This window comes from Dama dama, chromosome 2 (genome assembly GCF_033118175.1).
Source record: "Dama dama isolate Ldn47 chromosome 2, ASM3311817v1, whole genome shotgun sequence".
Classification (NCBI taxonomy): Eukaryota; Metazoa; Chordata; class Mammalia; order Artiodactyla; family Cervidae; genus Dama; species Dama dama.
In genome coordinates, this window is record NC_083682.1 from 6,509,263 (window position 1) to 6,570,210 (window position 60,948).

Here is a 60,948-nt window from a genome sequence, read left to right on the forward strand (position 1 = left end):
TTCGTGAATGCTCTCTGTTTGTCGATTGCTGCTGAGGGCTTTCTGCATGTCACTTCGTTTCATTCTCAACCAACCTTGGAATGCAGTTGGTGAAGTTGATGCTGAGGATGACAAAGGATACAACATCTTCCAGGTGAGGAAAACAAGCTGAGAGAAGTTGGGCTTGTCTAAGATCCCACAGCTGTAAGGGGCAGAACCACCGCCTAAACTCATGACTATGTGAAAAGCTCTGGTGACCCATTCACTTACAGACTTGTGGTCTCTTTTGATCCAGCTCATAGCCTCCTTTTACTTATTTATTTTTTAGCCTATTTTTAAAGTTATTATTATTAATAATATTATAGTATTATAATATTATATAGCATTATATATTATATAATATATAGTATTATAATAATATAATAACTATTATTAAAGTTATTTTTATTTATTTGGCTGTGCCGGGTCTTAGTTGTGGCACGCAGGGTCTTCAATCTTTAGTTGCGGCATGCGAACTCTTAGTTTGTGGGATGTTTCATCTTTCACTTATGGGACCCTGACCCCCGCCCCTTTTTTTAAGTTGCAGCATCCTGGGTCATCTCGTTGCAACATGCAGGATATCTAGTTCCCTGATGAGGGATGGAACCCAGGCCCCCCGGTGTTGGGAGTGTGGAGTCTTAGCCATGAGACCAGTAGGAATGTCCTCAGCTCATAGCCTCTTGATATAAGCAGAGCAGCACTCATTAAAATTATTCCCATTTTACACATAGCGAGACTGAGACCCAGAGAAGTGGAATGTTTTGCCCAAACTTTGAGCAGCCATGGAGGGACCCCAGGCTTCTACATCCCTGTTTCAGGCATTTAGGATGAAGTAGCTGGGTCACAGGGAGTCCAGCACATCCCTCTGAGACTTTACCCCTTTGCAAGAGAGACTGAGAAACCAGCTCATCCAGGCCTCATCCTCCATGGACTGTGGAGCAGCTGGAGGTCAGGAGAGGGCCAGGGACCCTCCCCTGACCTCCCGAGGTTCTGAGAGTACATAGGACATAGATGTCCCAGTTTTTCTCATGGATGTATTCAAACTGTATTATTATCTTCTTTTCTTTCTTTCTTTTTTTTTGACATACCACAGGGCATGTGGGATCTTAGCTTCCCAACCCAGGATTGAACCCACACCCCCTGCAGTGGAAGTGAGGAATTTAACCACTGGACCACCAGGGAAGTCCTGTATCATTATCTTATAATGCAGTCTTCCTGCTTATTCTGGGTTCCTTGCTATTATCCACTATTGGGGTGAAAAAAATTCTAATGTCAGCTTGTGAGAGTTGGACTGTAAAGAAAGCTGAGCACCGAAGAACTGATGGTTCTTAAATTTGACCTGAGTACTTTCCAGAGAGTAACTGTTCTCAGGTCTATGCTTTCTTGTTTTATCTGCAGAGATGCTGTGTCCAAGAAAATCCCTGGGAGCTGTTGGTAGTTCGTTCCCACAGACATGTATTTCAGAGTGAAGGGATCATCGTATTATCTAGTTTTGTTGTAAAAGTTTCCCGCATGATTGGGTTTTATTAACTAGTTTCTCTGTTTTCAAGTGGAAATTTCATGGGGATTCGAACCTTGTACTGCAGCCGCAGCTCCTGTCTTCCCCATCATTCCTTGAGGACGCCGAAAGTCGGAGTGCTAACTGTTAAAGGGACTCCAAGGGGCTGGTGGTCACAATGTCTGAAGCTAAAAGCACTCCTACCAGTGTGGTTTAGGTGTTTCAGGATTTACACTGACCTGTAGGCTACAAGGCACGTTGTCCCCATGTGGGTGACAGTAACTCCACTTACCAGATCCTGGCCTTCCAAGGCCTGTTGATGGCCATCTTGTCACATTCAAGGGATGCCAACTCAGTCAACCCCTTCCTTCCATCCTGGATGCCGTCCCCTTTTCCCCATGAGCTTGTTAACAGGACTGGCTGCCACGGTGGCAATTCTGAAAGGTCTAGAGAAATCCATCCGGCAGTGACGTTTACCCAGACTTTGCCAGATGTGTCACTAAGTAGCCTCTCCTAAATGCTTTCCTACTGTTTCCTCCAACTGCTGACTGATATTAGGCTGTTCTCTCTTTCTGACCCCAAATTTTCTCTTACAAAGTATGTTTACAGTTGCCCATATAGAACCTTGCTGCCTCTTGACATGAATGTCCTCTGGACACTCAGAGCTTCGCCCCAGAAAGTCTATAGCGGGAGGACTGATTGGTAAATTCCTTATCCACTCACCTTTCCACCATGGGGTTATAGCCATCCATGTGCAAGTTCCCACCAATCCCATGCCTGTCCCCGAGTGGCATCCAGGGATGGCTACAAGGGCGTGCCTCTCAGCTGTGGTTTTCCATGGCTGTTCTGTTCTGATTTCCACCAGGAGGAGCTGAGAAAGGTTTCATGAGCATTATCTCTTTTTAAACTTTTTAAATATTTATTTATTTATTTTTGGCCGCACTGGGTCTTCGTTGCTCTACACAGTCTTTCTCTCGTTGTGGTGAGCGAAGGCTACTCTCTAATTGCGGTGCACGGGCTTCTCATTGTAGCGGCTTCTCTTGTTGGAGAGCACAGGCTTTAGGCACACAGGCTTCAGTAGATGTGGCGCCTGGTCTTAGTTGCTCCAAGGCATGTGGAATCTCTCCGGATCAGGGATCAAACCCATGTCCCTGGCATTGGCAGGTGGATTTCCTATCCATTGTACTACCAAGGAAATTCATGAGCATTTTCAGTTGGAGCCGTATCAGTAAATTCTTATAAGCCAACTATTTCCACACAGTGCAGGGAGGCCACTGGTTGAAGATAAAAATTTCCACATTATTCCTACAGTCAGTGGGGCCAACCTTTGTACATTGTATCTGCTGAGGTTTGTTAATCCTTGAGGTTCTGTATCAGTTAGTTATTGCTTTATAACAAACAACTCCAAAAAGTGGTAGCTTAAAACATTGCACATTTATTATTGCATGCAAGTCTCTGGATTAGCTGGGCAGTTCTTCTGGCCTGGGATGTATTCAGTGGTCAGCGGTGGGTTGGGAAGGCAACTCTGCTGATGTTGGCTTGCATCTCCCACGTGTCTGGGGGTAATCTGACTGTAGGCTGGTCCAGTATAGTCTTGAATGCGATGGATTCTCCTCCACGTGATTTCTCATCCTCCAGCACCCGAGCTGGGCTTATCCACATGGAGATGACAGGGTTCAGCTCGGTTCCTTCGCTCAGTTGTGCCCGACTCTTTGTGACCCCATGGGCTGATGGCAGGGTTACTAGAGGGAAACGGCACACAAAGCCTTTTGAGACCAAGGATGGCATTGTGCTACCTTGTCCATGTTCTATATGGCAAGGCCAATCACGGGCTTCCCAGGTAGCACTAGAATTCACCTGCCAAGCAGGAGATGCAAGAGATGTGGCTTCAATCCTTGGATCGGGAACATCTCCTAGAGAAGGAAATGGCAACCCACTCCAGTATGCTTGCCTGGAAAATTCCATGGACAGAGGAGCCTAGCAGGCTATCGTCCTTTAGGTTGCAAAGAGTTGGACACGACTGAAGTGACTAAGCATGCATGCACGCGTCACAATATTTAGAGGAGAAAGAGAGCAGGTCTTTCTATTCCTGGATCTCTTTCTCAGAGGAGAGGGAACTTTCCCCCCAAATCTCTGGTACTGGTTATTTTCCAATTGCACCTCCAAACCCATGTACCAAGTAGAAAATGTTCTTGATTTGATTTTTATTTATTTATGGATTTTGTTTTCTTTTTTTGCTGCACTGGGTCCTTGTTGCAGCACACAGGTTTCCTCTAGTCATGACTGGCAGGCTTCTCTACGGCAGGCACATAGACTCTAGAGCCCTCGGCCTCAGTAGCTGCCGTGCACGGGCACAGTTGCCCCGAGGCTAGTGGGATCCTAGTTCCCCAACCAGGGATCAGACTCGCGTCCCCTGCATCGGAAGCTGGGTTCTCAACCACTGGACCACCAGGGAAATTCCTATTTATTTATTTCTGGTTACACAGATGACACAAGAGAATAAGCTATACAAAAAAGCAAAAGTACAAAAGAGCAATCGAGTGGAAAGTCACTCTAGCAAACACTGTTGTTCATTCATTCAAGAAATCTGGGTTAGCTCACCATTCACATACTATTTTCATAATTCAAGATTCATTAGTCTGTGTACAAAAATGTTGTATCCAGTATGCTGTTGTGATAGCAGGACAATAATTTGACCATCTTCCCATACCTGTGTTCCCTTATTCCCAAGACAGTAAATAATAAATGAAAATCTTTGTGTCATGATAAAGATTTGGTACATGCATTTAAGTTTAAAAAAATAACTCAGAAGGTTCCGATTCTGGACACAAAAGAAATTCCTCTGAGTTGTGAACCATGTCTTATTCACCAAGACTTAGATAGGAAGGCTTCTCAGATGGTAGTAATCTTGTTCAGATGGGTTAGAAAGACAAATCAGGTTGAAAGACAAATCAGGAGTTTCCTCGTTGTGTCTGCACTTCCTAAGTTGTTGTGAGTTTAGCTGTGCTTTTTTTTGTTGTTGTTTAAATCTAACTTCAAATGGCAACTGTCATGGTCCACCTTCTTCGTCACTTCCCCCAGCTAACTAAACATGGAAATGGCAAGAAAGGCACATATAATATCTTTGAAATAAAATCCAGAAAAGAGCTCCCAGTGAATAACACCTCCCAGTGAATCACCAAACTTGACTTCATCAAGAGGACATTTGGGATGCTTTTCATTTACTTCAGCCAGAAAACTACCTTGGCGTGACCTCCACCTATAAGCAGGTCCAGTCGATCATCCACTATTTTCTTTCTGTAACGCTGGTGTCCTTCATAGATTCCTGTACTTTTTATCTCCATAGGCAAAATAGATCAGTGTCATTTTAACAGATTTTAAGTCATCAAATACTGAACCATTTTGCACCGAAAGAGCAGTGCTTGCACTTAAAAATGTAAGATTATTTCTTCTACCATCTTTGAAGTCGTAAAATCAAGCAATAGTTTATTTGAAAGAGGGCTCAAGTCCCTGGAGTTGGTTTTCTCTCTTGGCTTCAGAACTTGACTCAGGAACTGTACAGTCAGTGGACTTATTCAGTTCAGTTCAGTTGCTCAGTCGTGTCTGACTCTTCGCGACCCCATGGACTGCAGTACGCCAGGCATCCCTGTCCATCACCAACTCCCAGAGTTTACTCCAACTTATGTCCATTGACTCAGTGATGCCATCCCATCATCTCATCCTCTGTTGTCCCCTTCTCCTCCCATCTTCAATCTTTCCAGCATCAGGATCTTTTCAAATGAGTCAGCTCTTCACATCAGGTGGCCAAAGTATTGGAGTTTCAGCTCCAACATCAGTCCTTCCAACGAATATTCAGGACTGATTTCCTTTAGGATGGACTGGTTGGATCTCCTTGCAGTCCAAGGGACTCTCAAGAGTCTTCTCCAAAACCACAGTTCAAAAGCATCAATTCTTTGGCACTCAGCTTTCTTTATGGTCCAACTCTCACATCCATACATGACTACTGGAAAAACCATGGCCTTGACTAGACAGACCTTTGTTGGCAAAGTAATGTCTCTGCGTTTTAATATGCTGTCTAGGTTGGTCATAACTTTCCTTTCAAGGAGCAAGCGTCTTTTAATTTCATGGATGCAGTCACTATCTGCAGTGATTTTGGAGCCCCCCAAAATAGTCTGTCACTCTTTCCATTGTTTCCCCATCTATTTGCCGTGAAGTGATGGGACCGGATGTTATCTTGCTACAAATCCCGTCCTTATCAATAGAGGGCGCCGAAGAGCAAGTGCTCGGCTCTTGGAGGCAGTTTTCCCGCAAGAAGCTTCTCTGGGGTACAGCTTTCTCTGGCATCTGGCTCATGCAGAATGGTTTTTCCCGTGACCAGCTCCTGCTGAAGTCAGCTTCCCCAGATCCCAGTTTCTGAGCAGGTGGTGGCCAGCGGTGCTCAGCAGCCAGCAGCTGCCCCTGGCACGTCCTCTGGCGGCTTTGCAGTGTCGCCAGAAAAGCACTCTGGAAGTCAGGGCGCAGGGGCCATGCTTCCTTGGACACTCTATCTTAGCACTGGAATGGAAGCTGCTCCCTATTCCTGCTGCCTCTTTGTTCTTTAGAGTTTTCTTTAACTCTTACTAGGAAGCCCTCTGGGCTTTCCTGGTGTCTCGGCGGTAAAGAATCCACCTTCCACTGCAGGAGACATGAGTTCAATCCCCAGGTTGGGAAGATCCCCTGGAGGAGGGCACAGCAACTGAGTCCAATATTCTTGCCTGGAGAATCCCATGCACAGAGGAGCCTGGCGGGCTACAGTTCATGGGGTGACCAAGAGTCAGATACGACTTGGCCACTAAACAGCAACAATATTGTAAGTCCTCTATTATTCCAACCCCTAGAAATAATTGTTTATAATAAACTTGCCCTGTTCAAATCACTGTGTGGACCCTGACTTCTGATTGGACCCTGGCTGATAAAACAATGTCACAGTAACCTCTGATATTCTGTAAGGCGTGTTTCTTTCTCAAACTGAGACAGGCTGGGACCTGGGACCTCAGACTCTTTGCTGCAATGCTTGCACATGGACAAATGTCTCTTTAAGCAACAAAAATACAAAGAAACTAAGGGACTAAAAATAACTGCATGAATGTGTGGTTGGGACAAATTATGGACAAGATACAAAAACACCGAAAAAAACTCAGCTGTCCCTTCTGAAAGGCCAGGAGCAAAAGCAAGATACTGTGCGTGCCCCTTGCACACAATACCATCAAAGGGATAGGTAGACCACTTAAGCCATCCCTCTGACCCGACCCTTGGGCACGCCTCTACCCTCACTCTATACAAGGAACCAGCTTGCGCTCTGCCCTGGGGAAATTGTTACTTGGTTTTGTTCCCTCTTGCTGCAGTAGGGACCCCAATAAAGTCTTGCCTGAATTTTTTTTTTTTACTGGACTCTTATTATCAATTTCTGTTGATTGGGGAAGGCAGAGAACCCTGGTCGGTAACAAAACTGTCCTTTGTTATTCTCCCTCATTTTTTTTCCTGGATGAATTTCAAAATCAGTTTTCAAAAGCTATGAAACAACCCTTAAGATTTTGGTTAGGACAGTCTTGAAATAGCATGTTAAGTTGTTGACAATGGGCATCTTTATGATAATGAGTCTTCCTGTCTGGAAACATGAATTAGCTCGAGAGGTAAGTAATGTTCTTCATTGTTGCGCCTTTTTATTTCTGCTCATGGGAAATTTGTCTTCATTTGACTGTGAGCACGTTAAGACGATCTGTGTTCTACTGAAGTCTCACAGCTGCTTCTGCTGGGCATCCAAGACATAGGAACAGCCTGGGATTAACTTTTATGGTAATTTGAGTGTCCCACCCCTTGGGCTGATTCAGGCCCCATGCCTTTCTGAAGAGGAAAAAGCATGTTTTTCCAGGCAGAGTCACAGCTGAGGCAAGCTTCCTGGCTGCCTCCCTGGGCCAGGGGGAAGTTTTTTTTTTCTCTCTTTACAAAGCAATTGCAGTCTTCAAGTATCCTAGCTTTGTGCAGGGGTCCCATTTCCAATGCATCCCCTCTCAAAACCTGAGGTTTCATTACGATTTCCTGGATGGTGCAGGGTTAAAGAATCTGCCAGCAATGCAAGAGACCCGGGTTTGATCCCTGGGTTGGGAAGACTCCTTGGAGAAGGGAATGGCAACCTACTCCAATATCCTTGCCTGGAGAATTCCGTAGACAGAGGAGCCTGGTGGGCTACAGTCCATGGGGTCTTGAAAGAGTCAAGACAGGAATGAGCGAGTAACACTTTCACTTTTACTTCATTTTTCCAGAGTGTAGGTAAAAAAACCGAGTCTTCTCCCTTGGGAAACCTGCAAGCAAGTGTACCCTGTGGAAACCTTAGGCGAGGTGGAGGTGGCGTTTTTAAGTAGCCTGCCAATGTAACAAGTCAGAATGCTAGACGTTGATGTCTCTGTAATTACCTGAAAGAGTTTCTTCCTGTGTTTAAGGGAAAATACTTCTGTGCAGAGTGACTCCGCCCTGGAGGACCCCCTGGGGTGTGAAAGCATACAGCATTCCTGGCCCCTCTCCCTTCCTGCTTATGTCACCACTAAGACCTGACCAGATTCCTAACAGAGACCTGGCCAGATTCCTAACAGCCACTCAGACAGCCACTCCCCAGACACCAAACGCCGCCTGGCTGGTTAACAGAAGGGCTTGTCAGGGCCCATGGAACGCAGGGGACTCTAGCGCTGTCTCCTTAGGCAGAGCCTTATGGTAGTCGATATCATGGTGCCTGCTTCTTCAGAAAGAAAGAGCATAGAGAAAAAAAAGAACTTGGCAACCCAGCCCCCCAAGACCTTAAAGATGCTTGTCTGGCAGGGCTGTGGACAGCTTGGGAAACAGCAGGAACGGTAGCCTCCTTAGATTCTGTGGGCCATGCATGCATGGGCACTGGTGGATACCATGGCAGGACCATCCTTCTCAAGGTAAAACTGGGTCCTAAGCTGAATTTGCATTCATCTTTCTCCTTATCACACTGGAAAATTGTAATAATGTGAGCGCAGTCTCAGAAACAAGACAGCCTGAGTGAAAGTCCTGGCTCTGTCATTTTCAACCTGTGAGGTCCCAGACAAGTGACCTAGTTTCTCTATGCTTCACTTTCCTCATTAGGAAAATGGGGACATTGACAGCACTTCTTTCCCTCATAAGGTTGTGCTGATTAAATGAGTAAAATAGAAACATATAAAGAGCCTGGAGTAGTGACTGGCGCATAGTAAATGCTCAATGAATGTTATTTTTAAGTCGACAGGAGCCCACTCAGGCGGGATCTCTCGGACTGGGCACAGATTCAGCTCTGTCTCCGAGCACAGCAGGAAGCCATCCAGAAGCAGAAGCCGGAAATTGGCATAATCCACTTTTCATTTTGAAAAGGTCACTTTAACTCTCAGTGCCTAGATCTTGGTTTCTAAATACCATTCTCCAGTAAAAGCAACAGGGCTCCTTGGGGAAATGACTAATTCAGGAATACAAACATATGTATGCTCAGTCATGTCCGACTCTCAGCAACCCTATAGATTGTAGCTCTCCAGGGTCCTCCGTCCATGGGATTTCCCGGACAAGACTACTGGAGCGGGTTGCTATTTCCTCCTCCAGGGGATCTTCCTGACCCAAGGACTGAAACTGCATCTCCCACATCTCCTGCATTGCAGGAGGATTTTTTACCGCTGAGCCTCCAGGGAAGCCCTGATTCAGGGATGAGTGAGTGAGTGAGGTCACTCAGTCGTGTCTGACTTTTTGTGACCCCATGGACTGTAGCCTACCAGGCTCCTCCATCCATGGAATTTTCCAGGCAAGAGTACTGGAGTGGGTTGCCATTTCCTTCTCCAGGGGATCTTCCCGACTCAGGGATCGAACTTGGGTCTCCTGCATTGCAGGCAGACTACCATCTCAGTCACCAGGGAAGCCCTTAGGGCAGGGAAAACACAAGCTGAATCTGGAGTATTGACTAGTATCAGAAAGCAGGGCAGTGCTCAGAAAGACAAAAGGATGGAGCCATCTCAAAGGGACACAGGAGGGGACTTCCCTGGTGGCCCAGTGGCTAAGACTCTGAGCTTCCAATGCTAGGGGTGTGGGTTTGCTCCCTGGTCAGGGAACTAAGAGCCCACATGCCACGTGGTGTAGCCAAAAAAGTATAAAAAATACAGAAAAACAATACCCCTAAAGGGACATAGGAACCAACTTGAAAGAACTCCCAGTAGCTGAGCAACAAAATAAATAACACAGTACGGGATTATAAATCAGAGTAAAAAGCTATTGACTCATACCTATGCATGAGTCCATAGTGATATAAATAAATCGTGGGACAAGAGACAAATCTACCTTACAGATGAATCCCAAGTAACATATGTGGCTCCTCCCCCTTCCAAAAGGTAGAGCTTATCCCCACCCATCTGTGGGCTGAACTTGGTGACTAACTTCCAAAGAATAGAGTATGCATGCATTGTGGAAATAGTAGCTTTACGGAGGATAGACCTGACAGCATCACCTTAACCAAGTGGTCCAAGTTAACATCGCCAGTGACGTCACGTTGATTTCCGGTGCTCCCTGATACATGGTGAAATAGCACTTCACCGCTAGGGTATTTTCCTCCTTAGCATCAGTCTAGCTATGATCAAACAGAAAAACCCAATCTGGGGGACATTCTACAAAACTTCTGACAGTACTCCTCAGAAGTGTCAAGGTCATGAAAAATAAGGAGAAACTGAGGAAAGGTCATAGGCCAGCAGAGGCCGAGGAGTTTAGTTTATAGCACTGTACCAATGTCCGTTCTTAGTTTTGACAAATGCACTGTGGTGATGTAATATTTTAGGTTGAGGGTATATAGGATTCTGCACTGTCCTAAAATAAAAGTTTTGATAGGACTTCCCTGGTGGTACAGTGAATAAGAATCCACCTGCCAATGCAGGGGACAAGGGTTCGATCCCTGGTCTGGGAAGATTCCACATGCCTCGGAGCAACTAAGCCCGTGTGCCAAAACTACTGAGCCTGTGTACCTAGCACCCATGCTCTGAAACAAAAGAAGCCACCTCAATGAGAAGCCCCTGCACCACAACGAAGAATAGCCCCTGCTCGCCGCAACTAGAGAAAATCTGAGTGCAGCCACAAGACCCAGCTAGGCCAAATAAGTAAATAAATCATTTTTATTAAAGCTTTGATAAACAACAAGGTCCTACTGTGTAGCACAGGGAACTATATTCAATATCCTGTGATAAAGCATAACAAAAAGAATATGAAAAAGAATCTATATATAACAATCACTTCGCTTTACAGCAGTAGCACAATATTGTAATTCAGCTATACTTCAATAAAAAATTTTGTGTTTTTTTTAAGGTCACCTTGGCAACAAAATATAAAACATCTGAGCATAAAATTTACAAGATGTGTGTATGATATTTATAAAGAATGTTTTAAAACTCTACTAAAAGACATTAAAAACAGATTTGAACAAATAAAAGAGGCCTATCCTTCTTGGCTAGGAAGAGACAACATCATAAAAATGTCAATTCTCCAAAAATACTCTATACTTTGAACGTAATTCCAGTAAAAATACAAACAGGATTAAAAAAACAAAACAAGCGAATTCTGGAATTCAGTTGGAAAAATAAATAAACAAAAATATCAAGAATATTTCTTTTTCTTTCTTCTTATTTTTTTTTTGGCTGCACTGGGTCTTCACTGTGGTGCCCGGGCTTTGTCTAGCTTTGGCAAGGTGCCTTGTAGCATGCAGAATCTTAGTTCCTCAGCCAAGGATCAAACCCACATCCCCTGCGTTGACAAGGCAGATTCTTAACCACTGGACCACCAGAAAGTCCCAAGAATATTTCTGCTAAGGAAGAGAAGTCAGGAGGTAGTGTTCCTGCCAATGATCGATAAATGGAGTATCACCTATAAACATTTTGAATCACTATGTTGTACACTTAAAACTAACATAATGATGTAAATCAACTATATCTCAAAAAACCACATATGGTATAGCTTTAATAACGAAAATACAGTGGTGTTGGCACATTAATAGACAGATCAAGGGACATATCAGAAAGCTTAAAAGCACACCCAGCTACATGTGAGAATTTAGTATATAATATAAAGGGCACTTACTATCAGCAGGGTAAAATTGGGTGATTCACCAAACAGTGCTGGAACCCAACTGGAAAAGCATTTAGGTTGGATCCTGTGCTGGTCATTTTCATGACTTGGCTCTGCTATATTCCTGTTATTTAAGCAAACACTAACCTAGGTGTTGGCTCGGAAGGTATTTTGTAGATGTGATTAGCATCCACAAGGAATTGACTTTAAGTAAAGGAGATCAGGGCTCAGCGGTAAAGAATCCGCCTGCAATGCAGGAGAAGCAGGAGATGCCGGTTCCATCCCTGGGTTGGGAAGACCCCCTGGAGGAGGAAATGGCAACCCACTCCAGTAGCAGGAAAAAATCCCATGGACAAAGGACCCTGGCGGGCTACAGTCCATGGAGCTGCAGAGAGTTGGACACGACTGAGCAACTAAGCATGAAATTTAAAAGATTATTCTTCCTAATCTGGTGGTCTGATCCAGTTGGTGGAAAGTCTTTAAGAACAGAACTAAGGGACTTTTCTGGTGGTCCAGTGGCTAAGACTCTGCAACCCTAATGCAGGAAGCCCAGGTCTGATCCCTTGTCAGGGAACTAGATCCCACCTGCCGTAACTAAAAGTCCACATGCCACTACTAAGACCCGGCAGAGCCAAGTAAATAAATTAATTAAAAAAAAAAAAAACAGAAAACAGAACTGAAGTTTCCCTGAGGAAGAAGAAGTTCCTCCTACGGACTGCAGCGTTAGCTCCTGCTGGAGACTTCCAGCCTGCCCTCCCTGACGGCCTGCTCTAATGGACTTTTTATCTAGCCAGGCCCCACAATTGCATAAGCCAATTCTTTGCAATCAATCAATTTATTAATCAGTTCTGTTTCTCTAATGGACCTTTGACTCATACGGAACCATACTTTATGCTTTATATCAGGATGAGTTCTGGATGATCAAAAATACCAATCTAAAACATCAACTGTAAATGTAATGAGAAAATATGGAAGAATATTGAAAACTATTCTTAGAGTTCAGTTCAGTCGCTCAGCTGTGTCCGACTCTTTGTGACCCCATGGACTGTAGCACACCAGGCTTCTCTGTCCATCTTCATTCTTAGAGTGGGGACAGTTTTTCTAAGTATGTTACAAGACTTAGAAGGAATAAAAGAAAAGATTGATACTTTCAACTATGTAACAAGTAAAAATATCTATTTGGAAAACCCACCATCTTGGGAATTTCCTGGCAGTCCAGCAGTTAAGACTCTGAGCTGTAACTGCTAACGGCACAGGTTCAATCCCTGGTCAGGGAACTAAGATCTCACAAGCTGCTCCAGGGGGCAAAAACAAACAAAAACAAACCACTACCATCAATCAAATGACAAATAACAAACTGGGACAATAGTCACAACCTCATGATGGACAACAGGTTAATTTCCTGCTAGTCATCATTAACAACAACCACCCAATAGAATAATGGGCAAAGAACATAAAGAAACAGCTCTTGGGGGGAAAAAAAGACCTTTAAATACATTAACTCCAAGCATATGAAATTGACAATCCTGCCTGCTTTTGAGCTATAAAGATGGCAAGTTTATGTGATTAAATCCATAAAAATTACTAAACCACAAGAAGACGATCAATGCCAATTAAAATCATATTAAGATACCATTTTTCACCTATAGTTTCATTAAAACTGATAACGTCCTGCCGACCAGCGTGGATGTGACAGGCACCAACATACAGTTGGCAGGAAAGTGTAAACTGGAAAGATTGCTCGGAAAGGTAATTTTGCAGCATCTATTAAAAGTATAAGTGTATGTATCCTCAAAAGTAACTCTACTTCCAGGAATTCAGTCTACAAATAGGCTTCCAAAGGTTGTTCAGTGACACATTATTTAAACAGCAGAAGGTTGGGAACAATCACATCTGAATGTACACAGTAGAAGACTATTTAAAAACGTGTATTAGGCTGTACAAGGAACAGCTCTGCAGTTTTTGTGATTTGGTCTTTTTCAAGGTTAAGGAGTCCAGCAATATGATTCCAAGAAAACTGCTCCTGACATTGCACAAATAAAATGCTGGGAGAAATATAAAAACATCTTTTTAAAATGTGTTTATTTTTGTCCATGCTGGGTCTTTGTTTCTGAGCTGGCTTTTCTCGAGTTGTGTGGAGTGGGGACTACTCTAGCTGCGGTGCTCGGGCATCTCATTGCAGTAGCCTCTCTTGTGTAGGCTCTAGGGCACCCGGGCTTCAGTAATTATGGCACATGGGCTCAGTAGTTGCCGCTCCCGGGGTCTAGAGCACAGGCTCAATAGCTGTGGCTCATGGGCTTAGTTGCACTGTAGCACGTGGGATCTTCCTGGATCAGGGATGGAACCTGAGTCTCCTGCATTGACAGGAGGCTTCTTTACCACTGAGCTACCAGGAAAGCCCTAAAAACATCTTTTTGATGAATGGTTAAGCAATAGGAAAAGTAAGAAAAAAAACCCTTGTTTTTAAACTTTTTGGTTATAAAAAGGTTCAAACCTACAGAAAGGTAGACAGGATAGCACAAAGAATATCCAGACACCCACAGTCTAGGTACAACAGCTGTTGATACTTTGCCACACTAAAACATTTATGCAGTAAAATAGTACAAATATGTTATAAAGTGTAATAAAGTCATGTCTGACTCTTTGTGACCCCATGGACTGTGGCCCGCCAAGTGTCTCTGTCCATGGGATTTTCCAGGCAAGAATACTGGAGTGGGTTGCCATTCCCTTCTCCAAGGGATCTTCCCGACCCAGGGATCGAACCCAGGTCTCTAACATTGCAGGCAGATTCTTTACTGTCTGAGCCACCTGATGGGACCAGATGCCATGACCTTAGTTTTTTTAATATTGAATTTTAAGCCGGCTTTTTCACTCTCTTCCTTCACCTTCATCAAGAAGCTCTTTAGTTCCTCTTCGCTTTCTGCAATTAGCGTGGTATCATCCACGCATCTGAGGTTGTTGCTATTTCTTCTGGCAATCTTGATTCCAGCTTGTAATTCATCCGGCCCGGCTTTTCGCATGAGTGCTTTGAGTATAAGTTAAATAAACAGGGTGACAATAAGCAGTCTTGTCATACACTTTTCTCAATCCTGAACCATCAGAAGTATGACAAGGCTGTTTATTGTCACCCTGCTTATTTAACTTATATGCCGAGCACATCATGCGAAAAGCCAGGCCGGATGAGTTATAAGCTGGAATCAAGATTGCCGGGAGAAATATCAACAACCTCAGATGTGTGGATGATACCACTCTAATGGCAGAAAGTGAAGAACTACTAAAGAGCCTCTTGGTGAGGGTGAAAGAGGAGAGTGGAAAAATCAGCTCAAAATTCAATATTAAAAATCTAAGATCATGGCATCTGGTCCCATCACTTCATGACACATAGAAGAGGAAAATGTGGATGCAGTGACAGATTTCCTCTTCTTAGGCTCTAAAATCAGTGGATGGTGACTGTAGTCATGAAATTAGAAGACAATTGCTTCTTTACAGGAAAGCTATGTGTTAAAAAGCAAAGATGTCACTTGCCGACAAAGATCTGTATAATCAAGGCTATGGTCTTCCCAGTAGTCATGTAAGAATGTGAGAGCTGGACAATAAAGAAGGCAGAGTGCTAAAGAACTGATGCTTTTGAACTTCTGTGCTGGAGAAGACTCTTAAGGGTCCCTTGGAAAGACTGGATCAAACCAGTCAATGTTAAAGGAAATCAGCTCTCAATGCTCTTTGGAAGGACTGATGCTGAAGCTGAAGCTCCAATACTTTGGCCATCTGATGCGAAGAGCCAACTCTTTGGAAAAGACCTTGTTGCTGAGAAAGACTGAGGGCAGGAGGAAAAGGGAGCAAGAGGAGGAGATGGTTGGATGGCATCACTGACTCAATGGACATGAGTCTGAGCAAATTCTGGGAAGGACAGAGGAGCCTGGGGGGCTACGGTCCATGGGGTCACAAAGAGTCGGACATGACTGGGTGATTGAACACCAACAAATATATATATTACTTACCTATAAAAAAATGAATGAAATAATGCCATTTGCAACAACATAGGTAGACCTAGAGATTGTCATAATAAGTGAAGTAAGTCAGACAGAGAAAGGCAAATATCATTATATCACTTATATGTGGAATCTAAAACAATGATACAAATGAATTTATCTACAAAACAAATAGACTGTTTTGTAAATAGAAAAAAAAACTTATGGCTGCCAAATGAGAAAGCAGGGGAGGGATAAATTAGGAGTTTGAGATGAACAGATATATACTCCCATATATAAAAAAAATTTAACAACAAGGACCTCCTATATAGCACAGGGAACTATATTTAATGTCTTTTGATAGCCTATAATGGAAAAGATTTTGAAAAAATATATATATGTATTTCTGTACATCTGAAACTAATACAACATTGAAAATCATCTATATTTTAATTTAAAAAAGAGGGCACTTCGTCCGACAGAGCTGAGGACAGGGCCTCAGAAAATCAGTTCTACACTAGGGGTAGTTTTGCCCCAGGGCACATTTGGCAACGTGGACGACATTGATTATTACCCCTGGGAGAAGGTGCCACTGGCATCTAGTGAGTGTGGTCTCCGATAATGCTAAACATCCTCCAATGAACAGGACAGCTCCCACAACTATTATCCAGCCAAATGTCTATAGCACTGAGGCTGAGAAACCCTGACCTATAGAAACTCCTGCACAGGTGCCCAGGAGACACATGCAGTAAGTACAATACCACTCAGAGCTGTTGCTTAAACTAGCATAAAACTGGAAACAAGTCAAATGCCGGTGACATTTATCCACCAAGATAAATACCATGCTGTAGAATACTACACATCAGTGAACAGTGAGAGAACAGCAGCCAAATGTATCATCATGAATGGATCTCAAAAATGTGTTGATTTTTTAAAAAGCAAATTGTATTTATATGAAGTTCAAAACCAAGCTAAACAAAAATTAGTTTTGGATGAATGCCTCCAAAAGACTGTGTTAAAATTCACAGCCACTGCAGTGACCTTTAAATAGCTTATTTGAACACCTTCCTCCTCTGTGTCCTATGTCAGGAGGAAATGATCCTTAGAAGGACAGTATTGACTCCTAGGGCATTTGAGGGCTTTTATTTTTTTGGTAGTCACAAGGATGGTAATCAGTGGGTGAGGACAGGGATAATATTGAATGCTGTTACTGCTGCTAAGTCACTTCAGTCGTGTCTGACTCTGTGCGACCCCATAGACGGCAGCCCACCAGGCTCCCCCGTCCCTGGGATTCTCCAGGCAAGAATACTGGAGTGGGTTGCCATTTCCTTCTCCAATAGTTATCTCCAAATACACAAGATAGTCCCACACAAGGAAAGCTTGCCTGTCTCCTGCACAACTTGTAACTAATGTCCTGGGCATTCATGTGGGTGAAGTTTTTACAGAAATTAGCGCAAAATAAATCTTGGACCAAAATGTAAAACACAAAGAGATAAAACATCTAGCCAAAAGTGTTTACCTACAACACCAAAAGAATGACCCATGGAAGAAAAAAAATCGATAAGATGGACTGCATTATAATGAAAACCTCTGCTATGTGAAAGGAATTACTGAAAGAATGAAGAGACAAGCCACAGAATGAGAGAGAATATTTGCAAGACATGTATCTGATAAAGGACTTATATCCAAAATACACCCAGAACTCTCAAAACTCAACAATAAGAAAATAAACAACACAACTAAAAACTGGGCAAAAGATCTGAACAAAGACGTCACCAAAGAAGGTCTACAGCTGGCAAATAAGCATATGAAAAGATGGTCATCATAACACATCATTAAAGAAGTGCAAGTTAAAACAATGAGAAACTACTACCTACCTACTGGAATGGGTACAACCTAAAACAATGACAATATTAAATGCTGGCAAGGCTGGGGAGCAACAGCAATGCTCATTCATTGCTGATAGGGATACAAAATAGTACAGGCTCTTGAAAGACAGTCTGGCAGTTTCTTACAATACTAAACATACCTATACCACATGACCCAACAGTTGTGCTCCTGGGTATTTACCCAACTGAACTGAAAACTTATGGCCACACAGAACCTGAACATGAAAGTTTACAGAAGCTTTATATGTGATCCCCAAACACTGGAAGCAACCAATAGGTGAATGGAGAAACAAACTGTGAAAATCCAGAAGGTGGAATAGTATTCAATGACAAAAAGAAATGAGCTATTAAGGCACAAAAAGACATGAAAAATCTCAAATGCATATTGCTACATGGAAGGAGATAGTCTGAAAAGACTATATACTATGTGATTTTAACTATATAGCGTTTCAGAAAAGGCAAAACTATACTCACAGTAAAGAGATCAGTGGTTGCCAAGGGGTTGGGGGATGGAGGGAAGGGGTAAATATAAAGCACAGGGGCCTTTTAGGTCAGTGAAACTATTCCACATGAAACTGTAACGGTGGACACATGACACCATGCACTTGCCAAAACTCATGGACTGTACAAGACAGAGTGAATCTTAATGTAAACTACAGACTAGCTATACCAATATTAGTCCATCAATTGTAACAGAGGTACCACACAATTCAAGATGTTAATAATAGCAGGAACTGGGGAATGAAATGCAAAGGTGAGTACGTGGAACTCTCTGTTCTATTGCTCAACTCTTCTGTGAATCTAAAACTGTACTAAAAATAAACCTATTACTTAGTTTTAAAAATCATGTTTATAATTTTCTCTGCCTAGATTAACCACATTTCACATATGGATGCAATGTATTATTGGTAAGGTTCAAATATACGCAGCACTCTTTGGTAACACAGCTACTCTCTACATAGAGGGACAGCTGCGCGTGGCTGTGTTTGGAACTTTGCCAAGAATTGGTCACCATTTCAGAAAATCATATCACCGAGAGCAAACTAGCAGTCCCGCAGTGGCCGGTTTGCCTACACTGTATGTGCATTATAAAAACAGTGGCTATACAAACAGGGGCCAGCATCAGATTGCTTCACTGTGCCTGAACATTAACATATTGAAACGTGCATTATTCTTTATCCTAGGTAGTACAATCAGGTATTTTATTGGCATTAATTTTTGTGTGTATAGATAGGCTTTATGATAGGTGAATTTCATTGCAGGATAGTAATAGAATGCATATTAGGAGGATGATTGGACTTTCCTGGTGGTAGAGTGGATAAGAATCTGCCTGCCCATGCAGGGGACATGGGTTTGATCCCTGGTCCAGGAAGATCCCACATGCCTCTGGGCAACTAAGCCCATGGGCCACAACTACTGAGTCTATGTTCTAGAGCCACAGCTACCGAAGCCTACAGCTTGTGCTCCACAAAAGAAGCCACTTAATGAGAAGCCCGAGCACCACAACTGGAGAAAACTTGCATAGCAACAGAGACCCAGTGTAGCCAAAAATAAATATGTAAATAAAACTAAAAGAAAAGAATGACTGAGCCGAACTCCTCCTTTAAAATGAAATCCACACTCCTTACTCAGCACTCGGTCATAACCAGACTGGCCGTTGCAGAGGCTCGTCCCCCGCTTCTGCCCTGCCTGCCAAAGGGATCTGTTTGCATGTCCCTGAACGTGTTGGCATTCTCTTGTCCCTGACCTTGGTACGGGCTGTTCTCTTGGAGAAATGCCCTCATCGTCTTAGCTTACTGCCTCACAAATGCGGTGTTTCTCAAACCTCAGTTCCTCATGTCTTTCCATGGAAACCCGTGTCTCAGCTGTGCCCACACCTGCAGCCCCAACTGGGGCTTCATTTTCTATAAATTTTCTATAAATGACTCACTTTTCATAAGTAAATTTGTTAAGTTATATTAAATGTATAAATAAATTCATCTTCAAGGAAAAGTATCTATTATAATAAATAGGAAACCAGCATAAGTAGCCCTAAAAATAACTATGAAAACATAGAATGAAAGTTTTAATAAAAATTGTTAAACTCTATTTAGGTAAAACTGTCAGTAAAAGTTCTGAGGTCAGTTCTGTGTGCGTGTGTGTGTGTGAGAGAGAGAGATTACCTAAATAGTGATTAATAAGTATTAAAACGTTAGCACCACAATTGAGACTTTCCTCTTTGTCATATTCTAAAAGGTTGAAAGCAAATTGAAGACACAGTAACTTTCTCAGTCACTGTAATTTAAAGCCAACTCTGTTCTCTCTAAAATCACTTGCGTATCACTGCAGTCCATTTATTAACCAAACATTTTTCAAGCATGTTTTATGTACCAGGCAGCTGCTCTAGACGTTTGCAATAAACGCCAAACTAAATAATCACAGTCTTTGCCTCACAGACTGGAGAAAACACACACACACGTAACCAGGAAATGGCCATAAAATGTCATTACTTATGAAAACAATTTGTGACAAAATTTCTCCAGCATCTCCATTACGCACGGCAACTGCAGAGAAAGCAAACCCTCTTGTAAATTATATGAGTTAGAGAAAATTAATTTCAAAAGTGCAATGGTTTATCATCTTTTCAAAGTTTTTCACGGAAAAAGGGTGGGAGCTGAATGCACGTTAATGTTTGATACGATGTGATGTGGGATCGTTGAAAGTCATATTTATTTATTAGCTGCACCCGGGTGCCTGTGTGTGTGCGTTAGTCGCTCAGTCCTGTACAACTCTTTGCGACCCCACGGACTGTAGCCCACCAGGCTCCTCTGTCCATGGGGATTCTCCAGGCAGGAATACTGGAGTGGGTAGGCATTTCCTTCTCCAAGGGATCTTCCTGACCCAGGGATCGAACCTATGTCGCTTATGTCTCCTGCATTGACGGGCAGATCTTTTACCATTAGCGCCACCTGGGAAGCCGGCACACAGGATCTTAGTTTTCCGACCAGCGATCGAACTCGCTTCCCCTGCAGAGGCCGCGGAGTCTTAACCACTGGACCACCAGGAAAGTCCCTAAAAGTAAAATTTTTTTTTTTTTTTTTTTTAAGTGGCGGTGATGGGAAAGCACCAGGTAAGACTAGGGAGCGGGCCTGGATCTCCTCTGGGTCTCCCTTTCCTCCGGAGCCACTGCTCCGAAGCTTAGCCACACCGCCACCAGGAAGCCCCTCTGGACTCCCCCTCTGGACTCGACCCTTCGCTGTGCGCCCCAGACTCCGGGCGATTCCCCAGGCACCCGCTGGAGGAGAAGGGTTCATCTGTTTGTCTTCCAGATCTGCCCGCGGGCTCTGCCAGCTCCGACATCTGGCCCTCCCCTCTGCCTCCCGGGGGGACCCAGCTGAGTGCAGCCCGCCAGGACCGCCGGCGACAGACGGCCTCTCCGGCTTCCCCCGGGGCTGGCCGCGCTCGGGTTACCACCCAGGGGTCTTGCACGTTAGCGGGTGCTAGCACCGCCACGGCACCACCTCCGTCTTGGCGGAGCCTGGGGAACTCCGCGCCAGGTCAGCTCCATAGCACTCGGTTGGGCAGGGGGCCGGGGCAGGGCGGACACCCCTACTACCTCCCCCCACCCGCCCGCACGGGTCGGGGCCCGGCGCCCGCGGATCCGGGGGAATCTTCCCGGATCATAGCCTCTCGGGCGGCACGGGGAGCGGTGCAGTCCGGGGACCAGGAGGTCAGGCAGGGGGTGGGCTGGAGTCTGGAGCCCCTTCTGCTCGGGGGCCGGGAGGGGTGGGGCTCCCCGCTGTCCCCGCCCCGGGGGCGGAGCCGAGGTCCGAGCCTGCGGTACTTGAGACCGGGCGAAACTGGCGTGGAGCTCCCAGCCCAGCTTCCGCCTTCCACTGCCCGGCCTCGGACCGTGGAAGACCCGACCCCGCTTCCCGTGTCCACCACCGGCCAGACCCGGCCTCCCGGGTCCCCGGCTCGGCTCACGGGCCCCGGGGCAGGTGCAGGTGCGGCGCCCGCATCTTTTTCCCACTCGGGCTCACCCCGCCGGGCGGCCATGGCGCGAGGAGACGCCCCGCGGGACAGGCAAGTTGGGGACCATGTGGGGTGCGGCATATGGGGATCCAGCGGCCGTGGGCAGCGCAGAGCCGCTCCCTTTGGAATCTCTAAAGCGCAAAGAAGACCAGTTGGAACTACACTTCCCGTCAGCCCCCTGCCTCGGGTGCCTGAGCCTGGGTGATGGGGGTTGTAGTCCGCTCCCCGAGCCGGGTGGGGGGAGGGTGCTGGTCTGGGAGGCGGAGGGGCCGCCGGAGCGGGAAGTCCTCCGAGTGACCTTCTATCTGATCCTCACAGCTACCACCTGGTCGGGATCAGCTTCTTTATCCTCGGGCTGGGCACCCTCCTCCCCTGGAACTTCTTCATCACAGCCATCCCGGTGAGACTCGTGGCTGGAGTGACAGATCCAAGGCCACAACCACCAGCCGTCCCTCCAGCCGCCTTTCGCCACCACGCAGAGTGTCAGTGTCTCTGTCGGTCCGACTCGGCGACCGCAATGGACTGGAGCCCCGCCGGGCTCCTCTGTCCATGGGATTTCCTAGGGAATCCTCACTGTGTCCCCTTTGTCGGCTGAAACAGAGGGCCGCAGGGAGGAGAGGTCCCTCTCTCATGGCTAGGATCCACAAGCTTTCAGGAGTGCCCAGATCCTAGCGCAGGGCCACCAGGTCAGGAGATCCTGTGGAGCCAGCAAGGAGCTACCCACCCACCTCCCCTTTGTCATTATTCCTGGGCTGGTCACTCCAAAAGTGGTTATCCAAGCCTTTGATTTTCACTGAAATAGCATGAATTACATTCATTCATCCAATGTACACCTAGAGTTCCTGGCACTGGGGTCACAGGAGGAACCACAGCCGAGGAAGATTTCATCCTTACTGAGCTCACACTGTTTCAAGGGAAGGCAGGAATACAGGGCTTATGTTCTCTTCGGTAGGGGGTTGTTCTTGTATATGAAAAGCAACAACTTTCCAGATGCCTCTTCAGTGCCTAGCCATGTGCTGGGCCCTGGAGACGCAAAGATGAATCAGCCCCTGATCTTGAGAGCAAGACAGGTGCCAAGGAAATGTTGGTAATGTAACATGACATGTGCCATCCCAGGCTAGGAGCCGAGTCCAAGGGGCTCCCAGGGGAGAGAGCAGTTCCTTCTGCTTAATAATCAGGTGATCTGTAACTTGGGAGAAGGGTAGGTAAAGCATTTGTGTTGGGAAGGTGAGTGGTCAGAGAGGGGAGGGCATTTCAAACAGCCAGGAGTCTGGTGAAGGCAACGGGAGGCAGAGAGTCCCAACCTCTACAGAGAAAGGGCCAGAGCTTGGGGTGCCTGGAGCTTAGCAGGATGGAACAAGAAATGGGCCACAAAATGGAAACTAGTTCTGAAAGGCCCCCAATGCTGTTCCCAATGCTGCAGGGCTTTGCCCTGCAGGCCACAGCGAGCCATGGGTGGGGAGAGGGGGAGTTAAGCAGAGTTGTGGCAGGATGTGTGTTCCAGAGAGAAAGCAGTTGGTCAGCATCTGATCCAGAGCCTGGATTATAGTTGGAGCTCCATAAATACTCAGGAATCTAGAAACTGCTGCAGGAGTCGGGATGGGGGCTGTGACTGAGCCACAGGAGAGGAGGGGTGATCCAGAGATGGAGCACGGCCCAAGTTGGGGGATCTTTGGGCTTGGGCTCCGTCCCAGACTTCGATTCAACTCCGTGCACGTTCATCGAGCTCCAACTGCATGCCAGGTGCTGGGGACAGCGCAAGGACAGAGAGCTAGTCCCGCAGGAGTTAATGGAGTGATCCTGGGCGTGGGAGGAGGCAGACGAAGAAGGCTGGGGGGTTCCCGAGGGTAGGTAGGTTGTGGGGTGACCCTGTACCCTACCCCCCTGGCCTCCTGGCAGTACTTCCAGGGGCGGCTGGCGGGGGCCAACAGCACCGCCGAGACCCTGGGCACCAACCACACGAGCCCCGCAGATACCTTCAACTTCAACAACTGGGTGACCCTGCTGTCCCAGCTGCCCCTGCTGCTCTTCACACTCCTCAACTCCTTCCTGTACCAGTGGTGAGAGCCCGCCCCCCCGGCTCAGTCCCAGGCCCGCCCCCTGGGTCCCCTCCCCCTTTGCTGAGGCAGCTCCATCTGGGCCCCTGCGGGGAGCCCTCCCATCCTCCCTTCCCTCCCTCTGCGTCTCTCCCCAGCCCCCGCTGTCCAGTCCTGGGAGGAAACTCTTCGCCCTCCTCCCCTTGCCTGGCCTGAGCCCAGAGATGTCCACTCTGCCCTCCCCCCTTCCAAACAGCATCCCCGAGACGGTGCGGATTCTGGGCAGCCTGCTGGTCATCCTGCTCCTCTTTACCCTGACGGCGGTGTTGGTCAAGGTGGACATGAGCCCCGGGCTCTTCTTCTCCATCACCATGGCCTCTGTCTGGTTCATCAACTGTGAGCACCTCAGCCCTTCCCCACTTCCCCACTCTGCCCGCCCCCAGGGCTTCAGCCGAGCCTCTTCTTGTAATTGAAAGGACCCAAGGTATCAAAGGGAAAACAGAAGAAACATCACCAATATCCCCGATGAGAAACCGAGGCCCAGAGGAGAAGAAAAGTCACTTGTCCCAGGCCCCGGAGTGACCTGAGAGCAGGTCTTCTGGCCCCCAGCCCCTCACACCCAGGGCTGCACCTTGGAAGAGGAATGCATGTGGGGTGTTACACCAGGGTGCCCAACCTAGTCCAGAGTCCCCTGTGCACCCAGCTGACACCCCCTCCAGGGAGCCCTCGAGGCTTGCCTAGTTGAGGAGCAACCCCCAATCCTGTCCCTCCACAGCCTTCGGTGCAGTTCTGCAAGGCAGCCTCTTCGGGCAACTGGGCACCATGCCCTCCAAGTACAGCACCCTCTTCCTCAGTGGCCAGGGCCTGGCTGGGATCTTCGCTGCTCTTGCCATGATCATATCCATGGCCAGTGAGTAGACTTGGGTGGCAGGCTGGGATTCCAGGGAGCAGAGCGTGTGCTAAGGGTGAGATGCCTTGGGTGGTGGTGGAGACAGAGGTGATGGGGTGATGGGGGAGCTGGGGATTGGGTGTGGGGCTCTTGAGTCCTACCATGAGAGAATGATGGATGAGGACTGGGTTAACTTGGGGCCCAGGGCAGGATTCCTGAGGCCAGCACTGGCCTGTGGCAGCAGGTTGAGGTTGAGGGAAGAGGGGACAGATGTAGGATTCAACCGGGTTTGAACTCCGGTTCCGCTGTTCTCTAGCCAGGGGCATTGGATAAGGCACTTACCTGTATTCGCTTCCCAACCTGAATGATTCTTACAGCTCCATACTCAGATTGTAAGGAGCATACATTTATGTTGAGCACTTACTATGTGCTCATTAAAAATGACATGTGGGACAGAGCTAGAGACGTGAAGGGCTAGGCCAGGGCCCCCTGCACAAGGGTCCTGAGTGTCAGTGGGAGGAATGGAAGAGGCCGGGAGGTGAATCTGAGACATGTATTCTGCGAAGTAGAACAAGCTCCCTGCGGGAGCTGGTGGACAGTCACCTCCCTTCTGCAGCTGAAGTCTCTGCACAGGTGGCGTGGATGCCCAGACGTCCGCCCTGGGGTACTTCATCACGCCCTGCGTGGGCACCATCATGTCCATCGTGTGCTACCTGAGCCTGCCTCACCTGGTGAGCCTGGTATTGGGCTCGAGGCCCACTTTGGAGCATCACAGATACCGCCCTGAGTCTGAGGTCCTGAGAGAAGCCAAAGGAGGCAGAGGGGCCCAGTCCTGATCCCCAAAGGAGTCAGCCACTGGGGGACCCCAGCCTCTAAGTCAGCAGGGTGGGGAGGGATCCAGGCACCTCAGCCCAAGCCAGGCAGGGACAACGCTTTCCTTCTGCAGAAGTTTGCCCGCTACTATCTGGCCAAGAAACCATCGAAGGCCCAAGGTCAGGAGCTGGAGACCAAAGCTGAGCTCCTCCAATCTGGTGAGCCCGGGACCCTGCCGGGGAGGTGGAAGAGCCAGGGGAGGCTGGAGCCATCTCCACAGGGAAGCATTTCGCCTCTGTCCCCAACTAGAGCCCTCATCTCTAGGAGCCTTGAGTGAGCAGAGGCAGATGATCTTGAAGGGAAGTCAGTGGGATTGAAGTCACCCGTTCAATTCCCCTTTGGGTCTCAGTTTCCTCCTCCATAAAATAGGGAGGCAGCAGAGCTTCAGGTCTGCAGGTCCTAGATCCAGGTGTGTCTGAGTTGAAATCCTAGCTTCACGACATCCAAGCTGTGTGACCTCAGTCAAGTCACATAACCCCTCTGAGCCTCAGGGTTTTTGTTTTTTTTTATAAAGCAATGGTAGTGGAATAATCCATCTAAGGTGCTTAACTGTGCCTGATACATGTATGAACTTTAATAAACAGTGAAAGTGTTAGTTGCTCAGTTGTGTCTGACTCTTTGCGACCCCATGGACTGTAGCCCACCAGGCTCCTCTGTCCATGGATTCTCCAGGCAAGAATACTGGAGTGGGTGGCCATTAGGGAAGATCCAGGGGACCTTCCCAACCCAGGGATCGAACCTGGGTCACCTGCATTGCAGGCAGTTCTTTACCAACTGAGCCACCAGGGAAGCCCAATAAATAGTAGGTTGGCACATTTCCATTAGTTCTCTTGGCCTGCCCCTGGGCTGGTGGAGGGTCACTTGTTTTAACTGCTTGGAATCTCCCCTCCTCCAGCCTGGTTGTCACAGGCATGACCCTGCCCTCTCCTCTTGCCCCAGATGAGAAGAATGGGATTCCCAACAGCCCCCAGAAGGCAGCCCTGACTCTGGATCTCGACCTTGAGAAGGAGACAGAGGTGGAACCAGAGGAACCCCAGAAGCCAGAAAAACCTTCAGTTTTCATCGTCCTCCGGAAGGTTTGGCTTGGATACAACCCCCAACCCTCATCCCTGGGGAAGAGAGAGCTGCTCTCTCCAGCCTACCCCCGAGACGCTTAGAACGGACTGCGGCCTTAGTACTCAGCTTGTCCACCGGAGGTGACGGGGTCATGGCGGGTCAGGGACACGCTGGCCCAGGCCCCAGTGTCCCAGTCCTGGGGCCGAGGCTGGGATGGAGGGTCAGGGCTGCGTGCTGGGCTCCGAGCCTGGCGGCGTGCTCACCGCCGTCTCCGGCTCCCAGATCTGGCTGACCGCTCTGTGCCTCGTACTGGTCTTCACAGTCACCCTGTCCGTCTTCCCGGCCATCACCGCCATGGTGACCAGCTCCACCAGTCCTGGGAAGTGGAGTGAGTGGTGGGAAGCAGAAGGGGACAGGGCAATGGGAGTGGAGGGGAGAGAGGGGAGTGGGCAGCCTGGATCAGGATGAGCCCCCTCTGCCCCCATCCCCAGGTCAGTTCTTCAACCCCATCTGCTGCTTCCTCCTCTTCAACGTCATGGACTGTCTGGGACGGAGCCTGACCTCTTACTTCCTGTGGGTGAGCACGTCTACTGGGGTGATCGGACGTTTGGAGAAGCTGTCAGGGATCAGAGAGTGTGAAAGAGCACAGAAGGGTGACTTCCCAATATTGACTGGCCCTGGTTTGGGTTTGGTAATGGAACAGCCAGTTAGCACAGAGCACCGGCCCCTGGAGGCATGCAAGCCAGGGCTTGGACGGTGAACTCTCTGAAAGCAGAAGCCATGTCCAGTTGATCTGGGTCTCCAGCGTCCAGCTGAGGGCCCAGCCCCAGGTGCTTGGAGAGTGTTACGCAGAGGTTCTTGTACCATGTGAGAGGTCAGACAGGATTCCTGGTATTTGGATTGCTTTTCACCATGATGCCCCTTCTTTCAATGAAATCTTCCAAGGACACACAACAAATATAGTAGATCAAAGAGGAGCTGCTCTGATCGGGTCTGGATCCCCAGTTTCCAATCCCATCTGCCCCAAAGGGTTCTTTGGAACCCCCAGGGGTGCTCAGCGCAACCAACTTGGAAAACCATAGACGTTCTTCTAGTTCTGCCACTGAAAGAGCACAAATTGGCGCTCAGGAGAGGCAGAGGCTGGGTGCTTATGGGCTGGGGGGCCTTGGCCCTGCCCCTTGCTCTCCAGCGGCCCCCGTGCTGGGTCCCCCCTGGCTCACACGGGGTAGGCCAGGGGAAGTGATAGTTGGATCTCTCGGGAGGGGGGTGGCCTGGAGCAGAGGCCCGGCTCCCGGGGACCGCCTCACCCCCGCCCTCTGCTGCAGCCCGACGAGGACAGCCGGCTGCTGCCCCTGCTGGTCTGCCTGCGCGTCCTGTTCGTGCCACTCTTCATGCTGTGCCACGTTCCGGAGAGGTCCCGGCTGCCCGTTCTCTTCCCCCAGGACGCCTACTTCATCACCTTCATGCTGCTCTTCGCTGTCTCAAATGGTTACCTCGTGTCCCTCACCATGTGCCTGGCGCCCAGGTCTGGGGCACGGGGAGGCGAGGGACGGGCTTGGGAGCAGGGAGATGGGCTCGGTCTTGGAGAGGGACAGCCGCCAAGGATTCGGCTTCTGGCCAGCCCGGCCCGAACTGTTTCTCCAGGCCTCACTGGTGCCCGCCCCCGTCAGGTCAGGCCCTCACTGCTGGACTGGCCCCAGGCCAGGAGCTGAGGAACAGGGGACTCGGCTGGGAGGTTCCTGCCTAGGAAAGCAGCCCAGGCCGATTCTGGGGCCTCCTCTCTGGTCCTCAGTTACCCCCTCAGTGAGTAAACAGGTTGCACTGTCATTCCTTAAGGCCCAGCTACTCTCCCACGTTCTCAGTTGCAGGGGACCCAAGGTTGAGGTCACAAGCAGAGTTCCTGGGCTGCTCACCCTGGGGGACAAGGGAGCATAGAGGGGACAGGAAGACCAGGTAGGGGGCATTTTGCCAAGAAGGAAGGCAGGGGCATCTAGACCCCAGGGGCGTGAGAGATGTCCATGTCCAGTGGCCCCATTTGACAGATCAGGAAGCTGGAGTCCAGAGGGAAGGGCCTCACTGTAGTGGCCCGGAAGTTGCACCAGCCCAGACTGGAAATCATTCGTCCCGTTGTTAGAGGGGCAGAGGGCACGGGACTGGGTCCAGGGTGGGCCCGACATTTTTCTCAGAGCTCCTCTCCTGTGTATCCCAGGCAGGTGCTGCCACAGGAGAGGGAGGTGACCGGCACCCTCATGACCTTCTTCCTGGCGCTGGGGCTCTCTTGTGGTGCCTCCCTCTCCTTCCTCTTCAAGGCGCTGCTCTGAAGCGCTCCATCGAAGGCTCTCCCAGTGTCTCTATTCAGAGCTGAGGCCCAGCGCTGGGGGAATGACAGGCCAGGCTCAAGCCTCCACCGGGCCAGGTGGGCGGGGGCCCTGTGGCCTGAGGGCTCCAGCAAGAGGCGGGCACAGCTCCTCTTCCTGGGCTGGCGGCCACCTGGAGTGCTGCTAGGAAGAATTCACCGCCTGCCATTCCAGCCCTCACCCAGGAGTGGAGCTGACTCACTATCTGGATGCACAGAAGACCTCACTGAAAGGGTGATCATCAGGGAAAAGAGGGCCTAGGACCACGGCCCATCCTCACCGTCAGGACTGCGTTTGTTAATCACAGCAAACCCACTGGCGAGTCGCTGGGACTCAGAGGCCACAAGTGGAGTCTTGCCAGCCACGTGGCTGGTGTGGACATGGCCTCAGAGTCTGTGTGGGGGTGGGGGCCAGTCCAGGGCAGGACCTCCTCTTCTCTCCAGGCTTCAACGACCCCACGGTCAGGTCTCTCGGACTCCCAGAACAGAGGAATCCAGGGAGGTTGAGGGGATGGGGGAGAAGGAGTTAGGGATCTGAGGGAGCTCAAAGGACCTCCAGGCCTCAAACAGTGTCTACGTTGCCAGGACTCACTGTGTCTACTCCCCGGAGCCCGGCTGGGCCCGGGTCCCGGAACTGCAGTTAGCCTGCAGGTGTGAGCTGCATTTTACAGTTTGCAAAACTCTTCCAACCCTGCCCTTTCGCTGAAGCCACGTTGAGGCCCTTGGAGGGAGGCTGGCAGGGACTGTGCCCCCCTCTGTACAGGTGAGGAAACCCAGTCCTGGGGGGAATGACCAGTTCTTGGCAGAGCCAGGACCCGGTCCCCACCTCCCTGTAGGTGCTGTTCTTCCTGCCCTCTGCCTGCTTCCCTTTTCCTCAAGGGGTTCAAGGCGAGAGCCCTGAACACTTACTGCACCTTTTTGTTGCTTGTTTTTCCCTCGGACCCTGCTCCTGGGTCTAATAACAACCGTCTTCATTTGTACAATGATCTCACTGAGTCTTTATTTCCAAAGCACTTTCAGTTCTGTTGGCTTTGATGAGCTGGGTGTGGTGGGGATGATTGTACCCATTCGACAGACGGGATGACCGAGGCCCTGAGAAGGGAAGGGATTTGTGGGCATCCCTGGGCTGGGCCTTCCTGGCCACATGATGGCCAAGGGGTACTGGCCTGCAAGAAGCCCTGTACTCCCAGACAGACTGCCTGGTTGCATGGATAACTATGACTCTCTCCCCGCACCAGCGTCCTCTGCCTCCCTAGGCTCCCTGCTTCTCAGAAATGGAGCCTCAGGGGTACAGTCAACCAGTTCTGCAGAGGGATAGAGGAAAGGCCTGCTTTGCCACACATCTGTGCTACCCTGCCCAGGGCAGGGAAGAGCAGGGTGTTTGAGATTACCAGCACGGACCTTTCTGCCCATTTGCCCTCCTGCCTCCACGGACACTCAACGAGCAGCTATTATACACCAGGTGATAAATCAGCGCCAGGCCCTGCTCAGAAGCCAGAGGCTGCTTTGCAATCAAAGAGGAAAGTGAGGCAAGACATGACCTGGGGGACTTCCCCAGTAGTCCCAGTGGTTAAGAATCTACCTTGCAATACAGGGGATGCAGGTTTGAATCCGGGTCAGGGAGCTAAGATCCCACATGCCCAGAGGTAACTAAGTTCATGCTACAACTAGAGAGCCTGAGTATCACAGTGAAAGACCTGGTATGCCGCAACGAAGATCCAGTGCAGCCACACACACCACACACACACACACACACAATATACAATCTTGGGACCTGAAATAAAGACACAAGGCCAACTCCAAGTGAGGATTTATTCCTTCGACCATTAGTCACTGTGCCAGCTTCTGGGTGGTCTGACGACCCTGAAACAAAGGAGCTATGACCCTACTCCCAAGGCCATGGGAAATAGAACGTAACTTGTGATAGGGCTTGTGAGGACCCTATAAAATGTGTAATATGAGATGCTAGAGGAGGGGGCCATTGATCTCACTGGGAAGTTCGGGCAGGCATCCCTGAGGAGGTGTCCTCTGAGCTGGGTGTTGAGGGATGAATATGAGTTTGCTGGGCTAAGGTGGGGGATGGGCAACCCAGGCAGACGTACCAGAAAATGCAAGGCCTGGATGGATATGGAATATTCAGGGAACAGTGGGGACTTCTGGCAGCAGGGCAGGGAGTGTGGGGAGTCCCTAGAGTGTGAGAGAGGGGAAGGGGAAAGGATAAGGCTGGGGCAGTGGGCTGCAGACAAATGATGAAGGGCCTTAGGGGTGAGGCCTCACCAGGGAATTAGAGGAGGAGACATAAAGAAGAAGAGGTGGCTCCCTCTGCAGAAGCCATTTAACTGGGTGATTTAAGTGCATGTGCCCTGACTCAGAGTCCTGGGTTTGAAGTTAGGCTCTTTCCCAGCAGTGGGAACAGGGATTCCTGAAGACTGGAGTACTGGAGAAAGCACTGGAGTACAGGTTGACATTTACTAAATGGTAGCTGTAGTCCTGGAAATATTTCGTACAGACCACTAAGCCTAACTATACCCTTTGGCTGGGACTGGTGGGAGCAGGACCCCAATACTTCCGAGGTCCCCTTTTTTTCTTCACCTTCAGAGACTATTGTCTATTGTACTCAAAAGCTCCCTAGACCTGCCAGACCCAGCCAACGTGGGGAACCCACTGGTGCTGGTCCATGGCCCTCTGGTGCAAGCCCAGGTGGGGCTGAGCAGTGGAGGATGGGTCCAGAAAGAGAACACCCACCCCTCAGATGCCCTTATGATGACACAACCTGGAATTCCTTCTTCCGGTCCTCCTCCTACTCTGCCCAACTTTCTCATCAGATCAGGATGCAGCTGGGCTTGATGTTAGAAACAAATACTTGAAAAATTTTTTTTAAATAAAATAAAAGGAGACTTCTCCAGTGGCCCAGTGGCTAAGATTCTGCACCCCCAATGCAGGGGACCTGGGTTTGATCCCTGGTCAGGGCACTAGATCCCACATGCTGCAACTAAAAATCCTGCGTGCCACAACTAAGACCCAGGCAGTCAAGTAAATAATAAAACCTACTTTTTAAAAAAGAAACAAATACTTGGGCTGAGGGGCTCCACTTGCTGGTCCCTCTGCTGATGCCCAGCACCACCCTCTGCCTGCCCACTGCCACCTCCCCTGCCTGACACAGCTCCGCCAACAGTTCCAGCTTCCCTCAGAAGCAGCCAGTGCCCACGAGCAAACAATTGGAGCGGGCTCTGAGTCAGGCTCATGGAGGGACGCAAACATTGGAAGGCCAGTCCTTATCCTCAAGCTGCTCGCCCTTTCATGAGATGGACACTTCCTGGTTTTGTAAATGGATTTGGCTCTCCAATTAAAAGTTTGGACTTCCCTGGTGGTCCGGTGGTTGAGCATCAGCCTACCATTGAAGGGGACACAGGTTAGATCCCAGGTCTGGGAAGATTCCACATGCCATGGGGCCACTAAGTCCATGCTCTCTACCACTTTAGAGTAAAAAACACAAATAGGTTGAAAGTGAAAGGATAGGGAAAAGGTATTGTGTGCAAATGGTAAGCAAACGACAGTTGAGGTAGGTATACTAACATCAGAAACAAAAAAGACTAATTCAAAAATCATTCAAGAGACAAAGAAGGATGTTATGTATTTATAAAAGAGTAAGTCCATCAAGAAGATATAATAATTATATACATACCTAACAACAAAGTCCTAAAAAATATGGAGCAAAAATTGAAAACATTGAAGGTGAAATAGACATTTATACAATAATAGAGACTTCAAGATTCCACTTTCTTTTTTTTTTTTTTCTTTCAAGATTCCACTTTCAATAAAGGATAGAACCAGACAGAGGAGCAACAAGGAAACAGAGGACTTGAACACACATGAAACAAATAGGCAAAGAGACCTATACACACAACACTCTACCTAAAAATAGCAGAATATACCTTCTTCCCAAGTGCACATGGAACATTCCCCAGGACAGATCATACATTAGGCCACAAAACAAAGCTGCAATAATTTTTAAAAGACTAAGATCACACAAAGCATCTTTTCCACTTACAGTGGAATGAAACTAGAAACAATAATAGAAAAACTGGAAACTTCACAAATATGTGGAAATTAAACAACATTCCCCTAAACAACTAATCAGTTAAAAAAAGAAACCAAAAGATAAGTTAGAAAATGCTTTGAGACAAATGGAAATGGAAACAACATACTAAATTTTATGGGATGCAGCAAGAGCCATGCTGAGAGGAACTTGTTGGTGTCAATGCCGACATTAAAAAGGAGGAAGTATCTCAGGCAAACTCAACCCAGAACTAACAGAAGGAAGGAGATGCTAAAGATTAGAGTGGAGATGAACAAAATGGAGGATGAGAAAACAACAGAGAAAAATCAATGAAACCAAATGTTGGTTCTTCGAAACAATAAAATTGACACACTTTTGAGTTGTTTAAGGAAGAAAGAGAAGATTTAAAAATTACTAAAATCAGAAATGAAAGGGGTCATTACTATTGATTATACAAAAATAAAAAGCATTGTAAGAGAATACTATGAACACTTGTATGCCAACAAATGAGGAACCTAGATGAAATGGACAAATTCCTAGAAACATACAAACTACCAAAAGTAACTCAAGAAGAAGTAGAAAATCTGGATGTATCTATATCAAGGAATGAGACTGAATCAGTAATCAAAAACCTCCCAGGAAATTCCAGGACCAGCTGACTTCACAGGCAAATTCTACCAATCATTTAAAGAATTAACACCAGCCCTCAAACTCTTCCAAAAAATACAAGAGGAGAATACTTCCTAACTCTATATGTGACCAGCATTACCCTGATGCCAAAGCTAAATAAAGATATCACAAGAAAATAAAACTACAAACCCAAATCCCTTATAAATATAGGTGTAAAATTCCTCACAAAACACTAGTAGACTGAATTCAGCAACACAGTAAAAGAATTATACACCATGACCAAGTGGGATTTATTCTAGAATGAAGGTGGTTCATTAGAACGAACCTAACATTGGACCTGGAATGTTAGGTCCATGAATCAAGGTAAAGTGGAAGTGGTCAAACAAGAGATAGCAAGAGTGAACATCGACATTTTAGGAATCAGTGAACTAAAATGGACTGGAATGGGTACAGAGAAGATTAGCATGACCCCTGAGCAAGGATGACAGACAAATTTGTGAAATGTCCCATATTTTTATTCATGTCGATGTATGGCAAAACCCATCACAATATTGTAAAGTAATTAGCCTCCAATCAAAATAAATTAATTAATTTTTTTAAAAAAGAAAAAAAGAAAGCCTTCCCTTAGTGATCAATGCAAAGAAACAGAGGAAAACATTAGAATGGGAAAGACTAGAGATCTCTTCAAGAAAATTAGAGATACCAAAGGAATCTTTCATGCAAAGGTGGGCACAATAAAGGACAGAAACAGCATGGATCTAACAGAAGCAGAAGATATTAAGAAGAGGTGGCAAGAATACATAGAACGATACAAAAAAAATCTTAATGACCCAGATAACCACGATGGTGTGATCACTGGCCTAGAGCCAGACATCCTGAAATGCGAAGTAAAGTGGGCCTTAGGAAGGATCACTATGAACAAAGCTAGTGGAGGTGATGGAATTCCAGCTGAGCTATTTCAAATCCTAAAAAATGATGCTGTGAAAGTGTTGCACTCAATATGCCAGCAAATTTGGAAAACTCAGCAATGTCCACAGGACCGGAAAATGTCAGTTTTCACTCCAGTTGCAAAGAAAGGCAACGTCAAAGAATGTTCAAACTATCACACAATTGCACTCATCTCACACGCTAGAAAAGTGGTGCTCAAAATTCTCCAAGTGAGGCTTCAACAGTACGTGAACCAAGAACTTCTAGATGTTCAAGCTGGATTTAGGAAAGGCAGAGGAACCAGAGATCAAATTGCCAACATGTATTGGATCATCAAAGAATCAAGAGAGTTCCAGAAAAAACATCTGTTTTATTGACTACGCCAAAGCCTTTGTGTGGATCACAACAAACTGGAAAATTCTTCAAGAGATGGCAAAACCAGACCACCTGACCTGCCTCCAGAGAAATCTGTATGCAGGTCAAGAAGCAACAGTTGGAACTGGACATGGAACAACAGACTGGTTCCAAATAGGAAAAGGAGTACGTCAAGGCTGTATATTGTCACCCTGCTTATTTAATTTATATGCAGAATACATCATGAGGAATGCCAAACTGGATGAAGCACAAGCTAGAATCAAGATTGCTGGGAGAAATATCAATAATCTCAGATACGCAGATGACACCATCCTTATGGCAGAAAGGGAAGAGGAACTGAAGAACCTCTTGATGAAAGTGAGAGAGGAGAGTGAAAATTTCGCTTAAAACTCAACATTCAAAAAACTAAGATCATGGCATCCCGTCCCATCACTTCATGGCAAATAGATGGGGAAACAATGGAAAGAGTGACAGACTTTATTTTCTTGGGCTCCAAAATCACTGCAGATGGTGACTGCAGCCATGAAATTAAAAGAGGCTTGCTCTTTGGAAGAAAAGTTATGACCAACCTAGACAGCGTATGAAAAAGCAGAGATGTTACTTTGCCAACAAAGGTCGATCTAGTCAAAGCTAAGGTTTTTCCAGGAGTCATGTATGGCTATGAGAGTTGAACTATAAAGCTAAGCACTGAAGAACTGATGCCTTTGAACTGTGGTGTTGGAGAAGATTCTTGAGTGTCCCTTGGACAGCAAGGAGATCAAACCAGCCAATCCTAAAGGAAATCAGTCCTGAATATTCATTGGAAGGACTGAGGCTGAAGCTGAAACTCCAATACTTTGGCCACCTATTGTGAAGAACTGACTCACTGGAAAAGACCCTGATGCTGGGAAGGATTGAAGACAGGAGAAGGAGAACACAGAGAATGAGATGGTTGGATGGCATCAACAATTCAATGGACATGAGTTTGAGCAAGCTCCAGGAATTGTGATGACAGGGAAGCCTGGCATGCTGTAGTCCATGGGGTTGCAAACAGTCAACACGGCTGAGGGACTGAACTGAAGGTGGTTCAACATACAAAAATCAATCATTGTAATACATGACACTAATGAAATGAAAGGTCATGGTCATCTCAATTGATGCAGAAAAAGCATCTGACAAAACCCAATATCATTTCAAGACAGAAATACTCAACAAACAAGGCATAAATACAAACTTCCTCAATCTGAAAAAGTGTTTATGAAAAATTCACAACTAATGTCATGCTTAACTGTGAAAGAGTGACGTCTCCCTGAGATCAGGGAAAAGACAAGAATGCCTACTTTTCACTATTTCATCTCTTCAACTTTGTACTGGAAGTTCTAGCCAGAGCAACTGGGCAAGAAAGAGAAATAAAAGGCATCCAAATTGAGAAGGAAGTAAAACTACCTGCAATCACAAATGATATACACACATACAGAAAATCCTAAAGAATACACACACACACACACACAATTAAGAGGAAATAAACAAATTTAGCAAAGTTGCAGGGCTCAAGGACAATACACAAAATTCAGTTTATTTTTATACATACAATTTTTAAATTTTCCTTACTTAAAAAAAATTTTAATTGGCAGATAATTCATTTACAATATTGTGTTGGTTTCTGCCAGACATCAACATGAATCAGCCATAGGTATATATACATCCCTCTGAGCTTCCCTCCCACCCCACCCCACTCCTCTAGGTTGCGACAGAGTACTTGATTTGAGCTCCCTGCTCATACAGCCAATTTCCCCTAGCCATCTATTTTACATATGGTAATTTATACATTTCCATGCTACTCTCTCAGTTTGCCCCACCCTTTCCTTCCCACACTGCATCAAGTCTGTTCTCTGTGTCTGGGTCTTCACTGTGTGTGTTTATGTGGTCAGTTGCTCATGTCTGACTGTTTTGACCGTTTGAACTGTAGCCCTCTGCCATGGGATGTTCCAGACAAGAATATTGGAGTGGGTTTCCATTTCATTCTCCAGGGTATACATACAATTTGGACATAAATTTTGATGCCTAGGTTTGTTTGGTTTATTTTATTCCCCACCCCCACCCCACATCAAGCAATTCTCTGACACCAGCTAAGTGTCCTATGCAATTCAATTCTGACACTACCTACCAGGAGACAGCTTCAGATTCCACAAGCTGGGGCCGCAAAACAAAGGTCTCCTGCTCCTGATCACTTCCTAACTCAACAACCTTGGTTCCCTACTGCCTGTGGAGCAGCAGGAAAATACCTTAAACCGACATTCCAGGCCCTCCCTGGGAGGACCCAAAGCTCCTTCCGAAGATTCACAGCGCTGGGACAGATTACCTATGAAAGTAATTGCCCTTCTGCACAGCCTCTCCTCCTCCTATAGAGTCCATGGGTCAATCATTCCGGAAACACTTATTAGGCGCCTTCTGTGTACCCTGACTGGTGTTAAGTAGTTGCGTGTTAGTGTAGTTGTGTATGTGAGGGAGGGCAGCAGGTGTGTGGATACATGCAAGTGCTAGAGGAAGGGGAATCAGTGCGCTGAATAATTTAATAATTTAAATGATCTAACACCGCCTCCTTGCCTCCAGTTCCACTACTTTAGACAGATCAGCTCCTCCAGGGGGGTCTTCTCTAGTTCTTGGACCCCAATTTGCATTGATGAGAATTCTGGCTCTGGTTTTTTGCTGTCACCAAACCGTTGGCCCTCTTTCCATGGAGAAGGAAAAGTACAGCTCCGACTTCTTCCCACTGGCTCCACATACTTGGAGCACGAACCCGCCGGAGCTGCACATTGAACAAACACAGAAAGGAGACCCGGCTTGTACTGAATTGTGTCGCATCCCCACTTCAGTTCTCTTCAACCCTCTGCCCCAGATACCAGGATGTGAAAATTAAGAATCACCTCCAGCGTAAAACACGAACGACGAGGATGGGATTCGAACCCACGCGTGCAAAGCACAATGGATTAGCAGTCCATCGCCTTAACCACTCGGCCACCTCGTCCCACATAGGGGAGTCTCTTCCACATGCCCTTATCTCTCATCCTGGCGTGTTCCGGGACCCCTGCAGCTGTTCCTCAATACAGACCTGATAAAACTTAGAAGGGAGAGGCGGCAGACAGAGAGGGGCTTTTATGTTCCTTTCCGCCGGCCGCAGCCAGGAACCCGCGCCATCCTTCACCATTCTACAGTCAAGTTCGGTCACAGTTTCTGCTCCCTGATTCTGGGGCGAGAGAACCGAGGTCTCAGGACGCACTTAGTCCAGGAGGTCGCGCACTGACTCAGAGGAGGGGGTGCAGGTCCCCCGGAACACAGCAGGCGCGGTGGCGGTCAGTTTCCAGTGTTTGCAAAGCGCGCGGCGAGGACCGAGGCTGCAGTAATTCCTCCCGGGGAGCAGGGGGCGAGCTGGCTCGCCCGAGGCCAGCACGGGCGGCCGGGTGGGCGGGGCTGCGCGAGGGGCTCGGCTCGCCTCGGCTCGCTTCGGCCGCGCTCGGCAGGCTGCGGTAAATCCGGGCTTGCAGAAGCTGGCAGAGGCTGCGGCCCGGTGGTCCCTGCTGCGCGCCCCGAACCCCGAGAGCCATGCAGATGTCCTACGCCATCCGATGTGCCTTCTACCAGCTGCTGCTGGCCGCGCTCATGCTGGTGGCTATGCTGCAGCTGCTCTATTTGTCGCTGCTGTCCGGGCTACATGGGCAAGAGGAGCAAGACCAATATTTCGAGTTCTTTCCCCCGTCCCCGCGGTCGGTGGACCAAGTCAAGGCGCAGCTCCGCACCGCGCTGGCCTCTGGAGGCGTCCTGGACGCCAGCGGCGACTACCGCGTCTACAGGGGCCTACTGAAGACCACCATGGACCCTAACGATGTGGTTCTGGCCACTCACGCCAGTGTGGACAACCTGCTGCACCTGTCGGGCCTGTTGGAGCGCTGGGAGGGCCCTCTGTCGGTGTCGGTGTTCGCCGCCACCAAGGAGGAGGCGCAGCTGGCCACGGTGCTGACCTACGCGCTGAGCAGCCACTGCCCCGACATGCGTGCCAGGGTCGCCATGCACCTTGTGTGCCCCTCACGCTACGAGGCCGCCGTTCCCGACCCCCGGGAGCCAGGGGAGTTTGCCCTATTGCGTTCCTGCCAGGAGGTCTTTGACAAGCTGGCCAGGGTGGCCCAGCCCGGGGTCAATTACGCGCTGGGCACCAACGTCTCCTACCCCAATAACCTGCTGAGGAATCTGGCTCGTGAGGGGGCCAACTATGCCCTAGTAATCGACGTGGACATGGTGCCCAGCGAGGGGCTGTGGAGAAGCCTGCGGGAAATGCTGGATCAGAGCAAGCAGTGGGCGGGCACAGCGCTGGTGGTGCCTGCCTTTGAGATCCGTCGAGCCCGCCGCATGCCCATGAACAAAAACGAGCTGCTGCAGCTCTACCAGGTGGGCGAGGTGCGGCCCTTCTATTATGGGCTCTGCACCCCCTGCCAGGCGCCCACCAACTACTCCCGCTGGGTCAACCTGCCAGAAGAGACCTTGCTGAGGCCTGCCTACGTGGTGCCCTGGCAAGACCCCTGGGAGCCATTCTACGTGGCTGGAGGCAAGGTGCCCACCTTCGACGAGCGCTTTCGGCAGTATGGCTTCAATCGTATCAGCCAGGTGCTCTTAAGGGAGAGGGAAGGGGAAATGGGGCAGGAGGGATGGGGGCATCAGGGAGGTCTGGATGGAAAAGAGGCAGTGAGGCAGGAGGAATCATAGTTCAGGAAGTGGTTGAATGTTTGGAAGATCCATGGTGCCTCCAGAGGACTAGAAATGCTGGAGCCAGCAGGGAAGTCAGTCTCTGCTCTAGGAACATCATCACACTTCTGTCTCTCCCTCCACAGGCCTGTGAGCTGCACGTGGCAGGATTCGATTTCGAGGTGCTGAATGAAGGTTTCCTGGTTCATAAGGGCTTCAAAGAAGTTTTGAAATTCCATCCCCAAAAGGAGGCTGAAAATCAGCACAATAAGATCCTTTACCGTCAGTTCAAACAGGAGTTGAAGGCCAAGTACCCTGACTCCCCGCGTCACTGCTGAGCCCTTCCCCCACCTAGTCTGAGAAGTCTCAGACCCCTCCCTCCTTAGGCCGCCCCTCAGGCCTGACTGGGGTAAGAAATGTCACTCCACTTTACAGTGGTGGCTGTGGTGTTTGAACACTGGACTTGAATATGGGGTGCTGGGGTCAAGTCCTAGCTTAACCACTAACTAGTTGTGTGGCCTTGAGCAAATCCCATTCTCTCCCTGAGCTTCAGTTACCCCGTCTGTAAAAGGGAGGTGAGAAATACCTACCTCACAGAACTGTTGGGAGGCTCAGAGGAGATGCTATATGTGAAAACACTCTGTAAGCTTCGTACAAATGTGAAGTATTATTAATATTATTACAGTATTATTATTGTTGTTATTATTGTTATTATTAACAATCTTGGGTGGGTGGGCAGTAGGAGAGCAAAAACGTATGAATGGGGCAGAGCTGAGAAGTCAGTACTTAACAAAAGGGGCGTTTTGGAAAGAAATCAGATGAAGGCGTTGAATTTAATTCTTAGGTTTTCGGCAGCTTCCTGGTAGTCTAGGCCTCCGCCCCGGGAACTCTGGAGAAGGGAAAGGTCTGGTAGGTTCTGTGTGTTAATAGTCTGAGATTTGTACCCTTGAATAGGCTGGGCTGGGTAATTTGCCTACCGACTACAAAGTGTAAATAAATGTGTTGACACTTAGAGCTGGCTTCATTACTCTCCTGAACCGGGCGGGGATGGGAGAACAGGTCGCAGGTTCTCCCCTTTTCAAGCCGGGGGAGGTGGCTGCCGACCGTGGCGCGCGGGCTTCATGGCAAAGAACGCTCGAGGGCCTTTCCTGCCTGTCGAGAGCCTGTGTAAATTTCGATCGGTTGCTATGGAAACCGGCCCGCGGTATCCCAGCCTGCCTCACCCCCAGCTGCCCAATTGTGAGAGTTCCGCTAGGCGCCTCCTGATGACGCATGCGGAAGCGCGGCCAGGCCCCCGCCCCAGGAGGAGAGAGGCCGGCCCAGCGCTTCCGGGAGCCCCGCGGCGGAGCCCAGTGTCCGCATCCTCCGGCACCTCTCAGGGAGTTTTGGACGTGAGGTCAGAGGCCCCACTCCCCGCGGGTGCGTAACGCCAACCCTGGCGCCTGGTTTGCCCTCTCCGATCAGTCGGTCGGAGCCGGCCCAATCTCCAGGGCCGAAGCGGAGACTTAACCGGCCGGACGCGTGCGGGGACCGCGGGACCAGAGCTGGCAGCGGAAGAGCCAGTGATTCTCCCGCCCGCGCCTGCACGTACGGAGATGGAACTGGGCGGGAAGCTCTCGGTGCGCCGTGGAGGGGCTGGGTTGGCTTCTTCGAGACTGGGGCAGAATCTTCCTTCTTAGGAGCCCTGCCCTCGACTTGCTCACTTTCTGAAAGATAAATTGCAATGTGCACAGTGCCTTACAATTTGCTTTGCCATTCACCGCTTGCAGCCTTTACAACACTGAGAGTGGCAATGGTTATTCTCTTTTTATACCCAGGGTAAGCAGTAGACTCAGAGAGTGCTGGAGAGACTTTTCCCCAACCTCTCACACTTTCTGGCCCAGAAAGATAGGCCTTACTAGTGAAGAATAACTGCAAAGTTTGGAAATTGAGGCAGGATGGGAAAGAGGCTGGTTTGGTGAACCGAGGCTTTCAGGCCAGGTTGAGATCATTTGTGAAATCATTGAGGGATGTTTTGAAACTTTGAAAGTGTTAGTCACTCAGTCGTATCTGACTCTTTGCGACCCCATGGACTGTAGCCCACCAGGCTTCTCTGTCAATGGAATTCTCCAGACAAGAATACTGGAGTGGGTAGCCATTCGCTTCTCCAGGGGATCTTCCCCACCCAGGGATCAAACCCAGGTCTCCTGCCTTGCAGGCACATTCTTTACCATCTGAGTCACCAGGGAAGCCCACTTTGAAACTTAGGCCAATGACTTTATTTGATGTTTGGTACCTTTGCAGAAGCCAGGGGCTACCGAGAAGTAAAAGCCAATTCCTGCCCTACAGAAGTTTTTGTTTAACTTTGTATTTGCAAATCCTCCAGTCATCAAATGAGTCAGTACAAATGGGTGAATAAAGCACATGTGCAGCCCTGCCCTGGTGAGGCTTACAGGCTGGTTGGAGAGACAGACATGAGAATGGGCAAATAGACAAATAAGTCAGGAAGGGTGACTGCACAGAGCTAGAGGACTACAAAGAAGCCCAGAGAAGGTATCACAGTGAAACAGAAGCCCCCAGTAGGCAAAGATGATCTGTTGATAAGACTATTTATTCTTCCTCTTGGGTGATCTTTTGGCCACACTTGGCAATGTCACTTCTTCATTCTGAAATTCTCTCTCCCCAACTTTGAGTTTTTCCTCCTCCATCTCTTGCTAATTTTCTTCTTTTTTGGAGGGGTCTCATCATCTGCCCCTTCGGTGACCCTGGAGTTCCATCATGAGCCCCTTCTCACTCCACACATTCTGCCTTGCTGGTTGCACTCTCTCCCAAGGTCTGAAGAACTCACTATATGTGATGACCAGATCTCTACAGCCCAGATTTCTCTCTGAGGCTTAAGACCCATGTGCCCCCAATCCTGCCCTTTCTCTCCTTTCAGGGTCTTTGCTCATGCCACTCACTCTCCTTAGAATGCTTTCTCTTCCTCAACCAGCTCAGCTCATGAGTCTGGCCCATCTTCCTCTGCAAGCCCTCACTGCTGCAGCAAGCTCCAGGTTTCAGTTAGCTGCCTCTCCCATATGCCATTGGTCTTAACTCTTCTGCTTCCTGGCCTCTCTGTCCCAGGAACTTGTAAACTCCTTGAGATCAGAGACTCTCTGTCTGCCACACTTGAGCCAAGCTCCTGCCATAGTGTCTGATGGTACCTAGCATATATTAGATTTTTCAATAAAGATTAAATTGGTGAGTAAAAGAATGCTTAACAGTGTTCTTTGTTGCTGAGGAGTCAAGATAGGCACTGAAAAATATTGGCATCGGGCACAAGGAGGTCATCTGTTAACTACAGGATCAGTTTCAGCTGAGAGCGATGCTACAGAAACAGATTGGAACAAGTGGAAGGTGAAAGAGTAGGAAGGGCAAGTGTTCACAAGACGTTGAAAAGATGGGAAGTGGGTAATTGAGTGGAGTAGGATGAAGTTTTGTGTTTCTGCTTTTTCTGTATGTTGGGAAATACCTAAGCATGTCTAAAGTTTCCTAAAAGCTGCCAAGAGGGAAAATTGAGCATGCAGAAGAGAGTGGAGAACTGATGACGTGGGGTCTTAGAGGAAGCAGAAGGAGATAGGATTTGAGCATAGCGAGAGGACCCAAGCATTGTAGAGGGGAAGGAGAAGTGGAGGGCTTCATAGGCAGAAGGAACAGCACAGTGGGCAGCAGGCGCTGGGGAGGAAGTGCGTGGTGTGTTTGAGAACTGGCCATTAGATGTGGGTGAAGGAGCTGGACAGTGGTTCAAGTCCAGTCTGTGCAGGGCCTTGAAAGCCTGGGTCAGAAGTTTGGGCCCAGTCCTGTAGGCAGTGGGGAGCCCATCTTGGCCTTTCCCATCTTATGGATCATCACCTTGGCCAGTATTACAGAGATTGAGATCACCAACAATGTCCAAGGGGATGGGCATTTCTGTGGCTCCTAGATTTCCAGGAAATGTGTAGACGACTCCATTTGTACCTGCCCCACCCCATGTGTCCCCGGGGCCCAGCGAGTCCAGTCCAGTCCCTCCCCTGATTGTCCCTGTCCGCAGTGAAGCTTGGTTTGACTCCCCAAGTGACCACTTTGCCACTCGAAGCTGGGGGCAGGGGCGAGTGACGGCTACACTGCTACTCCCAGCGCCCAGATGCCCGTCCAGCCTCCAAACAAGGACACAGAGGAGATGGAAGCAGAGGGCGACTCAGCCGCCGAAATGAATGGGGAGGAGGAGGAGAGCGAGGAGGAACGGAGCGGCAGCCAGACCGAGTCTGAAGAGGAGAGCTCAGGTGAGCCCCACACACCCTCGAGCGCCCTGCCCGCACCCCCCTCAGCCGGCCCTGACTGGCCTCTTGTCCCAGAGATGGACGAGGAGGACTATGAGCGGCGCCGCAGCGAGTGCGTCAGTGAGATGATGGACCTGGAGAAGCAGTTCTCGGAGCTGAAGGAGAAGTGAGCGAGGGGCCCGGGGCCAGGCTTGCAGGAGGCAGCGGCGGGCCTGGCGCCGGCCAGGGCTGGCTGGGGCCGGCGTGAGCGCGGGCCTGACCCGGGGTGCTGGGCACGTGTTCGACGGATGGGCACATGGGCGCACGGCTGCCTTTCGCCTCCCAGGTTGTTCAGGGAAAGACTGAGTCAGCTGCGGGTGCGGCTGGAGGAAGTGGGAGCTGAGAGGGCGCCCGAATACACGGAGCCCCTGGGGGGGCTGCAGCGGAGCCTCAAGATTCGCATTCAGGTGGCAGGTCTGTGGCCCGTCCTGTGCCCCGCCCCGCTACGAGAACCCACGGCTCCCTGTCCCCTTCCCCTCTCACCCCTGCCCTGGCTCGCCCGCCTTTGTGGGCAGCCAGGGCCCTGGCCAAGCCGGGCCGCCCATCACCCTCCCTCCGTAGGGATTTACAAGGGCTTCTGTCTGGACGTGATCAGGAACAAGTATGAGTGTGAACTGCAGGGAGCCAGGCAGCACCTGGAGGTGAATGTGGGTGCGCTGGGTGGGGAGGAGGTGGCCACCCCGCCCCGCCCAGCTGAGCCGCGGCGCCTCTTGCAGAGTGAGAAGCTGCTGCTCTATGACACGCTGCAGGGCGAGCTGCAGGAGCGGATCCAGAGGCTGGAGGAGGACCGCCAGAGTCTGGACATCAGCTCTGGTGAGGCCAGTGGCCGGCCAGCGCCCCTGCCTGGCCCTATGCTTTCAGTGCCCGTTCCCCATCTGGGCCTCAGCTTCCCCGCCTGCTCGGGGGTGCTTGTAAGAGGATCTGCCCCGCGGTCACCGCGGGGACTGACGGAAAGCAGATGGGGAAGGGCCTGGCCCAGTGCCTGGCGCACAGTGGCGGCCCAGGGGTCCCCCGCCCCCATGCTCAGTTTCCTGAACGGAGGTATCATGCTGACACACATGCACCTGCCATGGCCACCGTGTCCGTTCACACAGGGCACTGGGGAGGGAGGGGTTAGTGATCTTTCACCCCCGTCCATGAAACAGATGAAGAAGCTGAGGTTCACAGAAGTACAGTGACCTCTTTCCCAGGATTGAATTCGGCTTCCAAGCCTTTCTTCTCTGCACTGCCCTGGGGAGGTTGATGGGGATGGGCTGGCCTGGCCCACATGAGGGATGCGGGCTACAGGGGTGGGGCGTCCTGGGAGGACAGCACCCTGATGCTGACTCTGCCCTGGGGCGCAGAGTGGTGGGATGACAAACTGCACGCCAGAGGCAGCTCGAAGACATGGGACTCCCTGCCGCCCAACAAGAGGAAGAAGGCGCCTCTCGTTTCCGGTATCCTTCCCCATACAGTGGCCTGAATTGGGCAGGAGGTCAGGGTGGAGGCACATGGGAGAGAGAGGCAGACCAGACTCACTTAAGGTCATCTGGCCTCCTGTGGCCGTGTCCAGGCAGATCCAGCTGTTGAATTTTCTGCAGGGTCCTCCTGGGCGGTGTGGACCATGGGGAAACAGAAGCATTCATCCAGAGGTTTTCCCATGGTTTTCTGAGTGAGGCCTCCTCTGAGGCCCTTCTGGCTTTCTCACAGTGTCCCGGGCATATCCCAGGCTCTCCCACCCCCGTGCCTTTGCTGACTTTCCACTCTCCTCTCGGATGCCTTTATCTGTCTGCCTGTTCGGTTCCCATCAATTGTCACCTCCTCCGTGAAGCCTCTCCTGGTTTCCCCGACAAATGGCTGTGGCTTCCCTCTCCTCTGCACCCCTGTACCTGAACTGGGGCACCTGCCTCCCTTCTGGACATAGTCATCTCTGCCAACCCCCAGGTGTGAGCCCCTCTTGTTCAGGGCCTGCTGTGCCGGCCTCCCCTCTCGCATAGCCCAGCACGGAGTTGAATTGAATTCTCGGGTATACACACCCCTCCATATTTCTGCCGCAACCAGATTATCAGGAAATTGACCTCCTGGTGATGGGGATCAGGTTCAAGCAGGGAGGGAAGAATCTGGACTGCAGAGACTTGAGCGGGGGTGGGAGGTGAGGGTGTGGAGACGTCAGGGGGACAGAATGGCTGTTCCTCAGATGGGTGTGTGAGACCAATAGAGGGTGGTTTTTAGGACAGAAGAGATGAGAGTCCCTGTGTAGGTGGGAAAGGGGCCAGACGAGGGAACAGGGGGGCAAGATCCCTGAGTGGGTGGCCTGGGCCTTGGCCTTCTGACCTTGAGGCCTGAGAGGAGGTGAGGAGGGAGCCAAGGGGTGGTAAGATTGGGTCTGGAAGCCCTCTGTGGACTGGGTGAGATTGAAATAGGCCACAGCCACGAACTCCACCCTGCTGAGAACCCATAAGCCACGAGGTCGGAGGTGCAGCCTGAGTGCTACCCCAGCTCAGCTCCCCACCCCGGCGTCCACGGCACCGTCTCTTCTGAGTGCTGGCACCCCCACCCCCACCCCCTGGGCCGGGGGCCCGGGCCCATCCCCTGCCCCTTCCACCAGGCTTCCTGCTTCCTTGACCCCCATCGCAGGCCCCTACATCGTGTACATGCTGCAGGAAATTGACATCCTGGAGGACTGGACGGCCATCAAAAAGGTGGGTGCAACGCTGCCTGCCACAGGGTGTGGGCTGGCAGTGCGGCGCCCCCTTTCCAACCAGACCGGCTTTGGTCTCTGTGCAGGCCTTCCCCTGGGGAGCTCTCTTGTCAGCCCCCGGCACCACTGCCTTCAGCCCAGGTGCCCTGGCTTTGCTTGGTCTCCCAAACCTCCTTTTTTCCTCAGCCCCTTTCTTGTTCCCAGGCAGATTTTGATGGGCTGGGAGGAAGGAAGGCAGCCAGGCTGCCTGGGTCTCTGACAAGAGAGCATGTCCATCCTTTGCCTAGAAGGGGCCTTAAGCTCCCCTCAACCCCTATGTGCAGCCCCCCATCCCAGAAAGGCTGCTGTGGAGGGGGCTCTTGCTATGCTGCAGGCAGCCTCTCAGTGGGCTTTTCTTCTTACCCACCCAGGCGAGGGCAGCTGTGTCCCCTCAGAAGAGAAAATCAGATGGTAAGAACCACCAAAGGTGTCCCGCCTTCCACCACCCCCTCCCCCAGGCCAGCCTCCCGGAAAGGCGCCCGGGGGGAGGTAGGGGCATATCAGATCAGTTAGGATGCTCTGGGTCTGAGAGCAGCTCTGGGTTCGAGGTCACGGTAGGAATTGGGGTGGGGTTGGGGCCAGGTCTGGTTAGGGAGGATGGAATGCTGAGCCTCTGTAGCTGGCCCGGGGGCCAGGAGAACCAGGAAGCCCGTTAGTAAGGGCTGAGGAGCTGCCCTGCCCTCCCGGCCTCATCTGCCCTGGGCCAGACTAAGGCCACTCCTCTCAGTCCCCCGTATGAAGTGCCTCTCTTCCTCTTGGTTTGCCTTCCTCTCACCTGCAGTGATTTTTCCCTTCCTGTGTACCCTCAGGACCTTGACCCTGCTCTTCACAGCCAGGGCGGCCCCTTGGAGCAGCTGGCACCAAACCCAGGACTTGAACTTTCCTGCTGCAGAAAGGCAGACCGACAGGCCCCTCGGGGTCTGCCCAGCCAGCTCTCCCGTGCTGCTCTGGGGTCCTCTGCTCCAGCCATCACTGGTCTGGGCTCCTCCTCTGCCTTCCCCAGGGCCTGAACAGGGAAGGCCTGGAGCTGCCCGAGGCCAGCCGGACGGTCTCCTCCTTCCCCAGCCAGCCCACCACCGCCCCCTCCCGAAGGTCGCCCTCCTTGGAGCCCTCCCTGACGAAGACATGCCTGTCTTAAGCCAAAGCAACATCCTTTCTTCTGACCTTGCACCCCAGTCACTGAGCTGGGTCCCGCTTTGCAGGAACTCGGAGCCAGAAATTATATTTGGGGGGCCTGCGTGTCCTGGCTGTTGCTGGAGGTGACAAGGCAGGCTCCTCGGGTCTTCCTTCTCGAGGAGGTTCCTGGTGTCTGCCTCCCACATTTCAGGGACTGGAATTAAAACCTTTCCTGGGACTCTGGCATGACCCACATGTGTCTAATTTACCTTGCAAGGGAATCAGGGCTCTCGTGGAGAGTGCTTGAGATGGGCAGTTTCTGCTGGGGGCCCTGGTATCTCCAGTGAGCAGAGCCTACCCCCTCTGACTTGGGGTATAGGCTGGGGAAGGGGGCATTCCCCCACACATGTGCTCCAGATGTGCGGGGCTGGGCCCTGGACTGCCTGGTGCTGGTGAACAAAGTCTGAAGCAACTCGTGGCACAGGCTGAGCACGTGGCCTGGGTGCTCCGTGCCTAGGGACTGGATCATGTCTGCACCTGCCCCAGTCTCTGGGCAGATTGGCAAGGCGGGCTGGCGGAGCCTGTGTGCGTGGGAGGCAGCCAGCAGCAGCGCCGTGTGCTGACGACCTCACAGCCAGACTCCCCCCTGTTTAGCGCTGGCTGTCAGAACCACCCCCAGAACCTCCACTAAGTGAAGGGGTTGGTTTCCATGGAGACACAGCATCCTTTCTCCATGGCAACCTGAAATCCCCAAAACCAAGTTAAGCTCAGGCATGAGTCACCTGTAGCCAGTAGGGGGCACTCTCCCAAAAGGCTGACCTCAGGGCCAGGGACACATGAGCAATTGACCACAGACTTGAAGGTGCCCCAGGGGCAAGGCCTGGAGAGACCTTGGCAGGCCCTGCTTAACTCCTTTCTGCCCACCTGTGCAGTTCGAGGAGTCTGGCAAGGCGGCAGGATGCGCCGTGTGGAGGTGGCAGCCCTGCAGGTGGAACCCTGGGCAGGCCACCTGCACGGAGCGGATCCCTGCCCCCAGAGGCTGGGCCCAGAGCAGAGGAAGCAGGCACTGCCCGGGCTGAGTGGACACACAAGAGTTAACTGGCGGGTGTGACAGGGCGAACCGCCCTCAGGAAGTGTTACTCACCACTGGGAATGTGAGTGCTCTCGCCTTGGGGGCTGGCTTCTCTGAGTCCCAGGAGAAACCGGGAGAAACCGGAGGAGCTCCCAGCCATGGAAACCCCCGGGGAGCCAGGAACAGGCCCCCTCGGAGCCCCCTACCCAGCCAGCTTCGCTTCTGGGCACCTGGAGAGAGAAAAGTTAGTGAAGTTGGAAGGGCAGCCCCGGTGGGGTGGGGTGGAAGGTGGGGAACCCGAGCTGGGTCTGTCCCAGGGCAAAGGAGGGGGAGACGGTTGGGCAAAACCCTGCTCAGGTCTGGTGCCCCCGCCTCCCCCCTCCCCGCCAGGCCAGCCCAGGCCCCGCGGTACGATGTGCCTGGTGCCGGCGGGGTGCAAGCAGGTGGATCACAGCGGCCGGGGCGCACCGTGAGCCTGCGGGAGCGCCTGCTGCTCACCCGGCCCGTGTGGCTGCAGCTGCGGGCCAATGAGGCCGCCGCGCTGCACGTGCTGAGGACTGAGCCCCCCGGGGTGAGTCTCTGCCCACCCCTGGGGCTGGAGGCTGAGGGCAGAGGGGCGAGGGGCTGGACACAGAGGTCTCGAGCCTCTGACCCCTGTCCACTCGCAGACGTTCCTGGTACGGAAGTCTAACAGTCGCCAGTGCCAAGCTCTGTGCGTGCGGCTGCCCGAGGCCAGCGGCCCCTCCTTTGTCTCCAGCCACTGTATTCAGGAGACCGCTGGGGGTGAGAGGGATTGGCCCGGCCTGGCGGGAGGGGCTGGAAGCATCAGGTCGGGGTGCAGGGGGTTGCCCCCCAGAGAACAACCTCACTTCCCATCCCTCAGGTGTCTCCCTGGAGGGCTCAGAGCTCGTGTTCCTAGACCTGGTCCAGCTGATCTGTGCCTACTGCCACACCCGGTAAGCCTCCTGCAGGGCGCCTGCTCTCCACAGGGCCCTGCTTCCCTTCCCGGGACGTCTTGTCCTCCTCACCCATGGGTGCCCGCCGCCCAGAGCTTTCCTCACTGCCCACTTTTTGCTCCCCTCTGGCTTCAGGGACATTCTCCTCCTCCCGCTTCAGCTCCCCAGAGCCATCAGCCAGGCAGCCACCCACAAGGAGCTGGAAGCCATCTCCCATCTGGGCATGGGTAAGGGCTCCCGGGCTACCCACTGCACAGATGGACAAGCTGCGGCCAAGAGGGAGAGGGAAGGCGAAGGCACACAGCCTGAAGCCTGGGCCTTTCCCCCAGTTGGGTCCCCTCCCTGATCCCCTCCACCCCCACCCCAAGGTCCAACCTGTTTCTCTTTCCTAGAGTTCTGGAGCTCCTCCCTCAACACCAAGGCTCAGCCAGGCTCATCGGAAGGACCCCCGCTGCCCCGGCTGAAGCCCCGGCCCCCACAAGAGCTGGACCAGGGCACCGGGGCCGCCTTATGTTTCTTCAACCCCTTGTTCCCAGGGGATCTGGGCCCCACCAAGCGGGAGAAATTCAAGAGGAGCTTCAAAGTGCGTGTGTCCACGGAGACCTCCAGCCCCCTGTCTCCCCCAGCAGTGCCGCCTCCCCCTGTCCCGGTGTTGCCAGGGACAGCCCCCAACCAGACAGAAAGCTTGCCCCCTCGCCAGCTGCTACGGAGGGAGAGCTCGGTGGGGTACCGTGTGCCAGGGGGCGCCGGCTCCAGCCTCCCACCACTGCCCTCCCTCCAGGAGGTGGACTGCGCCTCCCCCAGCAGCTCAGAGGAGGAGGGGGTACCGGGGTCCCAGGGGAGCCCAGCGACCTCACCCCACCTGGGCCACCAGCGGCGGCGGCGGCCCCTGCTTCGGTCCATGAGTGCTGCCTTCTGCTCCCTGCTAGCGCCTGAGCGGCAGGTGGGCCGGGCAGCTGTGGCGCTGACGCAGGACAGACACACGGCCGTGGGACAGCTGGTGCAGGACCTGCTGACCCAGGTGCGTGCCGGCCCCGAACCCCGGGAGCTGCAGGCCATCCGCGAGGCCCTGAGCCGGGCCCGAGCCATGCTGAGCGCGGAGCTGGGCCCGGAGAAGCTGCTGCCACCAGACAGGCTGGGTGAGACTCCAGCCCAGGGTCCGCCGGTGCAGCCCCATCTCCAGAATTCAGCTCTTCCGCCTTCCACTCTCTCTGCCTCTCCAGGGCCGGCCTGTCTCCCAGTCTGTTCTTCCATGTACACCCCCCTTGTCTCTGCACCATTCAAGCAACTGCTACCCGCCGCCTCTCTCCCAGTCACAAAGATTCCTCCTCTTTTTCATCCCTCTCCCTTCCCGATCATGCCCTTCCTCCCCGGGACTCCCACCCCACCCCAGTTCTTCTGACCCCTGCCTGCCTCTCCCCCACAGAATGCATCCTGGAGAAGTCGCTGCACCGCTCTGTGCTCAAGCCCCTGCGGCCCATCCTGGTGGCCCGCCTGCGGCGCCGGCTTTCAGCCAACAGCTCCCTGGGCCGCCTGGCTGAAGGCCTCCGCCTGGCCCGGGCCCGGGGCGCCAGCGCCTTCGGGTCCCACTTAAGCCTGCCCTCCCCAGTAGAGATGGAGCAGGTGCGTCAGAAGCTGCTACAGCTGCTTCGCGCCTACTCACCCAGCGCCCAGGTCAAGCGGCTCCTGCAGGCCTGCAAGCTGCTCTACACGGCCCTGAGGACCCAGGCAGGTATGCCCCCTCCCACCACCTCCCACCGGCCCCTGCCAAGTCAGAGGCAGGCCACCGGGCAGATGCTCTAGGAATGGCACAGCAGGGAAAACAAAGGAAAAAAAAAAAATATATATATATATATATATATGGATGGGTCCAACCTTCCCATTTCATTGATGGTAAAACTGTGGCCCAGAAAGCAGAGCATCCACTCCCCATCCACTGCCCCTGGTTGCCGTAGAGACCACGTTGCCTGGCAGGCAGAGGGAGGGTCGTTGTCTAAGATAAGTAGCAGATGATCCTGACCCTGTGGCCTCGTCCACTACCTACAGGGGAGGGCGCAGGGGCTGATGAGTTCCTGCCGTTGCTGAGCCTCGTCCTGGCCCACTGTGACCTTCCTGAGCTGCTGCTGGAGGCCGAGTACATGTCAGAGCTCCTAGAGCCTGCCCTGCTCACCGGAGAGGGTGAGGGACCCCACGGGCCCCCGCTTCTGTCTGGGTGGGGCTGGGGCGCCCTGACTGAGCAGGGGAGGCAGGGAGGAGCGGTGGCTTACGCCGAGCCTGAGCCGCAGCCCTCCCCTCGTGTCCCAGGCGGCTACTACCTGACCAGCCTCTCGGCCAGCCTGGCCCTGCTGAGTGGCCTGACCGAGGCCCACGCCCTCCCCCTGAGCCCCTCGCAGGAGCTGCAGCGCTCACTCAGCCTCTGGGAGCAGCGCCGCCTGCCCGCCACCCACTGCTTCCAGGTAACGGGACTGGCCAGCCTCGGGGGGGGCGCCTGGCGTCATCTGGCACGGTCTCCTCCGTCGCCCAGTGAGACTCAGGAAAGACGTGGAAAGGGGAAGGGCAATCTTGCATCATCAGGCGACAGACAGCGCCCCATACGGAACACATGTCTGAGCCAGCCTTTCTGGGTGGTGCATTCCACCTGCGGACACGGCTCAGTGCTCTGGCGGCCCACAGTCTTCACAGAAACTGAAGTGGGGTCATTATTATGCCCATTTTACAGATGAGGAAACTGAGACATGACGTGGGAAGGGAAAGGGACACAGGCAGGCTCAAACCCCAGATCCTGGCTTCCGGCTGCCACCTGGACTCAGGCTTCCAGCCCATGCCCCCTTCACCCTCACTCCCTGCCCTCGACCCCCCTCCCCACCCCAGGCTCAGGCGAGGTGTCCTGAGAGCCAGAGAGTATCTCTGCCATTCACCTCCTTCCATCCAGTCAAGGGACCCTTCCTTCCTTAGCCTTGGCTAAGAGTCCAGATTTTGTAGCCAGATCCCGGGTCCAGATGCAGGCGTTTCTGCTTTCTGGCTGTGGGAGTTTGGGCCAGTTAGGTAGTCTCTTAGTGCCTCAGTTTTCTCATCTGTAAAATGGGGTAATAGGACCTACATCCTGGGGTTGATATTGGATGAAAGGGGTTAATTCAGAACAAGCGCTGGGGTCACAGGGTAAGCCTGACCTGAGTGGGATCGATAGGCTGTAGAGACGCGCTGGGCCATCCTTCCAGCCCGCGGCTCTGACCCGTGAGCCCAGGGACAGCCCTGTCATCCATGGAGCCCCCCTCAGAGCTCACCTTATCTAGAAAGCTTTGGCTGCTGGTTCTACCACTGGCTCTGTTCCAGCCACCCCTGTCACCGCAGAGCCTGGACTGCGACCTCGAGCCTTGCCGGCAGGACTGAATTCTTATTCTCGCTTCTCCCTGCATAGCACCTCCTCCGTGTAGCCTATCAGGACCCCAGCAGTGGCTGCACCTCCAAGACGCTGGCCGTGCCCCCAGGCGCCTCGATTGCCACGCTGAACAAGCTCTGTGCCACCAAGTTCCGGGTGACCCAGCCTGATGCTTTTGGCCTCTTCCTGTACAAGGGGCAGGACTACCAGCGCCTGCCCCCTGGAGCCCCGGCTCACAGGCTCCCCACTGCTGGCTACCTCGTCTACCGCCAGGCAGAGCAGCCCGAGGCCCCGGGGGCCTCACCTGGGGCTGCCACAGGGGAGGGCAGTGGGGGGCCAGAGGCAGGGGACAGGGAGGAGGAGAAAGGGGGCCGGGGAGCTGGGGACACCGAGGCCAAAACCAGCCCCAGGGATGGCAGGGGAGAATCTGCAACAGTGGCCGAGGGGGCCGAGGGCCAGGCCAGGGGAGGCCCCGCTCAGCCAAGGGGGCCAGAGACTGGGGAGAGCCAGGCCGCAGAGGAGTAGCTGGGAGTGGACAGAAGGGCCGCGCAGGGCAGGAAGCTCGGAACCTGCTGGGAAGGCCTTGCAGAGCGTCAGCCTCGCCGGCCCAGGCCGCAGCCCCCAGAGCCTCCCCAACTCCGCTCCCGGTCTGCCGCCACCTCTGACCCTCCAGCACGCCGATCACACCTGCTGGCTACATTCAGGGCACTTGGGTGAAGCCCAAAGGGTCTGGGGGGCCCCAGATGAAGGCCCTTGGCCTCTCCTCCTGCTCCCCCAGCTGGAGGCCAGGAAGCCCTCAGTGAGGAGTGTGTCCAGCAGGGGAGAAATCCAGCAGGGGCCCCACCTCTGGTGGCAGTGGGGAGGGGTGGGAGGGTTCAAGGCCCAGAAAGGCCCCACCAATTCCCAGGTGTCAGGAGGATTCAGAGAGGCAGCAAGGCCTCGGGGCTCAGTTCTGCCCATACCACCTGCAGAACAAGCACATCCGAAGCTCAGTGTCCTCGCCTGTAAAGTGGGGGTGCTACTGCTGGGCTGCCGTCTCCCAGAAGCCCTCCACGGCTCAGAATAGATGGTTTTGTTGCAGAGCAGAGCACAACTAGGGGAAGGGGAAGAGAAAGAGGTTGAATATTAGCAAAACCCCCAGCTTGCACATACACACGCTTCTCCAAGGGTCCATTCTCCACCCTCACCTAAGGGAGAGGTTCTCCAGGCGGCCCTGGGGGACATCTAGGGGGTCAAACTCAGCCAAGGGAGCACCCCTGTTCCAGTCTTTCCCCAAGAGAAGAAGTCCTCCCAGGCATGCTGCTGTCCCAGGGGAAGTGGACAGGTGAGATAGCCTTCTGAAATGGAATGAGGACTCGGAAACTGTCCCTTTCCCACTGAAGTCTCTTGGACCCCACAAGAGGTTTTCAGGAGACAGGGCCTGATTTATTACATACTGAGGCTGGGGAAAGTGACTCCTAAGACGCCACCACACACCGGACCATTAGGCCAAACCAGGAGTCAGGTTCCAACTATGCCTTGTGTTCTAAGCCACCAATAAATTAATCCTCAAGGTCAAGGGCTTCTCCAATGGCTCAGTGGTAAAGAATCTGCCTGCAGTGCAGGAGATGTAGGAGATAAGGGTTTGATCCCTGGATCTGGACGATCCCCTGGAGGAAGAAATGGAAGGAGACCCACTCCAGCATTTTTGCCTGGGATATCCCATGGACAGAGGAGCTTGGTGGGCTACAGTCCATGGGGTCACAAAGAGTCAAACAGATGTGAGCGATTGAGCGGGAGGTCCAGGGAGGCAGCAAATGAGCAAAGAAAATCCCGGAAACCACCACAAGAGGGCACACATGGCCCAGGAAGCGGCTGAGAGGGCGACCTGATCGATGACTGCAGCTCCAGGGCCGCGGCAGTGCAGGTGGTCCTGGGGTTTGGAGTCTTGCAGCCGCCAAGCAACTAAGGGGCAGTGCAAGAGCCAAGCCTTCTGGCCCTCAGCTCTCTTGGGAGTCTGAGGTCTGGATGAGGCTGGCCTCCGGGGACCACTCCTTGGGAAGGAACTAGACCCCAGTGGAAGGAGGACCCTAGCCAGTCTCAGGGGCTTGCCCGGGCCCTGAGCACAAAGGGACACCAGCCCACATATCAGACATGGTGGCTGTGAGGCAGAAATCACAGCCACTGCGATTTCAGACCCTCCAGATACAGCCCGGGTGCAGGACTCCCAAATTTCTCCCTAGGCCATCGGCAGCGCTCTGCCAACTTCACCCCCTCCCACACACGCACACACACAAGCTTCTCACTGGTGAGGGTCTCCCTTCACTCTTGTATGTATTCCCACCAGCCCCACACCCCAGTGCCTTGTACCGTGCTGGGCGCTCCACAGGCGCTCAATAAATGTTGTCCACTGATTGGAGTTTGATAACTAAGAGCACAGGGCGGTGAGGTGGGAGGCTAAGGGCGGCTGGGTTCTGGGAACCGAACACAGGATGTCTCAAGTTCAGTCCCAGAGGAAGGTCCTGGCGTGGTCGTAGGAGGTGTTCAGAGAGCCCCAGGGCCGGATGTAGAGCTGGTCTCATGGGAACTAGGACTGGCGGAGGCTGCTGGGCCCCTGTGAGGGGGCCTCTGCAAGCCCCTCCCACCCCTCTCCAGGGCTCAGTCCTAATTCCTGGCCCTGGGAATCCAGCATGCCCGCAGCAGTGGCTCACTGAAGCATTGCCAGGCCTTGCTTGCTGCCTGAATCTCCCGGTTTATCTTCTCAAGAGATTCTGATGGTTCAGGGGTCCCAACCAAGTAAATCCGCATGACCAAGGGTCACCGGACGGCTTGGGGCTCCAGGGCAGGGAACAATAGGTCAGTCTAGGAGTGACCTCACTATCCCCATTTTACAGATGAGGAAACTGAGGCTTGCTCAGGGGAAGTGACTCGTTACAGGGCAAAGGACTCAGACACCAGGTTCCGTGGATCTTCAGATTCTATAGTCCTCCCAGGGAGAAGGACTCGCGTACTCATCCACTCAGCAGTAACCCACTGTGTCGGAACCAGCCGAGCACCCACAGCCCCAGCTGGAGGGAGTCAGGTGTGATGTGGGCAGCCTAGTGTGCACTTGGGTCTGTACTGCCCCACTCCCACCCCTGCCACCCGCCTGTCACCCTCCGGAAGAGGAAGTCAGGGCCCTGAGAGGGGCCACGCTGAGTCCAGCGGCCACTGCCGCAGGGCTGACCCTGATGCTTGCATCTCTGGAGGAGCAGCTGTCATTTCCTCACTTGGAACTGTTGCACTTACCACCTCACAGTAGTTCTCTGAGTTTGTTTACCGTCTGTCTTCCTCACCCGAAGCCCAGAGCCAAGTCAGCCTTGTTCCCTGCTGAATCTTGGGGGCCTCGAACAATGCCTGGCCGGGAACTGGCATTTGGTAAGTGTGTGCAGAATAGTTGATCCAGAAAGACTCAGCCTACCCAGTTCATCCCGGTTCTTGGGACTCGGGGCAGCGGTGCAGCCTCCATTGCTGCCACTAGGGGGCGAGCGTGCCCTGTTCCCCGTCATTGCCAAGGTCCCTTCTCTCCTGAGGCCACCCAGGGACCCAGGGCACTCCCTTCGAAGGATGGTGCAGGGCCTGCCGCCAGGAGGGAAGCAGCTCTGCAGAGGGGCCCTGGGACCGCCCTGCGAACAGGATCCTGCTAGCGGAGGTTGGGAAGGGAATGCGGGAGCGGCCACATCCCCTCCAGGGCTCTCTTTCCGGGCAGGCCCAGGAGCCAGGCCCGTGGGGTGGCCTGAGAGAGGACCCTGCCAGGGGTGGGGAGGAAGGCGTCACTGAGATCCACAACGCCCTGACTCAACTTGCAGACAAAGCAATGAACACCCCGTATGGCCTGGGGACCACGTTCATGTGCACAACCTAACACACAAAATGCCCTGACTCATTTGTGCACGGGCTGTGTCACACCTCACCTGCCACGGTCGCTTACCGGAATCCCTGAGCACCGCCACCCTTAAGGGGAACACCCAGAGCGTTGGGAACACCCTGACACTGTAAGCCATTCGTGCCCCGCGGGATGGGACACGGACACACACGGCCCCTCCTCTGAGCCACATCCTGACAGGGACATCCCTGGGTCTGCGAACTCAGAGCTATCCCCTCAGCACCCTCCCTTTCGGCTTCAGAAAGTGACTCCCTGACCCACGTACAGAGACACGGAGACGTGTGGTGACCTGCTCCACAAGGACTCCACACACACCCACCCCTGCCGGACTGCCACGGACACACCCAGGGCCCCGGCTCGGACAGGCTTCCTCCTTCCTACACAGGCGGAGAAGTGCAGATGCTCACACACACAAGTGCAGACACAGACGCGGACCCACACGGCCGGGGCCTATCCCCGCCGCCACTCAGCCGCCCCACCCCACGGTGGACCCCAGTAGGGGCTGTGAGCCGCTGGGAAGACCCTCGTGGGGGTGTGGCGACCCCACTGGCCAGGCAGGAGGCAGAGGCCGGCAGCACTGGGCGGGGAGGCCTGAGCTCATCAGATTCCAGCCTGAGTGATTCATGGGAAGTGCCTGGGGAAGGGGGGGCCGCGGGAACGGTCCAGGGGCCTGGGGCTTGGGAGGCCCAAGTGGGCCTGGGACCAGAGGGTCTTGGGACCAGAGCAAGCCTCTAGTCTGAGACGGGGGAGGCTTCCTGGGGGAGGAGGTAGCCTCGGCCTGAAGGGGTGTCTACTGGGTCTGGCTCCTGGACGGGGCTTAGGACATGGAACTGAGTCGCAGAATGAGACAAACAGTCCTTCCCGCCCATCCCGCCTGGGGCCTGGGCCCCTGACCCCATGCCTTCCTGGCCCCAACAGCTGGGTGTCTTTAGCAGGGGTGAGGCCAAGGGTGGTGGGGCAGGGGTGGGGTGACCTTCACAGCCATGTCGGCCCCTCAGGCCCTCAGGCAGGCAGCCCTGTGGCCCCCAGAGGCCTTGAGTGGCTGGAGCAGCCTGGCCCAGTCAGGGCCCATGGGGTTACAGACCCTGGCTGCCCTGCCAGGCAAGGCCTCCACCAGAGAGAGCTGAGGACGCGCCTGTCCCAGCGCCAGGGATGTTTTCCTGCCAGAGTCCTCAGCTCCCGCTCCCCCTCGAAGCCCCCTGCCTCCCAGGCGAAGACCCAGCTCCCCCTGCAGGGTGACAGGAAGAGAGGATGGGGTTGGGGACAGGCCGCGGGTGCAGGAAGTGCCTTTCTTGGAACTCAGCACCAAAATAGCCCACTCTGGGTCTCAGTGTCCCACGGGGAGGTGTGTGTCACCAAGGAGACCCTCACCAGGGCGGGGCCTAAGCTGACCTCAGTCTGGCTCTTGCCTGCCTCCCTCCCACCCCTCCCGCCCCTCGAGAGCCCTCACCAACCCCCCGCCTTGGGCTCTGCTCCACTTTGAAGTCCTAACATAAATATCATGTCTGCTTGGGTTCCCCTTCCCAGCCCGGTCACAGCCCCCAGACCTGGCTCCCACCCCAGCCAGCCCTAGGGCTTCGAGCCAGGGGAGAAGGGGGAAGGCCTAGACCACCCAGGGAAGGCGGAGAGCCAGAGACCCTGGGACAGGACGGGGGAGACAGAGCGGGGGAGACTGTAGAGGGGCGACATGAAAGAGGGCAGAGAACAGAGAGACAGACCCCAGAGACCAAGGAGGGGACCATCCGGGGGACAGGAGAGGAGACAGAGGGACCCCAGAGACCATCAGGGAAGCTGGAGACCCCGATACAGAGGCGAGAGAGAGGAGGAGAGAGGTAGACACCCTGCAGTCAGGGAGGGAAGTGGGACACGGAGGTCCCTGGGGACTTGATCAGGCAGGAAGACGGTGGATGGAGATATGTCTCCCTGGAGACGGGAGGACCAACCATCCTCGTTTGCAGGGCCAAGGAGGAGGCTCCAGGGACAGGGGACTTGCAGCACTGAGAACAAGCAAGTCCTCATAAAACCGGGCAGAGCAGATCACCCTGGCAGCCGGCCTTTGCCAGACACCGCAGGGATCAGAGAGTCCACTGCCGCAGGTACCCCGCCACAGATGAGGCAGCTGTGGCCTGAGAAAGGCCAGCCGGGATGTCCCTTGAGCACACGGCAGGGCTGCTCGGTGGAGCCCCCGAGCCAAAGCGCCCCAGAGAGGAACAGAGCAGTCCTTTCTTGGTCCCAGGATCCTCCCCCCCCCACCTTCCTTGCCTTGGGTGCAGACCCCGCCTCGCCTCCACCTGTGTGACCTGCTATGAGCCTGGTCCCTCTCTGGGCGGGGGGAGCGCGGAGAGCATGACTGGGCTCCTCTATCTCTCATGGGGGCTCCAGGACTCGCAGCCCCCTGGCCAGATGTGGCCAGATGTTCAGGTCCAGCCTCGGCCAGGAGAAGGAATGGGGCTCCAGCTGGGCCCAGGTTGGGCCATCCCAGGGCCGCCATATGCTTCTGTCCTCGGCTGTGGGCACAGGTGCAGGCCCTCAGGGACATGTGTCACCCAGCTGTGCACACCCACAGCAGTGCCAGGCTCGTGAGAGTGCATGCACGCACACACACACACGCACATGCACACGCACGGTCATGCATAAACACCAAGGTGACATCCACTAACACACTCAAGGCCTCTATGGCAAAGCCACCTCCACCCGGCCACAGCCCCCTCCAGCTGTCAGAATCCTTTACCCGCAGGGGCTAGGCCTGGAAGACACCCCTTCTTGGCAACACCCCCGTTGCAGTGGGGCTCTCCTATCCAGAGGCACCAGCACGTGGGGCAGGGGAGGGGCCCGCCGTCAACCCCTCTCCCTCTCCGCCCCTGCCCTGGGACCTCTCCCACCCAGGACCAGGCGCCTCCCGCCCACCCGTTGGCCCTTCTTCCCGAAGCCTGAAGGCTGGGGTGGTTTGGGAAGAATTTAGACATGGAGGGGGTGGGGGAGGGGGACAAAAGAGGAAGGAGGAAAGGAGGTGATTCGTGCACAAAGCAATGTGCTGGCTCAGCGGCCCGTCATGCCAAGGCTCTCCAGGACGCCTGCCCAGGGGGCGCCCCCCAATCAAACTCAGCCCCCCCATCCTGGCTGTTCCACTGGGCCCTCTTTGGGCCAGCCCCCTCTGCAAGCTGCCTTCACCCCCACCCCCATGGGCCCCACACACGGCCTCCAAAACCACCGCCTGGCTTGTCCCAGGAGCTGGAAGCCAGTGCTCCTCCTAGGGAAGTGGACTTCTGTCCCCGCGTCCCTCCTGAGGTGAGCTCTCCCCGCAAAGGCCACGGTGCGAGCAGGGAACCCCAGCCTCCTGACTCCCAGCCTGAGTCAGGCCTGGTGTCCTGAGCTGTCCCCATGCCAGCCAGGGAGACACACTGACCTCAGGCCCCAACAGAGAAAACCGGCTGGGTGGTAACAGGGAGGTAATGGCCATGTTCCCTGCCAGGGGGAGGCCCAAGCCATCTCGTCCTCCTGGGCTACACTCCTCTCAACCCCCAGAGTCACATTCTGACCCTGCCACCCATCATGGTGGCAACTAATCATAGGTGAGCAATTCTGACACCACCTATACCCAGCCAGGCATCTAAACGTTTTCTCATCCACACACCCACCTACTTAGCCATCTATCTATCCATCCACTTGCTCATTCCCCATTCCTTCTGTCTATCCATCTGTCCACCCAACCATCCACTGACCCATTCTCCAGTCTAAGCCACGCTTCCATCTATCCATCCATATCCCCACCTACCTATCCTCTGAAGCATCCCATTGCACCAGCATCTTCTCTGAGCTCTTGGTGAACCAAGATGAGTCAGGCTGAACAGGACTGGCCGGAAGACCACAACAAGCCCCTCTCTACCCCTCACCCCCAGATCCACAATGCTTGCCCACCACATTCCCCATCCAGATTAGGGTGGGAAATTCTTGGGTGGCTTCCACCTTACCTCTCCCAACCTGGCCGGGGGCACAGGTGAGTGCTAGATGCCCACCCAAACTGGGCGCCCTGGTGAATCTCCAAGTCTCATACTCTACCTA

At 52.4% G+C, this 60,948-nt stretch overlaps 4 protein-coding genes and 2 non-coding genes across 11 annotated transcripts; 5 read left to right on the plus strand and 1 right to left on the minus strand.

Annotated features, from left to right (window-relative positions):
• Window positions 1–21,322: 21,322 nt before the first annotated feature.
• SLC29A2 (solute carrier family 29 member 2) lies at window positions 21,323–29,699 on the plus strand. 2 transcript variants are annotated; one of them, XR_009696206.1, is made up of 13 exons: window positions 21,323–21,557; window positions 21,825–21,906; window positions 23,406–23,566; window positions 23,799–23,938; window positions 24,318–24,452; window positions 25,065–25,162; window positions 25,378–25,462; window positions 26,244–26,380; window positions 26,643–26,748; window positions 26,852–26,937; window positions 27,686–27,885; window positions 28,005–28,163; window positions 28,570–28,648. XR_009696206.1 is itself a non-coding variant. In XM_061163127.1 (12 exons), exons 1-12 carry the CDS (start codon window positions 21,529–21,531, stop codon window positions 28,679–28,681), a joined length of 1,371 nt encoding a protein of 456 aa, XP_061019110.1. In that variant the 5' UTR covers window positions 21,323–21,528; the 3' UTR covers window positions 28,682–29,699. The 2 variants fall into 2 exon arrangements, 1 of the variants encoding a protein (XP_061019110.1); XM_061163127.1 differs by lacking the exon at window positions 28,005–28,163 and having other exon boundaries at window positions 28,570–29,699.
• Window positions 29,700–33,818: 4,119 nt separating this feature from the next.
• LOC133041137 (U6 spliceosomal RNA) lies at window positions 33,819–33,922 on the plus strand. The gene has a single exon (XR_009689170.1). It is a non-coding gene; the product is annotated as a U6 spliceosomal RNA (small nuclear RNA).
• Window positions 33,923–37,633: 3,711 nt separating this feature from the next.
• TRNAS-GCU (transfer RNA serine (anticodon GCU)) lies at window positions 37,634–37,715 on the minus strand. The gene has a single exon. It is a non-coding gene; the product is annotated as a tRNA-Ser (tRNA).
• Window positions 37,716–38,186: 471 nt separating this feature from the next.
• On the plus strand, window positions 38,187–40,436 carry B4GAT1 (beta-1,4-glucuronyltransferase 1). The gene is made up of 2 exons (XM_061163140.1): window positions 38,187–39,346; window positions 39,571–40,436. The coding sequence occupies exons 1-2, from the start codon at window positions 38,291–38,293 to the stop codon at window positions 39,760–39,762; spliced, it is 1,248 nt and encodes a 415-aa protein (XP_061019123.1). The 5' UTR covers window positions 38,187–38,290; the 3' UTR covers window positions 39,763–40,436.
• A 273-nt stretch (window positions 40,437–40,709) lies between these two features.
• Window positions 40,710–47,824, plus strand: BRMS1 (BRMS1 transcriptional repressor and anoikis regulator). 5 transcript variants are annotated; one of them, XM_061163165.1, is made up of 10 exons: window positions 40,710–40,843; window positions 43,559–43,704; window positions 43,777–43,867; window positions 44,027–44,154; window positions 44,302–44,381; window positions 44,457–44,553; window positions 45,084–45,176; window positions 46,357–46,421; window positions 46,831–46,870; window positions 47,269–47,824. In XM_061163165.1, the coding sequence occupies exons 2-10, from the start codon at window positions 43,566–43,568 to the stop codon at window positions 47,274–47,276; spliced, it is 741 nt and encodes a 246-aa protein (XP_061019148.1). In that variant the 5' UTR covers window positions 40,710–40,843; window positions 43,559–43,565; the 3' UTR covers window positions 47,277–47,824. The 5 variants fall into 5 exon arrangements, with proteins under 5 accessions (XP_061019148.1, XP_061019133.1, XP_061019146.1 ...); XM_061163150.1 differs by having other exon boundaries at window positions 40,715–41,011; XM_061163163.1 differs by having other exon boundaries at window positions 40,719–41,043.
• An 858-nt stretch (window positions 47,825–48,682) lies between these two features.
• RIN1 (Ras and Rab interactor 1) lies at window positions 48,683–55,375 on the plus strand. The gene is made up of 10 exons (XM_061163180.1): window positions 48,683–48,891; window positions 49,038–49,218; window positions 49,316–49,430; window positions 49,531–49,603; window positions 49,739–49,830; window positions 49,996–50,742; window positions 51,030–51,335; window positions 51,650–51,781; window positions 51,908–52,059; window positions 53,022–55,375. Exons 1-10 carry the CDS (start codon window positions 48,806–48,808, stop codon window positions 53,505–53,507), a joined length of 2,370 nt encoding a protein of 789 aa, XP_061019163.1. The 5' UTR covers window positions 48,683–48,805; the 3' UTR covers window positions 53,508–55,375.
• The last annotated feature ends 5,573 nt before the right edge of the window (window positions 55,376–60,948 follow it).

Coding starts and splice junctions, on each gene's coding strand:
- SLC29A2 (XM_061163127.1), top strand. CDS start 21,529: ATGGCGCGAGGAGACGCCCCGCGGGACAG. Junction 24,453..25,064: donor CATGATCATATCCATGGCCA/GTGAGTAGACTT, acceptor GTCTCTGCACAG/GTGGCGTGGATGCCCAGACG. Junction 25,463..26,243: donor AGCTGAGCTCCTCCAATCTG/GTGAGCCCGGGA, acceptor CTCTTGCCCCAG/ATGAGAAGAATGGGATTCCC.
- B4GAT1 (XM_061163140.1), top strand. CDS start 38,291: ATGCAGATGTCCTACGCCATCCGATGTGCCTTCTACCAGCTGCTGCTG. Junction 39,347..39,570: donor GCTTCAATCGTATCAGCCAG/GTGCTCTTAAGG, acceptor CTCCCTCCACAG/GCCTGTGAGCTGCACGTGGC.
- BRMS1 (XM_061163165.1), top strand. CDS start 43,566: ATGCCCGTCCAGCCTCCAAACAAGGACACAGAGGAGATGGAAGCAGAG. Junction 44,155..44,301: donor GATTCGCATTCAGGTGGCAG/GTCTGTGGCCCG, acceptor CTCCCTCCGTAG/GGATTTACAAGGGCTTCTGT. Junction 44,382..44,456: donor GAGCCAGGCAGCACCTGGAG/GTGAATGTGGGT, acceptor CGCCTCTTGCAG/AGTGAGAAGCTGCTGCTCTA.
- RIN1 (XM_061163180.1), top strand. CDS start 48,806: ATGGAAACCCCCGGGGAGCCAGGAACAGGCCCCCTCGGAGCCCCCTAC. Junction 49,431..49,530: donor TATTCAGGAGACCGCTGGGG/GTGAGAGGGATT, acceptor CCCATCCCTCAG/GTGTCTCCCTGGAGGGCTCA. Junction 51,782..51,907: donor TGCCCTGCTCACCGGAGAGG/GTGAGGGACCCC, acceptor CTCGTGTCCCAG/GCGGCTACTACCTGACCAGC.